The sequence below is a fragment of the Castor canadensis genome, chromosome 13 (genome assembly GCF_047511655.1).
Source record: "Castor canadensis chromosome 13, mCasCan1.hap1v2, whole genome shotgun sequence".
NCBI classification, from domain to species: Eukaryota; Metazoa; Chordata; class Mammalia; order Rodentia; family Castoridae; genus Castor; species Castor canadensis.
The window spans coordinates 113,193,826-113,265,914 of record NC_133398.1 but is presented as its reverse complement, the minus strand read 5'-3'; the positions used below and the strand labels follow the sequence as shown (position 1 = coordinate 113,265,914).

Sequence of the window (72,089 nt, the reverse complement as noted above, 5' to 3'; positions counted from 1 at the left end):
CCATAATTTTTTTCTTAAATAGGAAAACATTTGAGCCAGATTCCAGTGGCTGACACCTAACTACTCAGGAGGCAGAGATCAGGAGGATCAAGATTTGAAGTCAGCCTAGGCAAATAGTTCACAAGACCCTATCTCGAAAAAACCCATCTCAAAAAAGGGCTGGTGGAGTGGCTCAAGGTGCAGACCCTGAGTTCAAATCCCAGTACTTCAAAAAAAATTAATATGACAAAGTATTAGCAGTTGTTATAAAGAAAAACTATAATCTAATAAGAAAAAGGCAAATAACTTGTGACAGAGATGTCCACCTCAGATCTCCTTTCAAGAGAGGACTACTAACTGCAAGGAGTGTGTTTAGCTAATGGCCTCCAACTACAAATTCCTTCAGGTTCACCTAAACTTTGGAGCTGGGATCGCATTGCTCTTGGGTGGCCCATATCAACAAAGGAGCATCATTGTTGCAGAGGTCCTCACCCATTTCTGCATAGTGTGAGACTTTTCTCTTTAGCAGTCATTGCTTTGGAATCCCCCATTTGGCCAGCAGAGATGCCATCAGATTTGTGTCCCATTCGCACAGCTGTCCTTACCCAATCCTGCTTTCTCCCATTTGCTTTGATGAGTGTTATTCCTTAATAACCCATTTCACTCCTAACTCTATCTCAGCATCTGCTTCCTTGAGGACTCAACTGACATGCAACTTCAAAAGGCAAAGTTATAGATAGAAGAAACATAAAAAGATACCCACTACCACTAATGGTGAAATAATTAGGAAAGTGAAAATTGAGGGACCAATAGGTAGAAATTTTTATCACAGGTGAAAGTTTAAAGAAGTTGAATAGTATGTTGGCTAGCATGAGTTAGAATGTAAATTATGAAGGGTGTGGTAATTTGAATTGGCACAGCCACTTTGAGAAACTGCTTTGCAAAATAGTTTATATGTAAACATCTTGTGACTCAGAACTTTCACTTCCTGATAGGCAAGTGCTGTATCACTTAATTACACCCCTATTTTCTAGAAGTTTCACTTCTTAAACATTACTGTTTTTCTGGGGGAGAGTACTGGGGTTTGAACTTGGGGCCTTCACCTTGAGTCACTCTGCCAGCCCTTTTTGTGTTAGGTATTTTCTCCCTTAGAACTTTTCTATGCCCATCCTTTTTTTCCTGGATAGAGCAGTGACTTTGTAAGTGTTCCTGTATGCATAGTGACATTTGAATGTCCTAAGCTTTAGGTATCTGGCTCCCAACATTGATAAAAAGGGACAAAAGAGAAAAGAAAGATGTCCCCCTCAAAATCAATATGCTATTTTTTAAATCCTCCTGGAGGGTGCTTCTAATGGTGGGTGTTGAAACAGTGGCTTCTGTCCTCTGTGTCTGCATTTCCTTCATCAGAATCATCAGTCAGCAGTTTGACCACAGAACCCTGGTACTGAGAAAATGAAGTTTTTATTGGCTTCTGCACATTTCATCAGGAATGCAGGTATAGCTGATTGCTGTGGGATTGAGGTTGGAAGATAAGTAGTTATTATCACACTAGTGACTGTGATTGACTGAAATATTCAATGGCCAAGCCTTTTTTGGAAGCTACAGATTCAAATGGATTCGAGTTCCAAAATAATTACCTCAGTAACTATTCAGTTAGCTGATCATTTTCCCAGTATAACTGTTACCTGTGTACAGAGATGGGCTCCTACTGTTTCCTAACTTTGCTCATCTTTGAAGTCACGCTATACAGATTTTTTTTCCTTTTTTTTTGCAGTGCTGGGGATTGAACCCATGCTTTGTGCAAGGACTTTATGCCTAAGTCACACCCCCCGCTCTTTGTTATAAAATTGTTTAAAAGAGAGCATTCGAGCACAAGATATTGAGTAGGGTCAGTGACTTCATATCACATCAGTTTTAGCCATGTAACATTTACATGCTGTCAGTACTGGTCTTATGCCTCTGTCGTATGCTGGAGTAATTCACACTGAGGACCAAAACCTGGTAGAAATTACAACAAACTGGGAGAGATGACAAAAGACTTGCTAATAACCTGTATCCAAACATTGAGTACTGAGCTAGGAACTACTCAAAGGTTACAGGCAGAAATGTGGACCCCTGAAATTAGCCAGTTACTGTATTCTTTCACTTTCATTTGAAGTTTTTCTGCTTCACTTTCATTATATAGAAACACAATAAGTATGTGTAAGTTTTATTTCTGGTAACTTGGTAATTTAATGCAACTTTGTGACTAATAACAACTAAGGCAATGAGACAAAAAAAACTTAAATTTTATCAAGATGAGGGAAAGATAGAAATCCAGAGAGGTGAGCAAAGCTTTGGTAGTTTTTTCTTTGGAGATACCAAGAGAGTGAGCAGTGCTTCTCAGAACCGGTTGGGGATAGAGAGTAATAGTGTACACTTTGGGTTAGATGAAAAACTCTGGACCCTAAAAGTAAAGGTGAACCAGAAGTAAACCACTTTTCACATGGGTTATATGCCAGCTTTGTGTTGTATGGGTAGTTTAGGAAATCTTCATTTAAGAAACTGTGTTAGAGTGATTAGAGATAATTTGTGACCTAAGGATCTGACATAAGCAAGTGACAGTCCTCTTTGAAGAATGATAACACCTTCTTCCTAGGCTCCACCTTTTCTACCAACACTTTTTCAATGCAGTGATCTACAAAACACTAAAAGATGCAGGCCTGGAACAGCAAGAGGAAAACTCACAACAAAATGAACAAAAGAAACAAATTCACATGAGCAGGGGGCATGGCTTAAGTCGTGGAGCACTTGACTAGCAAGGAAGAGCCTGAAGTTCAATCCTAAGTATGAAAAAAGAAAAGAAAAGAAAAGGACTTTTTTTTGTCAGGGAGACACAAAAAGAAGGAAAATTTTGAGGGTTAATTATGAAGTACAAAAATGTTACAGCAGATTTGACAAAAATGATGTAGGCATTGTATAATAATTAGAAATAAGCAAATGGGTTTAATAACAGATTTGAAATAGCTAATAAAGATATTGAACTGAAATCTAGGTCATAATAAAATAGTTGGAATAAACAACATTGAGACAAAAGGTAAAAATGACAAGAGATGGAAAATGACAAAGGATACAATGCGAGGTTTGACTAAGAGTTTTAGAGTTTCAAAAACAGATGAGGAAGAGAAATAGAAGACCCACAATTGAGTTCACAAAGCTAGTCAGATGGCTAGAGCCATCTGACTTTCAACAGAGCTGCTAAAAACTATTGGAAAAAAGACAGCCTCTTCCACAAGTTGTTCTGGAAAAACTGGATATCTGCATGTAGAAACTGAAATTAGATCCCTGTCTCTCTGTACAAAAATCAATTCAGAATGGGTCAAAGATCTTTACAGAAGATCTGAGACTTTGAAACTATTACAGGAAAACAGATAAAGCCATGGACAATCACTTTCTGAATAGGAGTGCACTTGTTCAGGAAATGATAGAAAGATGTGACAAATGGGATTGCACTGAATTAAAAGCTTTCTGCACAGCAAAGGAATAATCACCAAAATTAAGAGACAACCTACAGAATGGGAGAAAATCTTTGCCAGCTTATTCATCAGACAGGGGATTAACATCCAGCATATATAAATTATAGAATTCAAAAGAATAAATCCAATCAGTAAGTGGACAAATGAACTGAACAGACTGTTCTTGAAGGAAGAAACACAATTAGCTAATGAACGCATGAAAAATGCTCAACGTTCTCATCCGTCAAGGAATTGCAAATCAAAAGTACACTGAGATTCTGTCCCATGCCAGTCAGTGGCCAGCATCAAGAAACCAAAAGCACAGGTGCTGGTGAGGAGGGGGAGGGGAAGGAACCCTTTTACACTGTTGGTAGAAATATCTGTGAGTGTAGCAACTTTGGATATCAGTATGGAGGCTCCTCATAAAACTAAAAATAGAGCTAGCACTTAATCTTGGCTGTGTCACTCCCGGGCATCTACCCAAAGGAGTCACAGCCAGCATACCATAGAGACACCTGCACACCCATGTTTACTGCACCTCTTGTCACAATAGCCACACTGTGGAATCAACCTAGGTGCCCATCAACAGATGAACAGGTAAAGAAAATGGTAAATGTACACAGTGGAGTATTTGTCAGCCATTAGGAAGAATGAGACTCTGGTTTGCTGGGAAATGGATAGAACTGGAAATATTATGTTAAGTGAAATAAGCAAGACTCAGACAGGGATCCATTTTCTTATATGTGGAACCCAGACCTAAAAATAAAAAATGACGAGTATAAAAGGAGGATGGGGGAGGGAACTAGAAGAAGGGAGGAGGGTGAAGAGAGAGAGAGGGTAATGGGGAGGCAAATTGATCAAAGCACATTATACATATGTATGATAAAATAGAATAATATAAACCATTAAAATAGTAAAAAAAAAATCCTGAAGGGAAGGGGGGGGTAAGAAAAAGTAATAGAAGGGACAAACATGATTAAAATACATTATATGCATTTGATGGAAATATCACAATGAAACCTCTTCACAATTACATATACTAATACAAAAATGTTAACTTAAAAAGATCATTGTAAGAAAAATGGTAAGATTTTTCCTAAAATGAATACATTAAATTTCATAGTGAAAAGTATGCAAATGATCCCTGTCAAGATACATAAAAAGCAATCCACACCTAGATAAGCCAAAACAAAACAGAAGAAAATAAACCAGCTGTTGTCTCAACAGAATCAACTCGAGCAGTAAGACAGTTTAAACACCTTCAGATGGGTGCAGGGCTGTAATCCCAGGACTTGGAAATGAAAAACTGCTGAGCCAGGCTGGGTGCAGTGGCTCCCACCTGTAATCCCAGCCTGGGAAAAACTGCAAGACCCTATCTGAAAAGTAACCTAAAGCAAAAGGGTTGGGGGGTGTGGCTCAAGTGGAACAGTGCTCGCCTAAGAAGCATTAAAGCCCCAAGTTCAAGTCCCAGTATCAAAAAAAAAAAAAAAAAAAACTAATGAAGTAGTTTTATGCCTACCAGAGATATCTTTCAAAAAATGTGCCAAGGAGTTCTTTTGGGGACAAATCACAATTTTTGCACTTTTCCATCTCTCTAAAACCCTCTTAATAAAATTGATGACACAACAGAGTAGTAAAGGAATGAACCATGGACAATATCTTAATTGAAATGAAAACAAAGTGGTCCACAAATTGACAAAACAATGGGCCAAACTATTCCCCATTCCCCAATGTCACACTTGCAGGATGTGTGAAAATAACAAAAGGAAGAGAAATTCTGATAGACCCTAAGAGAAGTAGTAAGAACATAGTAAGGTTCTGAGTAGTGGGAAATTCTCTGAGTAGAATAGTAACCCACAGTATAGCCAGGGGGCATGGGAGAAGTTTCCTTCATCTGTAATTGTAGACAAGGTCAAAAGGTCTGAAGGAGCAAGGTGGAGAAGACAGGAATCCAAGTGACATGTCTGCGAATGTACCTTTTTGTAGGATTTAGAATAAATAGGATAGAAGGAACAGTGGCAGAAGAGTTAGACAAGAAGGTATGACTGAACCTTTGAGAATTTAGGCTGTAGTGTAAATATTTTTTTATGTGGATAGTCATTAACTAATATGAAGACTAGACTCTTCATACCGTTGTTAAAAAATTACACTGAATAGCTGCCATTTCTTCATGGTGCCATGTGTTCTCAGCTGGTGGCGATGTCGTGCATGCAGTAACAAACAACGGGTCACTCCCACCCAACTTCCCTGGCTGAAACCTGAAAAAAAAAGTTCACTTTTAAATATTTTCAAAGTTGAACCAACTTTTGGTGCTTTATTCTCTGTGTTTTTCTACTTCACTGATTTCTACTGATTTCCCTTCTGTTTATATTTTGTCTAACTTTCTTATTGCAGAAATTCAGATCATCAATTTCATATCTATTTACTTTTTAAGTACAAGCATTAACAGCTGTAATTTTCCCTCTTCTTGCTGCTTTAGCTTGTCTTCATTATCTTTCAGTCAAACTGCTTCTACTTTTCTTGTGCTTTCTCTTCAAACCATGTGTTACTCAGAAGTATGCTGCTTGGTGTCTAAATTAGGTGAACTTCTAGATCTTTTTTTGTTACTGAATTCTAATTTAGCATATTGTCTTTTTTTGGCCGTTCTGGGGTTTGAACTCAGGGCCGCAGGCACTCTACCACTTCAGCCACTATGCCAGCACTCTGAGTTCTAATTTAATTTCATGCAAAGTAAAAAGCCATTGGCAGCAGACCTGTGTTAAAACAGATGAATTCAGACTGAGCAAATGAAGTAAATGAAAAGATAGTGCGGTTTTTGTTTGTTTGTTTGTTTGTTATTTAAATTACCCCCACTCTTCTCTTATGATTAAAAAACTCAGGACATAATACAAAAAAAATTAGGAGGACTTTGAAAAGTATGGGAAGAAAGAAGACAGCTTAGAGATCTCATGATGTGGGAAGCCACAGGCTAGAGTGAGTTTCCTGGGTTTTCCTTTTGCTTCCATATCTCTCTCACAGGGTGCTACAGAAGTGTGCAGGAGACAAGCAAAGTGCAAAAAGCCAGCAGACAAGACTGTGTCCCTAGCAAAAGTACTGGAAAAATGGTGGCTTGGGGGGTAGAAAACAGTTTTTGACAATATATACCCTGCTCCTGGAAAATATCAGGGTCACAGTGCCCTTTTGGGGTTGCAGAAGGTCTGACAAATGTTCTCTGGTCAAATCTCAGGAGACCTGTGTCATATGTAGTACATGAGATTAGGAGGATGTTTCTCTGTGCTGTGTGAACTTCAATTTTGAATTAATGAACTTTCAGTGAAATTTTGTCATTTGCAAATAAGTGAATGGAACTGGAGAACATCATCTTAAGTGAAGTTAGCCAGGCTTAGAAAACCAAAAATAGCATGTTCTCCCTCATGTGTCGTTTATAGACCTAAAACATGCAGTATTATTATTGTACATGGGTTACACAGTAAGGAGAGAAGTTAGGAGGAATAGGAAAAGGGAAGAAAACCCAAAACTTGAATGTGGTTGATGTGCTCCTCTGTAGAGGAGTGAATAAAGTAATCCTAAAGTGGCAGAGGCCACAATGGGAAGGGGACCAGGAAGTAGAGAAGAGGTCTGGCAGAGATGAACCAGTGTGTTTTGTAATACACAAGTACATGGAAGCAACAGTAGGAATCTCTTGGTATAGCTATCTTTATCTTAAACTAGCAAAAGCACTATGTCTTTTTTATTATCTCCTATGTTTTCTCTTCAACAAAAATCAGAGAACAAGAGGGCAGAACAGGTTCTGCCTGGAAGTGGGGTGGGTAGGGGGGAGGTGGCCTAAATGTATACACGTGAATAAATGTAAAAATGATTTAAAAAAAAAAAACCAAAAACGTAAGAAAGTATTTTGCAAAATAAAAAGAATTGTGGAGAGAAAAAAAAGATAATGAACTTTCATCTATTTCATGGGCTAACATATGCAGAAATATGTAGTTCTAGAAAAATAATTGATAAATCAGATGGAAGAGGACAGGGAGAGCAAAAGGATCTTCAGTTCATAACAGCAAGTCTGCAATTGGAGAGTTTGTTCCTGTGATTCACAGTGACCATCCCCAGCTCCTCTCACACAGCGTGGACAGAGGAACCAGTACTGGCCAGTTGACCTCAGTGCAGGCCGTACAGGTGTCAGCACCCAGTACCTCTTGACAATGTTGTGGTCCAACTTACTGTTCCAGTCCAAGAAAAATAGGAAGATAATTTTGTTCTGGGCTAAAGGACAGAAAGACAGCTAGGGAATATAATGTTCTAATAAGACTGTTTTGCTGGTTTCATTAATGATCCCTTTGGTAACAAAAAAAGTAAAGTAATTGTCTCATTTCTCTTGTAAAAGGAGACCAATTAGTCATTGTTGACAGACTCAATGAAAGCTTAAAATTTAATACCCAACTTGCGGGGCACAATAGCAAACTTCTGTAATCCTAGCTGAGGCTGAGATCAGGAAGATAGGTGTTTGAGGCCTACCTCAGCACAGGAATGAAAGACCTGTCTCAAGCAACAGTGGGAGGCACCCTACCCTATGAGCCACACCTCCAGTCAGTTTTGTTCTGGTTATTTTTCAGATGGGGTCTTTTCTGCCCAGGCTGGCCTAGAACCATGATCTGAATCTCATCCTCCCAGGTAGCTAGAATTACAGGCCAGTGGCGCCCAGCTAATTCTTCTGTTTCTTACTTTAATTCTGGCATTTCCTCTGCTTCTGTGTGGTTGTTCCTCTTGTTTTCAATTTTGGACAGTATCTTTTGACTCCTAAATAGAAAGGTGATTTGGCTCACATGCTCCACCCCTTCCTCTTTGCCCTCTCCTTTTTTCTTTTCTTTTTTTGGTAATACTGGGATTTGAACTCAAGGCCTGGCACTTGTTAAACAAGTGGTCTACTACTTGAGCCATGCCTCCAAGCCCCTTGCAACTGCTTTATCAAGATCTAATTCCCATACCATCTATTTTCTGTGTTAAACTGCACAGCTGAGCAGTTTTAAGGATATTCACAAAGATGACGGCCACCTCTAAATGCAGCGTGCACCATTCCTAAGTGCAGAACAGGTTCGTCCTCCCTCCAGAGGAAAACCCCTCCATTGTCAGCACTCCTCATTCCTCTCTCCTCCAACCCCTGACAGCAACCTATTTTCCTCATCATCACTAGTGGTTTTTATTTGTTTGTCTTTTTCCTTTTCTTCTTCTGTGATGGTACTTGTGTTTGAACTCTGGCCCTTGAGCTTGACCCTTGAGCCACTCCTCCAGCCCTTTTTGCTTTAGGTGTTTCCTTGTAGTTTTTTTTTTTTTTTCTTTTAATGGGTCTCAATTTTTGCTCTGACTGTCTTGGAGCTTCAATTCTCCTACCTGTGCCTCCCATGTAGCCGGGATGACAGGCATGTGCCACCATGTCTGTCTTATTTGTCTCAATAACTGCCTGGGCTTGCTTTGAAACTCTATCTTCCTACCTATGCCTCCTGAGTAGCTGGGATTATAGGTGTGAACCATAACTCCGGGCTTGTTTTCTCTTGTAGTCATCTACGGATGTAACATAAGATCTTACTGTGGGTTTGAGTTGCGTTTTCCTAATTACTAATATTTTGAGCGTCTTTTCATGAGTTTATGTGTCATTTAGGTATCTTCTTCAGAAAAATATCTATACAAATCTTTTGTCTATTGTGTATTCAACTTAAGTTTAAGAACTTTATATCTTTTAGAGACTCTGCCCTTATCAGATATATCAGATAGCTGATTCACATACATTTCCTCCTGGCCGAGGATTATCTTCTCACTTTCTTGATGACATTTTAGAATCACCAAAGTTTTCAATTTTGGTGAGGTTGTTTACTCATGTTTTCTTCTAAGGTTTCTACATTCTTAGCTCTTACATTTAGGTCTCTGACAAGGATTGTGCTCAGTCTGTGGGCCACTTTGGGAACCTGTCATTTTAGCAATATTGTCTCCCAATCCAGCCTGGCACCAGTGGCTCATGCCTGTAATCCCAGTTACTCAGGAGGCAGAGATCAGGAGGATCATGGTTCGAAACCAGCCCCAGGCAAATAGTTCTCAAGACCCTATGTTGAAAAACCCATCACAAAAAAGGGCTGGTGGAGTGGCTCAAGTAGTGGAATGCCTGTCTAGCAAGCATGAGGCCCTGACTTCAAATCCCAGTGTTGCCAAAGGGAAAAAACCTCCCTCAAATATTACTTCCATTTTCAATATTTTGTTACTTTTCAATTTTCAATGCGGTTGTGAATGGAATTATTTTCCTAATTTCATTTTATTGTTATAGACATACAATTGATATTGTATTTTTTTGGTGGATGTGGGGTTTGAACTCAGGTCTTTGCACTTGCAAACAGGTGCTCTATGGCTTGAGCTACACTTTCTTTTGTGACAGGGTCTCACTCTGAAGGCCAGGTTGGCCTCAAACTCACTAGTCTCTTACCTCAGCCTGCAGAGTGCTGGGATTATAGGCCTGTACTACTGTGCCAGCCTCACATCTAATTTTTGTATATTGATTATGTATCCATGCTGGTGGAGTGACTCAAGTAGTAAAGTGTCTGCCTAGCAAGCACAAGATGCTGAGTTCAAGCCCCAGGGCTGAAAAAAAAATAGAAAAGGAAAACGAGTTCTATGCATGTGTGTGCCTGCACCACCCATGCACTAGAATTTTCTATGTACAAGACCATGTCATCTATGAATAGAGATAATTTTACTTCTTTTACACACTAGGATTTTTTTTTTTTGGCAGTACTGTGGTTTGAACTCAGGGCCTCATGCTTACTAGGCAGGTGCTCTATCACTTGAGCTACTTGGCCAGCCCTTTTTCGTGATGGGTTTTTAAAAATAGGGTCTTGAGAACTATTTGCTGGGGCTGGTTTCGAACCACAATCCTCCTGATCTCTACCTCCTGAGTAGCTGGGATTACAGGCGTGAGTAACTTAGGTTTCTCTTGTTGTTTTGTTTTGGCAGTACTAAGTATTGAACTCAGGGCCTCACGCTTGCCAGACAGGTGCTCTGCCACTTGAGCTATGCTGTATGCCTGGGTGCCCTGGACCACCACCCTCCTATTTGTGCCTCCCAGTACAGCTGGGATTACAGGTGTGCACCACTGCCCCCAGCCATATGTTGAGATGGAGTTTTGAGAACTTGTTCCCAGGCTGGCCTCCAACTGTGATCGAAACTCTGCCTCCCATGTAGGACTGAGACACCTTACCTGAGTTAGTGTTTTCCCTTGCCTTATTGCTATGGCTTGAACCTCCAGTGAGGATGAAGGTTGTTGAGTTTCTCCTGATTATTGGGTGAAGTTATTTGATCTTTCATCATTGAGTATGATGTTAATTGTGGGTTTTCCAGAGATGGCCTTTGAGGAGTTTTCCCCTATCTCTAGTTTGTTGAGTGCTGCCGAATGGCAAAGGGTGTTGGCATTTGTCCAAAGCCTTTCCTGTATCTATTGAGATGCTTATGTACTTTCATCCTTTATTTAATTAATATAGTATGTTACATTGATTGATTTTCATATATTGAATCAACATTGCATTTCTGGAATAAATCTCACTTGGTCCTGTAATCCTTTTTATATGGATTCCATTCACTAGTATTTTGTTGAGGAATTTGGTGTGTGATTTTCTTGTGATACCTTTGATTTGGTATCAAGGAATACTGGTCTCCCACAGTGAGTTAGGAAGTATTTCTTCCTGCTCTAGAAGACTTTGTGAAGATTTCGTGTTAATTTTTCTTTAAACATTGGGTAGAATCCAGATAATTCAGTAGAGTTTTGTGTGCGTTGGCAGTGGGTAGGGGGCTGATGACTAATCCAGTCTTTCTTTCAGCAGAGAATTAAAAGTCTTGCACTTGCTAGGCAAGTGCTCTGCTGCTTGAGCCATGCACCCACCCCTTTTGCTTTAGCTATTTTTCAGATAGGGTTTTGTTGTTCCTCCTTCCACCCCTCCCCCTCCCCACAATGCCGGCCTGGACACAATCCTTCTACCTACTACCTACGCCTCCTGTGCAGCTGGGATTACAAGTGTGTACCACTCAGCCCAGCTTCTATTCAGGTTTCTATTTCATCTTAGTACCCTCTCTTAGTGTTTGATGTTTACACTATTACTTTTAATTTCTCCATCAGCCATTTTTCTAACTTTAAATAATAGGATTACATTTTTGTTTCTTGCACATCAACTGTCCACTCTTTCCTTTGATCCTCTATTTTGTTAGACAAAGATATTTACATCCTTTCCTTCTGTGTACCTTATCATAACATCTATCAGCAACACTTTTACCATGTTAAGTTGGGAACATTTGCATTCTGTCTGTCCCCACAACTGATTCCTGAGTGCAATGTCTACAGTTTGGATTTAAAAGTTAAGACCACCCTAATCCTAACTACTCAGGAGGCAGTGAGCAGGAGGATCATGGCTTGAGAACAGCCTGGGCCAAAGAGTTAGTGAGACTCCATCTCAACTAACAAGCCAGACATGGTAGTGCACACTTGTCATCGTCTCAGCTGCTTGGGAAATGTAAGTAGGAGGATCTCAGCCCAGGCTGGTCCTGGGCAAAAATAATAATAACCATATCCTAATAATAACCATAGCAGTAAAGAGCTGGGGGCATGGCTCAAGTGGTGCAGTACCTTCCTAGCAAGAGGAGGCCCTGAGTTCAAACCCAGTACCACCAAAAAGATTTTAAAAAGTTAGAAATGGCTTCTCTCATACCCACAGCCTCAGGAGCATTCTATCTGACCCAATAGTGAACTCTTGTTATCTTTCACTGATTGCTTTGCATGGTGACACATTTGGTTTGTTTCATTTTTGGACCATTATTTCCCATATGGGGTTTGTTGTTTTTCTTGGAGTGTTTAACTGCCTTGTTTGGCTCTGGCATGACTTCATTCTGTTCTCAATACTTTTTCAGGCTCTTCATCATTCCGTCTATTTTTATCGAATCTTCCTTTTCACTACACATCTTCCTCTGAGAGCTCTCTTCCTTTCTGCTCCAAACTAGATGATTTCTTGGTACACCGTCCCCAGACTTCTGTCTTTCCTCCGTGAAGTCACATCAGCTCCTCTGAGCTTGGCCATGCCCTAGTCTCTTCTCTCTGAATTATTTCTTCTGTTATTAAGGGACTTAGCCTTACCTCAGTTTTCCTCTATCTCTCTTTTTGGTGGGACTGGAGCTTGAACTCAGGACTTCACGTTTGCAAAACAGGCGTTCTACCACTTAATCCACACCTCCAGTCCATTTTGCTCTGGTTATTTTGGAGATGGGGGTCTCACAAATTTTTGCCTGGGTTGACCTCAAACCTCAAGCCTCCTGATCTCAGCCTCCTGAGTAGCTGAAATTACAGGCATGAGCCATGGCACTGGGTAGTTTTCCCATCTCTTAAAGGAATAGTACAGATCTTTCTAGAATATAACTTCAGCAGAATTTAGGAGGCAATGTGCTTATATTGAAAATGTGCCTCAAAATGCCCAGGAGAAGGAATTCTGACATAAAATCAAGAATTGATTTCCTTGTTAATTTCTCGTGACTTTTCCCTGGTTTTGACTAATTATCCATCCTGCAGGCTAGATTAAGTTTTGAATTTAATACCTTATATAGCATTCAATCAGAAAAAGAGACAGTCAAGGTTAAAATTGTTACACAATTAAGTCATAGTTTTTCTCCCCTCTCTAAAATAGAAACAATAAGAAGTTACTTCCTTAACATTAAAATGAGTCCAGATATTGATAAGTCTATCAGCAACTATTTAAGGCAGATTTTTTTTTGGTACTTGGGTTCGAACTCAGGGCCTTACACTTGTCTGCCCTTTTCTATGTTGGGTTTTTTCAAGATAGGGTCTCTGAGCTATTTGCCTGGGCTGGCTTCAAACTGCAATCCTCCTCATCTCTACCTCCTAAGTAGCTAGGATTACAGGTGTGAGCCAGCGGGGCCCAATTTAAGGCAGGTAATCTGATGCATAACCCCTTCTGAGCACTATTGAAATCAGAAGGCTGCCTACTCTAGTGGGCAGAATTTGTATTTGAGTCAAGTGCTTTATTGGATGTATTTTGGCTTAATTCAACATATTTTCTTTAAAAAAAAGGAAATCAGATTGGATTTCCATATCTTTGTAAGAAAGAACCCATTTTATATGAGCAGTAATCAAGAAATAAATCAAAGTCTTACACCTCTGAGGTTGTGTGTGTGTATTGGGATTTGAACCCAGGGTCCCAAGTTTGCTAGTTAGATGCACTACCACTTAAACCACAGGTTCAGTCTGCACTGATGAGCCTTTTTTTTTTTTTTGGTGGTACTGGGGTTTGAACTCAGGGCTTCATGCTTCCTAGGCAGGTGCTGTATCACTTGAGCCACTCTACAGCCTTGTATTGGTTGAGTTTTTTTCAAGATAGGGTCTCATGAACTACTTTCCCAGGCTAGCTTCGAACCTGAGTAGCTAGGATTACAGGTGTGAACCACTGGGGCCTGGTTCCACACTGAGAAGTCTTTAGGGTGGGCTGAGTGGTGGTTTGAGTTTTTAACTTTATATTAAAAAATTCAGATCAGAAAGAAATTAGGGTAAATTGGGGGATGTCAAAATCACTTAAAAAATTAAGATGTTTAGCATCTGTGTGACTTGGGCCCAAGGGATCCTTCCACTCAGCTTCTCAAGTAACAGACTACAGACAGGTGCTACCATACGTGGTAACTTTTCAGATTTTTAAGAAGCATTTTTGCCTTCCCCAGCATGAGCTTTCGGACAAGCATGCAAATCACTAGAAGAAAAACTGTCAGCTCATAAAGTGCTTTAGCAGCCTGCCATGCTCTCAGATGGTAAATAAAGAAGAAGTCCTTGTCTTTTTCCATTTTCCTGCTGAAACAGTTAACAGTTCTAGGTGAAGGGGACTACAAGCTATTTGGGAGGCAGAGCCATTTTGTATGGACAGATGCCATCCTAAAGATAATGCCGATCAGTTAGAGCTTAAAATTGACACATCATAGGTTCCAACCCTTAATGTACAGTGAAATAAAAATAGTAAAAATGTAGGTGCACCGAACCTTTGCAGAGTTACCATTTTTATGATTTTGACAAGTTCACATTCTGGTTTTACCCTCACACTATTCCAGGCTTAAGTATTTAATATTTAACAATCTGTATTTTATAAATAGTAGATGTGCCTGTCTTCACAATGGAGGGTCAGTAGCAGGTTCGATTGTTGACAAGAGTGCTCATGTGTCAGGTGCCAGTGGCTCACACCTGTAATCCTAGCTACTCAGGAGGCACAGATCAGGAGGATCACAGATCAAAGCCATCTTGGGCAAGTAGTTCACAAGACCCTATCTCAAAAAACCCATCACAAAAACAGGGCGGGTGGAGTGGCTCAAGATCAAGGTCCTGAGTTCAAGATCCAGCACTGGAAAAATAAAGAGTGATCACAGTTGTCTCACCTGCTTAACTTATGTTACTGTTAATTTCCCCTTGTGGCTGAGAGTCCAGGGAGGGGTTTGGGTCATTCTGGAGAAGAAAGAGCTGGAAGGAGTCAATTGGAACTGAGCACCAGGGTGCTTGGGTAACTCTACAAGCATCTCAGAAGTTTTATTCTCACACACATGCACATGCTAAGCTGAGAGGAATCACCTGCCCATCCCCGCCAGGGAGCTGCAAGTCTCCCTCCCACAAATATAGTGCCAAAGCCTACTATGTGCAAAGAAGACCCTGTGGGATGGGATGGTTCTCTGTGAAGGGATTTGGCCGAGGTCATAGGGCTAATTGTTGGCAGAGTGGATGAAATTCAATTCAATCCAATTCAATTCAACTCAACTCAATTCAGTTCACCTCAACTCAGCTCAACTCAACTCAATTCAATTCAACTCAATTCAATAAATGGTTGGACAGCAGTAAGAAACAGAACCCTGGCTGTCTAGAAGTTTAGAGCATATGAGTCCCTGCTGGAAATTCTTACAAATGAACATCTACTCCATTTACAATAAAATCTGAGCTCCTCTCAAGGGCCAGCATTTCCCCATGAGTTCCTTCTTCTCTCTTTGTGGTCACATCAGCTCCTCAACCTAAGGTCATTGCCTCATCAGGGACATAAATGGAAACCTCTGAAATTGGAAGCCAAAATAAACCCTTCCCCTTTGGAGTTGATTTTCTTGGGTATTTTGTCACAGAGACAGAGAGCTGATATCAACCACTGTAACCATTTGTAGGTGCGCAGTTCTGTGGCCCTTGGTGCATTCTCACTGCTGTGCCACTGTCACCACTGTCCATCTCCAGAAGAGGAAGCTAGTTCTGGGACACTCCAACACTGAGGTCCACAGTGGAGCCGGGGACAAGTTGGCCTAGAGTTAGTGTTACCAGATCTCCCTCTTTTCGAGGGACAGTTCAGATTGTGCCTATTGTTCTGGAATAATTAATAATGGCTCTTTTCACTCTGAAAAGCATTCTAGTTTGGAACTATATGGTTTGGATAATATGGTCAGGCTGGTTCCTATGCCTGATATGCTCTTCCCCCATATAGTCCTGTAATGCTAGGTAAAACAGCATCAAGGCCTCCTCCATCTTGTTCTCCTGCTTTGTTGACTTGGAGTGTATCTCACCAGGGAACCCAACCTATGCCTTTGTTCTGTCTTCTTCACTAGAATGTGAGCACCCCTCATGACAGGACCTGCCTCTGTCCTTCATCTCTACAGGCCCAGAGCCAAAGTCAGTGCTTGGGCTGGTGTAGAAATGTACACGTCTGTGGGTTGATGAGTGAATACAGAGGGAGGCAGCTGAACTGAAGGCTGGCACAGTGCTGAGGGATGCTGGGCCCAACCCAGCCTTCAAGGCCCACCTTGGCCATCTCTCTCTGTTTTCCTTGGAATTTGGTATAGGTATTTCTTGGATTACTCAGGGTGTCAATGTGTGGTTACCCTTGGTTTCTCTGCTTTGGAGGGCAGCTGGGGATTCCTTCTCTGAGCCTCATCACCAGCACATCCTTAGAGGATGTTGTGAAGGAAGGAGGACAGCTGAGGGAGCAGAGATGGGCATTAAGAACTTGGATAGCATTTCTCCTTCTCAATCATGAGCTCCCTTGGGTGGCTGCAGTCTTGGGCCACCCAGTGTTATTTATTAGTCTGATATCTACTCTTTACCAAGAGTTAATGTGTATAAGGGCTGCATTTTTCCCTTGCTTTCAGAACCCAGAACAAAAGCAGACTAGTTCTATGAGTTTGGCATAGCTGCTTAAATAAGCTTTGTGAACAGAAACAAGTAACATAGAAAAAAATATAAGCAAATAAGATGTATGTATGTGTTTAAGTCTCCATGTTAAGTCACCAGAACTTGCTTTCATATTTCCTACGACCTCAGTCAAGTATACTGCAACTTAAAATGAAAATGAGTTGCCAGGCATGGTGGTTCATGTCTGTAATCCCAGCTATTTGGGAAGCAGAGGTAAGAGGATCAAGATCCAAGGCTAACTTGAGCAAAAGAAATCAAGATCTTATCTGAAAAGTAATCTAAGAGCGAAAAGGGCTGGTGGAGTGGCTCAAGTGGTAGGGTGCCTGCCTAGCAAGCACAGGGCCCTGAGTTCAAACCCCAGTACCCCAAAGAGAAAAAAAGAAAAGAAAATGAATGGAGAGACACAAAGAGAGGTGCAACCGTTGTAGAGGATAAAGAGAAAATGGCAATGGGGATTATATACTTATTTTTTTTGTCTGTTTTTTTTTTTGAGACAGGGTCTTGCTGTGTTGCCCAGGCTGGCCTCAAACTCATGATCCTCCTTCCTTAGCCTCTCAAGTAGCAGGGATTACAGGCACGTGCCACTTCACCTTGCTCACAAACAATTTTAGATGGGGAAAACAAAGCTCCCAGAAGCTGTGTGAGTTGCCCATTTGCCCCCATCTGACATCGGCAGAGGAATCCAGGCCCAGGTAGTTGTCTAGTGTCTTTCCTTGAATGCTCCCTAATGACAAAGTCAAGTTGGAAACCGCAGCGAAGGAAGTTGAGGAGTTTCTGCTGATTCCATGGTACCAACTGCCAAAAAGGAGTTTAGAGACAAGCTCCCTTGCCTCCTCTCTCCGATTTCCTTTCCCCTGTTGTGCAATTTACTGCTGACTGGGATGGTCTGGAGAATTAGGCTCAGCTGTGGAGTAATCCTGCTGTCATGAACATGGCATGAGGATCCCAGCTCTTGTTCGCTAGCCCTCTGTAGCATTTAATTGTGTTTCTGTGGAGGCCTGGTTGCGGGGAGCCAAGTGCAGGGTCCTGGGGGCAAGTGGAAGGAGGCGCTGCTTCTTGAGGCTGTGCACGTGCAGGGTGAGTGCCTCTGCTGTACCTTGGCTTCCTGGCTTTTGCCCCTGAAGTCCTGGCTCTAGTCTTGGTGCCCACAAAGCTAGCCACTGGAGAGGGAGAATGTGGTAGATAGAGGCTCTGGGGTGTCACTGGTGGGGCAGAGTCTCATTGCTCTTATTTTATTATTTTTGGCATTACCGGGGTTTGAACTCAGCACCTCATGCTTGCTAGGCAGACACTGTACCACTTGAGCCACTCCATCAGCCCTTTTTTGTGTTGGATATTTTCAAGAAAGGATCTCAAGAACTATTTGCCCAGGCTGGCTTTGAACCACAATCCCCTGATCTCTGCCTCATGAGTAGCTAGGATTATAGGTGTGAGCCAACAGCACCCGGCTGAGTCATTGCTCTTTAGACCTGAGGCCCTCTTCTCTGCCCTGTGCCATCTGGGGTTTATCCCCAGATGAGAGATCTCTGAGGCAGGCATTGTCATCCCCTGTCCAGGGCCTGTCACTGCAGCTCCAGAGAAAGTGGGTAGAACTTGAGGGAACTCTCTCTCCCTGCCCTTGACATGGACTCCACACTCACCCGGGCAAGCACTTTCCCCTTCCCATGCAGGTCTCCAGCTCTGGACCGTGGAAAGCCAAAAGGGACCCGTCTCCTTGGGCCTGTGAGACAACCTGAAATGCTTGGTCAGGACTGACTCAGCGCTCACTGCTCATAGGAAATTCCTGGCCGTTGCTGCTTCCCTTCAATTTGTAGGAACATTCCAAGGAGTGGCAAGATGGCCACATTAGATGGATAGACCTCCAGCCCATGGGACTGGAGGAAGGCACTTTGCATTTGGTGATCGTGGTAGCATCTTATTAAGCATACAGCTGGATCATGGTAATGACTCAAAAACTTTTATTACAATAAGAAAGAGGGTTGGGTTTTTATGCATCTCAAGCTGTCAGGTGGGCTGGCTTTGAGAAGGGTTTCCTCCACATCCTATTTAGAAAGAAGCATCATGGGTACTTTAAAAGATGTCACGCCAAAAGAACAGTTGGTTTTTATCTCAGACACACAAACATTGAAAGAGCCAGCTTCGTATTTGACTAGGGTTTAAAAAACCAAAAACACTTGGCGTCTTTGCCAAGGTTTTCCTCTACAGAGCAACTTTGTATGAGAGGAAATGAGCTTCAGTATTGCCATGGAGCCATCAGAGGCTGTGTAAGTCAGCTGGTTTGGGATGCTGGCCAGAGCAAGTGCACGTTTGATGCCGGCCATGGCACACTCCCTGCTTGTGCATGTGCATGTGAAATAAACAAGACCAATTTTGTCACCTCTACCTCTATTATCAAGAGTGAAAATTAGAACTACACAGTGCGGAGATCTAGTTTATGAAGGAGTCACTGAGGTGAGGCGAGGTGCCTCACGCCTGTATTCCTGGCTACACCAAATCTATGAGAGGGTGTGGTGGTGTGCACAACTGTGTCATCCCCACTATGGAGGAGGCTGAGATCGGGAGGGTTGTGGCTCCAGTTCTTGAGATCCGATCTCAACAGAAAGAAGCTGGTTGTGATGGCGTGCACCTGTCATCCTGGCTATGTGGGAAGTATAAATAGAAGGAATGAGGTCCTGGCCAGCCCCAGGTGTAAAGCCAAAGACTATCTCTAAAATAACCAATGCAAAAAAGGGCCAGCGAGTGGCCCAAGTGGTAGAGCTCCTCTCTAGCAAGTGTGGGGTCCTGAGTTCAAACCCTAGAACCAAAAAAAAAAAGCCCATGATAAAGACAGCATATTTATAACTTCTAAGTATATTTCCTTTAAGTAGTGCATTTTCTGGAGCATTCTACACAAGTTATTTTCCACTGGGCTGTTTATGTTAATCACCTTCAGGATTCCCCTGCATGAAGAATTTTCAAAGGACTTTGAAAGTCTTTGTTGGAACTGACAGGTTTCTTGTCTTTTTCACCTTCACAGGTTTTGATCCAGTGTGCAACATGGCCAATTTTTTAAATTAAGGAAGCTCTAGACAAGGTGTCGAGAAGCTCCCTTCCCATCCCACCATGCAGCTGTCTAGTGTTCATCTCTCAGTGGTAAAGATTGGAAGGGAACCTGAGAACCAGGTCCGGTGACTCTCAGCTCTAATGAAGCATATGGCAGTGCCATCTGCAGAGCGGGGACCACTGATGGCCCCCTGTCCAGGTGTTTTTCCTTCTTTAGGGCTCAAGCAAGACCCCAGAATCTGCATGTCTAACAAGTTCCAGGAGACAAGCCTGTGGCATCTCCTGCTAAAGAGTGTGCAGTACTCACTTAGGGAAGCCTATGATTTCTCAACCTTCTGAAGGTAGGCAGGTATTTATAGAACTGCTCATATTTGACAACAACCAAAAAAACCCAAGAAAAAGAAGAAACCAACCCTAAAACGAGCCCCCGATTCTCCCCTCGGGCACCTAAGCCACCTTGATGTGAACGCTGCTAACTGAGGATGGAGAGGGCCATGTTTTGGGTGCATTTTAGTCTCTAATAGAAGTCACTGGCCGCCCAATCATTACCATTCACAGATGTGTCAGTCAGTGTTCAGTCTCTGTGACAAAATGCCTGAGGAAACCAATGTACAGGAGGAAAGGTTTATTTTTTCTCAGAAGTTTCACTCCAGTCTGCTGGCTCCATTGCTTTTAGGACATGGTAACACCAAACATCATGGCAGTGAACGTGTGGAAGAGCAAAGCTGTTCCCCTCTTGGTGGCCAGGAAGCAGGGGAGGGGGGAGAGAGAGTGGCAGAGGGGCCAGGGACAAGACTCAGCTTCCAGAACAGCCCCAGTGACCCACTTCCTCAGGAGGCCCACCTCTGTTGTGTCCACCCCTCCTAATAATGCCATCAGGTGGCAACCTAGCCTTTAGCATGTGGCCTTCAGGGGCTTTTCAGAGCCAAACCCTGACACCAGGTGTATCCTTGATCTACCAACAGCTGGATAAATAAGAAGTAAACTCTTGATTGTGAGCCTGTGACATAGGAGAGAAATTCCAAGTTCGTGTTTTTCTGAGCACAGGCAGAAGAAGTGTTTTTTGAGTCAGCTTTCCTAAGAGGGAGCTGCACCAGGGGACCAGGCAGCCACTGGGTTTAGTCTTCCCCTGCAAACATGCCTTCCTGGCTTTTTTTTTTTTTTTGGTGGGATTGGAGTTTGAACTCAGGGCTTTGCACTTGCAAAACAGGCTCTCTACTACTTGAGTCACACTTTCAGTCCATTTTGTTCTGGTTATTTTGGAGATGGGGTATCGTGAGCTATTTGCCTGGGTTGCAGTCTTCTGATCTCATCTTCTCAAGTAGCTAGGATTACAGGCATGAGCCACTGGTGCCTGGTTGCTTCCCTATCTTGGAGTTGGTCTTGGTTCCTCTCTCTCTCTCTCTCTCTTGCACTCCACATCCATGTACTGACAATTTCTGGCTGTTCTGCATTCACAATTGATCCACTACCCCACTGATCCCACTCTGGGGCACCCCAGTGGCACTGCCTGCCTGGATTCTACACTTGTTCCATAACTGGCCTTTTCCCCTTTTCCTTCAGTCACCTCACCTCTCCCTGAAACTGTCCATGCTCTACACTGTGGCCCAATTGGAGATTTCAGATCTATGTCAGATCACATCAGTATGACCCCTCTGATGAACAACCCCTCCCCATCCATTGCCTGGGCTGACTTTGAACCATGATCCTCCTGATCTCTGCCTCCCTGGTAGCTAGGATTACAGGCGTGAGCCACCATTGCCTGGCTTTGGCATGTATGTTTTTAAACTTTACTATCTACCCCCCATCGTGAGAAGGTGAGAAAACCCAAGAGGGCAGGAGTTTCCATCTGGTTGTACCCCAGGGCCTGTCCTCTGGTAGGTGCCTGGAGGTTCAGATATAAGACTTGGCCCAGAGTGCTGGAATCTCTATTTTTATCAAGGGCTGTAGGTCACTTTAATGATTGAGCAAATTTAGGAGATCCTGCACAAACTATATTGTTTCTTTACTATAAGATCCCCCCCAAAAGAGTTCTCCCAATCACTAAATTCCTAGAGTCTCCCCAAGAAAGACAGAAATCAAGCCAGCATATGTGATCTCATTTGTAAGAAGGGGCAAAAGCTTTGATTCTGAAACATAAAACAAACACCTAATTAAAACCTCTTTCCATTCAGCCTATAAACAGAACCATGTGCCTGCCTGCCGTCCTTGAAAACAAAGCCAGGCATGGTGGCTTGTGACTGCAATCCCAGCACTTGGGATGCTGAGACAGGATGGAAATGTCCAGGCCAGTTTGAGCTACACAGTGAGACTCTGTCTCATCAGCAACACAAAAGGAAAACCCTTGCTTTGCCTCTGTCCTCCACACCTTTCTCATCCCATCACTTTTGTGGTTTCTACACCAGGGCTTCACTTCCTTCCTTCCCAGTGGTTCCTCGGCCCCCTGAGGTTCAGCTCCTGCCCTTTTATTTCCACAGAACCATTTACCAAAATCCCCAGTACCTCCCAGATTGCATTCACATCTGTTCTCTAACTTGATGTCTTAAAAATTGTGCTAAAATATACATAACGGAAAATTTACCTTTTTGATCACTTTTATGTGTACTGGTTTGGTGCCATTGATTACACTGAAGTTCAAATGTCACTGCCTTCTACCCCCAAAGCCTCTTCCTCTTCCCAAATTGAAACTCTTCTCCCTGCCCCCTAAGCCCTTAGTACCCACCACTCTTTCTTTCTTGTGACTCCTTCAAGTACCTCATGTCAGTGGGATCATACACTCACTAGTTGTCCTTTGTGACTGGCTCCTGTCACAACTTTCACCCCTGCTGGGACACGTCAGAATTTCGTTCCTTCCCACGTGGAATGTAATACATGTGTGTGTAGACCACATTTTCTCTATCCCTTTGTCCATTCATGGGCACTGTTTGATTCCACCTTTTGGTGACTGTGAACGAGACCCTGTTTTCAATGCCTTGGGGTGATACCCAGAAGTGGAATTGAGGGTTCATGTGGCTTCTCTGTTAAATTGTCAAAAGAATGGTCCAGACTGTCATCTGCTGTCCACAGCAGCACTGTTGTCCTTTCTCACCAGCAATGCTCAGATCCTCTGTATCCTTTCCAGCACTCATTGTTTAGTTGTACTTCTTTTCTTTTTTTTTTTTTGGTGGTTACTGGGGTTTGAACTCAGAGCCTTACACTTGCAAGACAGGCGCTCTACCGCTTGAGCTACTCCACCAGCCCTGCAGTTACTTTCTTTTTGATAATAGTCATCCTTGTGGGTATGAAGTGGCTGTAAGTTAAATTTTCTGAGGTGATAATTCTATGAACACTCCTTCTCTAAACTCTTCTTTCCAGCCGGGCGCTGTAATCCTAGCTACTCAAGGAGTGTCGTGCTTTGAAGCCAGCCTGGACAAATAGTTTGAGAGACCCTATCTTGAAAATATCTAACACAAAAAGGGATGGTGGAGTGGCTCAAGGTGATGACCCTTAGTTCAAACCCCAGTAGTGAAAAGAAAAGAAAAGAAAAACCACGCTCTTCTTTCAGCCACACACAGTGATGCATACCTGTAATGCCTGCTACTTGAGAGACAGAGGTAGGAAGACCACAGTCCACTGGCCTGGGCAAAAATGTCTATGTTTTTCAGACTCTATTTGCAAAACAAACTAAAAAGGACTGAAAAAAGGGGTGTACGTATCTCAAGTGGTGGAGGGCTTGCTTGAGTTTAACCCCCAGTACTCTGACCCCTCCTACCTCCCAGAATTGCTTTCCTCGACCTTCCCCAGCTTTTCTTTTCTACTTTGATTTTGTTTGTCTTTTCTTTTCAGTCTCTAGCCACCTCATCAGCATTTGCGGTACCCAGAGCTGTATCTGAGCTGTGGCTCCGGGGCCACTCTGCTGCAGACTGCAGACACCATCTACTGAAGCTTCATCGAGAGGTGACTTCACCTTCCACCCGAATCGGTGGGGATTCTCAAGTCTGGATCCCCTACCCAGACCCTTTTCCTGAGCTCTGTTCCAACCAGCCACTATACACAGAAGTTAAGAATACCTGACAAAGCCTGACACAGAGAAGCACTCCTGTCTCTTGCCATGTGATGTCCTGCGCCCCCGTGGGTCTGCCAGCAAGAGGGCCAGCATGACCTACAAACCCTCAACCTTGTACCTCCAAAACCATGAGCCAAAATAGCCCTCTTTTCCTTATCATGCATTCTGCCTAAGGTGTTTCATTATAGTAACGAAAAGCTGACCAATATGGTGTCTTAAAATGTACAAATAGGACCTGGGGATGTAGCTCAAGGGAAGATCACTCGGGTAGCATGTGGAAGGCCTCGCGTCCCATCCCCACACCACACAAACATACAAAAAAATCCCTATGAAGCCGGGTGCTGGTGGCCAATGCCTGTAATCCTAGCTACTCAGGAGGCAGAGATCAGGAGGATCGAGGTTCAAGGCCAGCCCAGGCAAGTAGTTTGCGAGACCCTATCTTGAAAATATGCATCACAAAAAAGGACGGGTGGAGTGGCTCAAGGTGCAGACTGCAAAAAAACCAACCCTATGAATAACTTCAACATAAATTACATATCGCCTAATATATAACATAGATTATTAAAAAAAGAGCTAATATTGTGTCAGGTATCGGGGGATGAGTGATTTATAAGTGTTTTGTCATTGATCCTTTTTTCTCTTTCTTTGAGACAGGGTCTAGATATGTAGCTCAAGCTGGTCTTGAACTTGTGATCCTCCTACCTCATCCTCCAGATGTTGGAATTACAGGAATGCACCACCATGCCCAGCTGTGACCTACCCATCATTCAACACTCTCACCAATCCTATCAGGTAGCTTCTATGTTTAGTCCCATATTGCTGTTGAGGAAACTGAGCGTTTTGGGAAGTACCTTGCTCAAGGTCACACAGTTCTGAACCAGCCTCACCAAATCTACTGTGCAGCTAAGTCTGTGCCAGGCCCCTTGGTACCCTTGGCTCCTCACCCCGAGCTTCTTACTGAGTTGTAATCTCGTTTACTTCTCTATCACTGGAATATACTGCATGAGGCTGGGGAAACTTTATTTTTAATTTTTATTTCCTTCTGTATCAGGTCTTAGCATAGTGCTTACTGTTAGCACCTGCATCCAATTTGTGTAGGTGAATGAGCCAGTAGACAGCACACCGTTATTCATCCATGATCACGCAGTACCCAAGTTTACGATATGTGTGTGCATCACAGAAATTATACAAATTAATATGAGTCTTTTGTCTTCGAGCTCAGTTCTCATGATTAAGTGTCATTTGTCAGGAGACTCTCAGAGGATGTGTGACCTGATGCTCCCCTCTCCCCTCTAGGTAGGTAGAAATGGTAGGGAAGCAATTCTTGTTTTTCTTTTTCTTCTTCTTCTTTTTTCTTTCTTCTTCTTTTCTTCTTCTCCTCCTCCCCCTTCCCCTCCCCTTCTCCTTCTTCTTTCTCCTCCTTCTTTCTACTACTTTTTTTTCCTCAATACTGGGGTACTCAGAGCTTCACACTTGCTAGGCAGGTACTCTAACACTTGAGCCACTCTGCCAACCCTTTTTTGTGTTGGGTTTTTTGATAGGGTCTCCAGAACGATTTGCCCAGGCTGGCTTCAAACCACGATCCTCCTGATCTCTGCTTCCTGAGTAGCTAGGACCACAACCTGCCAACACCTTGATCTTGGACTTCCAGCCTTCAGGACTGTGAGAAAATGAATGTCTGTTTAAATCTCTAGCCTGTGGTATTTTGTATGGCAGCCAGAGTGAACTGATATAGTCTCCATCCATGCATCCATGAATCCCCTGCCCCCTCAGCATCCTGCTTCCTTTGGATGGAGCTGGACTAGGCATCCATCCACCCACCATCCATCCATCCGTCCACCCATCCATCCATCCATCCACCCACCATCCATCCATCCATCCATCTGTCCACCCATCCATCCATCGTCCACCCATCCTTCCATCCACCCGTCCATCCATCCACCTGTCCACCGGGGCCTGGCGGGAGGCACGCACCCTTCCCCCGCGGCAGGCAGCGACACCCAGACTCTGGGCCGGATGATGCACTCCAGAGCGCGGCTCCCCAGAGCATCTCAGAGCCCAAGGCCTCCCGGGACCGCTCCCTGCCACTTGGCAGGTTATGGGACTGCGGAGATTCCAGCGTGTCCGCCCCTGCCACCGTGACCCTACGCGCTGGCAGCGGCTTCCCCGGGAACTTCCTTCAGCCCTAGGATCACTCCATGAGGTGGGGGGGCGGAGGGCGGCCACGTCCTGAGGTGACTCGCGGGGTGTCAGAGCGCAGGGCCCCAACCCCCCCTCCCCGACCCCTGGGGTCGGACTGAGCTGGAGGAGTGGGGGGTGCGCAGGGCTGGTGCACAGCTGCATAGGCAGCATCAGCGGCAGCAGCGGGACTCGGCCCGCCAGACATCCTGGGCATCTGCGGCGCCAGGAGGGGCGCGGCGACTGGAGCCCTGGCCTGGGAGAGGGCCGGTGAGGTGGGAGGGAGGTGCGCGGTGACTCGCGGGGTAGCGGAGCAAGGCGCCCCACACCCCCGGGGGCGGGCTGGGCTGGGGGAGCAGGGGGCGCGCGGGTCGGGGCGGGTGCGCGGCGGCAGCAGTAGGAGGCGTGCGCTCGGGGTCCTGGTCGCCAGAAGGAGGAGGAGGATGTGGCGCGCAAAAGGGAAGTGGGTGCCGGATACAAGCTGGGAGGTAAGAGCCAGAGCGCAAGGGCCGGGAGGGGCGGCGCGGCAGACAGCGGGACTAGGCCCCGCTGTTCATCCCGGGCATCAGGGGCGCGGCTGGCGGGCGCCCCGGCCGGGGGAGGGCCGGTGAGGTGTGGGGGCGGAGTGCGGCCGCGTCCTTAGGGTGACTCGAGGGGTGGCGGAGCGCGACGCCCCCCACCCCCGGGGGCGGGCTGGGCTGGGGAAGCGGAGGGCGCGCGGGGCGGGGCGGGTGCGCGGCGGTGGTGGCAGCAGTAGGAGGCGTGCACTCGGGGTCCAGGTCGCGAGGAGGAGGATGTGGTGCGCAAAGGGGAAGTGGCTGCCGAAAATAGCCCGGAGGTATGAGCAGGAGGGCGAGGGCCGGGAGGGGCGGCGCGGCAGATGGCGGGACTTGGCCCAGCTGGACATCCTGGGCATTGGCTTGTATCTGATTAGATACAAGCACGTGAGATGATTTGATCCTTTAAACTGGGCTTAAAAAGACTCATCTGCTCCTATTTATGAAAAAGAGAGAAAGAAATCATTCTCCCAAAAGTATTTGATAAACTTGAGTTTATTGGACTCATGACAGCTGATTTGTTATTATGCAAAATTCAAAATGAGTTGATTCTGGTTGCTATTGTGCTCTACCAAATAGTTTGTTTATAGTTCATTTAAATGTCATGTTATATTACATTTCAAACAATTTCCTGTCAGCTATACTTTACAAGGTGTCATTTAAGTCTCTGACTTGTGTCTTAAAATGTCGAAGCAACAATTAAACTATCCCATTATGCTTTCATGAGTGGAAAATAGTGTTTTATAAATTTTGAGAATTGCATTACTCACTTGTAAACATCAACATCAACCAAGATGCAAATTGTATATTTTACTTTGTTGAATTACAAAAAGGATATTAAGTTACATTGATAGGCATAACCTAGCTTGTCTCTGCTTGTTTTTCCAAGAACACAGATGAACTCATTTAAATGTAGCAGTACCAAGGAATCATCAGCCAGAGAGAAAACCATGGCAGAGAAAGTTTTCCCTCACAGATAAATGAATCACTGTGTCTTTTAAATAGATTTTTCTCTGATGTTGAATGAGACATTATTTTCTTTGCATCAATAGAGTAGAAGTAGTTATATTTTTGTTTTTGTTTTATACTTGCGTTTCTATTAAGTCAAACTTCTTTTCTTACTGTCATGGTCTGATACTGTGCCGAGTAAAAAGCAAATTTAGTTTGTTATAATGTATTTAATTTTACAAGAGTCAGAAGAGAGTATGCTTTTTTTATTTATTACTACTGGAAGCATTACAAATATTGTGCTAAGTGTTTTGCACGTACTATTTTATTTATCAGCGAATAACCTGAAATAGGTACTATTAATTTATTTATAGTCTACAGTATTCATTTAATAGTCACAACTAAAACTTATTAGTCTGATGTTCCACAATGAGAACGTAAAGAAGCTGGCTCTAGCATGTGTTCTAACTTTCATATGCTAATCGATTAGGATACATTCTTTCACTCAAGGGGAAAAATGGGCACACGCATACACACACAAATAGAAAGATAAGCTCTGCTTTATTTTATCCATGGATTTTTAAAGTATTTATTTTCATTATTTCTATACTGGGAGTGCATTGTGATATTTGCCAAATTTCTTACAATAAATTGTAGTTGAATTCACCCCCTCCATCACTCTCCTTTATCCTCCTCCCTCCATTCATAAAAGAAAATACATAGTAGAGAAGAAATTCATTCAGCTGATGATAGAAGTAACAAGATAGAAGTTGAAACCATAAATGTAAAATCTGTATGAATTTTAATTTTAGCTGTTGTTTATTTTCTGGAACCTCAAGTACCTATGATAAAATATGAGCACACATTACTTTGCTAAACTGCATCATATACAATTTATTTGTATGCCACTTAAAACTTTATTTCTCCTATTTTTCCCTCCCCCTCTTAATAAAAATAATTTACAAAACTGAAAGTACAGCCTCTAAAGTATGGGGGCTTAGAGACCCTCATACTGATAAGTGACATTTCCATAAAATGAGAGCTACCTATGTAGTGAACATATGAAATTCAAAATGAATTGATTCTGGTTGCTATTGTGCTCCACCAAAATCATAGCTACTGTTTAAAGGTAGTTTAAATGTCATTTTACATGACGTTGCAAATAACAAATCAGCTGTCAGGAGTCCAATAAATTCCTTAATTTTGTCAAATACTTTCTGGAGAATGTCTTCTTTCTTGTTCATAAATAAGAGCAGATGAGTCTTTTTAAGCCCTGTTTCAAAGGATCAAATCATCTAGTGTCCTTGTTTTTAATCAGATGTCTTAAGCAATAAGAAGAGACAGAGATCTTTATCTTAATATGAAGGCTCATATCAAGGCATGAGCTCATCAGGCTTATATCATTATCAAAATTAAACCCCTTTGTACTATTAAATGTATGCTAACAAAAAAGGATCTTCCTAGAAAAAAACATTCTAATGTATATTTTCCACTTATGTTTATGAAAGGGGTTATTTTCAGATGTAATTATATGCCTGAATGCAATTGGATGTAATAATCAACAGAGAATAACTTTGCCTGGACCTACAGCCAGTGTCCCCCCACTACAGAGTTCATTCATTAGCTGTAAGAAGAGACATTTGCCAGTATTTTAAAATAATATTCTACTTTCTGTCTCGGCTATGAAAATTAGTTGGAGTGATTTCAATGTTTATTCAGTTAGTACTTATTGATCCACATTATTTTTCTTTTTGTAAATTGTTTGAGTGTAATGTTCAATTGAGAAAACCCTATAGAAATCGGTGAAACCAGACTTGGGAGGCATCTTTATGGAGAGTGCATTTTCATCTGTGGCTTTCAATTTTGCATGGGCTGTAGAGGACCTTGATCCAGTTCTCCCAGTTTATCCTGCTTTGTCTGGGTTTTATCAGCAATTTTGTAACATTAGGGAAACAAGGTTAATTATTCGTGAGTTGCAAATTAACAGTCAAGATTTTTAACTACATTATTTATCCACATTACATTCATCGTCTTCTCAGACTTGATTGCTGATTGATCTGTCATCTATCCATCTCTATCTACCTATCTATCTCTATCTATCATCTATCTTGGCAACTATAATTTCAAAGGTGTCATTTAAACATCTGCCTGTGTCTTAAAATGTCTTTTGTATATTTGCCCTTGGTTTTCTGGAAGGGGATATTTTAATATGTAATTATATACCTGAATGCAATTTGATATAATAATCAACAGAGAATTCCTTTGCCAGGACCTATAACCAGTGTACCCCCACTACAGACTTCATTCATTAAATGTAAGAGGAGACATTTAACAGTATTTTAAAATAAATAGTATTCCATTTTCCATCTTGGCTACGGAAAATGAAAATTTAGCTGGAGTAATTCCAATGTTTATTCAGTGATTACATATTTATCTGCATTATTTTCCTGTTTTTAAATTGTTTAATTAAGTTTAACAATGTACTCTTCATCTTTGCTGAATTCATTAATTGTGGATTCCTTGAGTTTTTATAGAAAGAATCATGCCATATGCTGACAGAAGGGTTTATTTTCTTCATTTCTAAGTTGACTGACTTTTTAAAGAGTTTTCTTACCAATTACTCTGGTTAGAACTTTAAGTACAACATTGTGTAGTCTTGGTGATAGTGAGCATCCTTGTTTTGTTCTGATCACGGGAAAAGTTTCAGTATTTTACTGTAGAGTATTCTTAGCTGTGAGTAATCATGTTGGGGAAGTTTTCTTCCATTCCTCATTTTAAACTCTTTTTATAAAGCAAAGGTGTTGAATTTTTTCAAATGCATTTATCAATGTTTTCAAATGTGGTATATCAGCTTGGGTGATAATCCATTTTTTCCCTTCCTTTTCTATTAGTGTGTTACAATATATTGATTTTCTTTAGTTAAACCACCTCACATTCCTGGGATAAATCCCACTTGTTCATGCTGTAAGTACTTTTAATATATTGAACAATTTGATTTGCTAAAATTCAGTTAGTATTTTTATATCTGTATTAATAAGGAATATTGGTTAATTTTTTGTGCTGCTTTTTGCTTTGGTATCAGAATAAACTCTCACCTCATAAAATGAACTAATAAGCAATTTCATATTGTAGAGTTTTTGGAAGAATTTGTGAAAGATTGGTGTTAATACTTTTTAAAATGTTTAACTCAGAAGCAAAGTGACCTAGTCCTAAAGTTTTCTTTTTTGGGAGGTTTCTGATTACTGATGAATTTTTGTTGCTATGTACTTGTTATAGGTCTGTACAGACTATCTTTTTTTTATTTTGGTGAGATTGGGGCTTGAACTCAGGGCTTCAACTCAGGGCTTCATGCTTCTAAAGCAGGTAGTCTACCACTTGAGACATACCTCCAGTCCATTTTGCTCTGGTTATTTGCCCAAGTTTGCATTGAATCATAGTTCTCCTGATCTCAGTCTTCCTAGTAATTACAAGTACAAGCATGAGCCACCTGTGCCTGTCTATATTTTCTTATCCTAAAATTGTTTAAGTTTGTGAGATTCTAGAAATTTGTCCATTTCATATTGGCTATCCAGCCATTGGCATGCAGTTTTCATAGTTTCCCTCATAATCTTTGGTTCTGTAAAGTTGTATTCATTTCCCCAATTTTGTTTCTAATCTTATGTCCAACCACTTTTTCTTCTTAGGTAGTTGAGATAAAGATTTGTTAATTTTGTTGATCATTCTAAGCAACCAATATACTCTATTGAATGTGTATCCCGCCATTGATTTATTACTACTTTAATCTTTATTATTTCCTTCTTTCTTTTAGCTGTCATCTCGTTTGTTTTCAATTTTTTTGTTTTCTTAAGATATAAATTTAAGGTTTTGAATTGACATCTTTTCCCATTAAATTGGAGGTTTTTCCATCCATAAATTTCCTTTTGATTAATACTTGTAGTAAATTCTATAAACTTTGGTATTTTTTATTTTATTTGTTCCAAAACTATTTCTTCTTTTTCCCTTTGTTACTTTTCTCACCCATTAATTTATTGAAAGCATGTAATTTAAATTCCACATTTAGCCAAGTTTTCTTCTTTTATTGTATTATTTATTTGTATCTGTATTTCATACCATTAAAAAAATACTATGTACTATTTCAATATTTTAAAATTAACTGAGAGTAGCACTCAGGAGGCAGAGACAGAGGAAAATCAAAAGTTTCAGCCAGTCTTGGGCTACATAGTGAGTCCTAGGTCCAGGTCATATACTGAGAAAAAAGGATTACTGAGACTATTTGGGGGAACTAATGATTGGTGTATTCTGGAGAATTTTAGCCTATACATGAAAAACTTGTGCATTCTTCTATTATATGGTGAACAGTTTTGAATTTATCAGTGTTTTAACTACTTGTTTACATGATCATACAGTATTATTGACCTTCTATTCATTCTTGGAAGTAGAATATTACAGTTTCTAATATACACTTGGCCATTTCTCCCTTCAATTTTGTCCATATTAGACACATATACTTCTTTTGTTCATTTGTGTTGCTCTCACAAATTACCATGGACTGGGTAATTTATAAATAATAGCAACTTATTTATCAGAGGGTCTGGAGTCCAAAATTACAGTATCAGCAGAGTGAGAGACTGGGGCTGCTTTCTGCTTCTAAGATGGTACCTTGTTACTACAACTTCTGAGGGTGAGGAATAGTGCGTCCTTCAATGGTAGAAGTTTTAGAAGAACAAGAAAATCCTGCTTTAGCCTCAAAAGCCTTGCTAAGAAAGCAACTCCCGATCATGAGGGGCAGAGCACTCATGACTTTACTCTTATCAGAGGCCACACTTCTTAACACTGTTTGCACTGAGGATTTATTTTCAATAAGAATTTAGAGGGGACACCATTATTCAAACTTTAGCATATAATTGTGGCTTTAGTGTTTGTTGCTTCCATGATGACTGTTGTCATATCTCATTTATTGTACTTTTTTGCCTTTTGTAACTTTTTTTACTTAAAGTTTATTTTGTTTTACATTAGTATAGCCAACTCTGCTCTCCTTTAGTTATTATTTGCATGGAATATATTTTTACCTTCATTCATCCTCTATATATTTGTGCCTTTGGATGTTAAATAATGTATTATTTCCACTCAAATGTATTACCATTTTTAGCCATTTTATTAATTAGAGCCTAATCCATTCACATTTAAAGTTGCTTACGACTAAGATTTTTTTTCATTTTTACATTTTTATATTTCTTTTACCTTCTTTAATTCCTTGAGTTCACCTAGTGTTGCCTTCTTTGATGTTTCTTTTTTGCATGTATACTTTTGTTGATTCTTTTTTATTTCCTTTTTGTATTTTGTGTATAAATCAGACATTGTAATTAATATATTAAAATGACAGCTACCCTCTTATGATGTTTTTGGCACACAGAACCTCTGGGTTCGTTGTATGACTTTTCACATAAATTTATAATTACTTATTTATATGTTTGTCTTTTAAATCAAATAGAAAATAGAGTTATAAAATAAATATAAAATAATACCACACTTTATATTTGCTTACATAGTTATCTTTAATGCAGTTCTTTGTTTTATCACATGGTTTCAATTGATTGTCTAGTGTCCTCTGACTTCATTCTGGAGAACTCCATTTAACATTGTTTTGAAGGGCAGGTCCAAGGGTAATTTTGCTGGATATAATGGTTTTGGCTAACAGCATTATTTCAATATTTTTAAAATGCTGTTTCATTTCCTTCTCACTTCCATAATTATTGATGTGAAATCTGTTAAAGTTATGATGGATTCCTTTTTTATGTTAAGTAGCTTCTGTCTTTCTACTTCTAAGATCATTTATTTGTCCTTAGTTTATGATAATATGATTAAAATGTGTCTCAGAATATATCTCTGTTTCTCCATATTGAAGTTTACTGAGCTTCATGAATATATGAACCTATGTTTGTTTATCAACTTGAGAAACATTTAGCTTATCATTTCTCCAAATACTCATTCTTCCTTTTGCACCCTTTCCTGTGTTTTTTATTCTTGTATGAATACCATTACAGTTAGACTGACTTATTTGAAGATTTATTCCAAGTGGTTTTTAATAAGAGTATTAAAAAAAACCCTCCCATGTGTGCCTTATGCAGCTCACATGATGTGAAGAAGCTGTGTCAGTCCCGCCTTAATGTCAGTGGTGTGAGTGTTCATGGTGCTTTCTCATGGTGTCATTGGAACTTTTCACCCACAGACAGCGAGGGCCAACTCTGTCCTTATGTTTGTATGCTTCATGCTCCACATGTACCTTCGGTTCATTGCATGTTCTTTTGTTCTTTTTACTCTCTTCTCCTTCCGTTCCCGGTAATTTCTGGAGGAGGAGGATGTGGCGCGCGAAGGGGAAGTGGCTGCCAAAAACAGCCCGGAGGTAAGAGCCAGAGCACGAGGGCTGGGAGGGGCGGCGCGGCAGATGGCGGGACTTGGCCCCGCTGTTAATCCCGGGCATCGGAGGCGCCATTAGGGGCGCGGCTGGCGGGCGCCCTGGCCGGGGAGAGGGCCGGTGAGGTGGGGGTGCAGAGCACGGCCGCCTCCTGAGGTGACTCGCGGGGTGGCGGAGCGCGGAGCCCCCCATCCCCGGGGGCGGGCTGGGCTGGGGGGGGGGGCGGGTGCGCGGGGGCTGGCTGGGGAAGCGGGGGGGCGCGCGGGCAGCAGAGCCCCGGGTGTGGGGCAGGGGGGAGGAGAGGGAGGCTAGATGGATAGAATGCTGGAGGAGGGAGTAGAGGAGCACAGCTTCCACCTGCTGGAGCAGTGGGTGGGTGACCCTGGAGTGCTGAGCACAGATGGACACGCGGTGGCCCAGATCCGGTGATGCTGCAGCTGATCCTGCTCCCCGTGGGCCTACCAGGGATGTTACACACGACACACACACACACACAAAACACACCAATACAGACACATACAACACAAACATACACATCACACACAGTACACATACGCACACAACTAGGCATACACAGAGACACATACATGACACACATGCACAGAACAAAGATACACAACACATATACACACACATAGCACACACACACATACATACACAAGATACACAACACACACATTCATGCATCGAAACACAGCATACAACACACATACATGACACACACAGACGCACATGCACACACACCTCCTACACCCACAACACATACCACACTAACACGTATACAAAACACACACACAAAACACATACATAAACAACAATACACATAAACAAAGACACATACATACAACACACACAGACACACACCTAATATCCCCACAAACCTACACACAAAACACATATACACACTGGCTGAACACACTAGACACACCAAACACACACAACACACACACCTGACACCCACACCAAACACATACAACACACACATACAATTGTGCTACTGGTACAGCCTGCATCTGTGCTGTTCTGAGCCCAGGTGCCTCCAGGAGCCTTGCAGTGCATTCAGCAGACCATTTCTGCAAGGCAGAGCTCGCCACAGATTGAGCACCCTGCCTGACCCCACAGGCAAGGATGGCTCTAGGACGCCATAGCCCAGAGACATTGGACCCAAACAGGGCAACTCTGGTGCCTGTGACCCACACGGACTTCTGGAGCAGCCAGTCCTCTCTGGAAACCTCAAGAGGCCTTTGGGAGGATACAGGGAGCCAGTGCCCAGGTTGCAGACACGAACACTGCGACCTCCTCTGGAGGGGGTAAGGGCATCTACAGTGGACCAGACCAGTCACCCTATAGACCTCAAGCATCTTGCTCTGACCCAGGCCTCTGGAGGAGGAAGAGGACCTCACTGCTCAGACCCCAACAGGGTTTGGCTTCCATCAACCCTCAGCAGAAGCCTCAGCAGACAGCCCACATGCAGGGAGGCATCTGGGGAGAGACTTCAAGCCCAGATGTCAGCCCTGGCAGAGTTGTCAGAGAAAATGTGCAGCATGGAGCTTGCATGCCCCATGAGGATTTTCCTGGCCACCCCGGGCTGAGTACCTGAGATAAACTGGGAGAACTATGGCAGCTACTTTCATGGACGTGTACCTGACCTAGCCCTTGGGGACTTTGTGTGCTTGAATTGTCTAAAGATGGGGTGCTGAGGGGCAGGAATGGTGAGGCTTTCTAACAATACTTGAAACCTAATGATAAGCAACATTTCCTCATTATTTTCCAGTGACCGACCTTACTGAAATGGTGCTACAGTTGCTGTGCAAAGAAATTCTGGCATGAAGAAGAATGTAAAAATCTACCTTCTGTGGTTCAAGATCAGGTTGGGTGTGAGTAGGAGGTTGTGGGGATCCTGGGAGAGCTAACTTAGCAAAGGTGTCTTTAACTTTTCCTTGCTCCAAGAAGCACCCTGACTGCTTTGCCACTCAGGCAGAGGGGACATGTGGGGAGAGTTATTCGATTTTTTTTGTGCTTTATTCTTTCCAGAAATCCACAGCCAAAGTATAGGCTCTTGAGCTCCAGGTACTGCTCTTGGATCACCTTGCTCAGAGCTCACTCCATCTCCCTCTCATGGAGTGTACTTTCTGCTTTCACTTTCAGTAAAACTTGGCTGCTGCTTTGCAATCTGTTTGTTCCCATCCAGTTCTTTGTTCAGGATGCCAAACACCTGAGATCTTCTCAACCAGGGTCTTTTGCGACCACCCTCTGAGAACACTATGAATACATCTGGGACACATTCATCTAGAGTGCCTTTCCCCACAATTTCTTCCTTTTTTTTTTTAACTTTCATTTTTCTCTGTTCTATTTTATCACCTTCACATTTATTTACATATGTGTACATTGTTTGGGCCACCTGCCCCTCCTCCCATGCCCCCCAATACCTCCAGTCTGGGCAGAACCTGTTCCACCATCTTGTTCTCCGATTTTGTTGAAGAGAAAACATAGGAGATAGTAAGAAAGACATAAAGTTTTTGCAAGTTTGAGGTAAAGATGGCTGTACAGAGAGAGTCCTAGTGTTGCTTCCATGCACTTGTGTATTACAACCCACATTGGCTCATCTCTGCCAGACCTCTTCACTTCTTCCTGGTCCCCTTCCCATACTGGCCTCTGCCAGGTTAAGATTACTTTATTTGCTCCTCTACAGAGAGCACATCAACCACATTCAAATTTTAGGTTACCTTCCTTTTTCCTATTCCTCCCACACACATTCTCTCCTTACTGTGTGACCCATGTCCAATAATAGTATTGAATTTATTTTGGGTCTACAATCTGCATTTTAGGGAGAACCTGTGATTTTTGGTCTTCTGAGCCTGGCTAACTTTGCTTAAGATGGTGTTCTCAACATCCATCTGTTACTTGTGAATGACAAAATTTCATTCTTCTTTGTGGCTAAGTAAAATTCCATTGTGTATAAATACCACATTTTGTTAGTCCATTCATCCACTGAGGGGCATCTTGGCTGTTTCCATAGCTTGGCTGTTGTAAATAATGCTGCAATAAAGATGGGTGTGCAAGTGTCTTTGAAATAACTTGAGCCGCATTCCTTTGTGTATATCCCTAGGAGTGGGATTGCTGGATCATATGGCAAATCTATGTTTAGTATTTAAAAAGCCTCTATATTGTTTTCCAAAGTGGTTGTACTAGCTTGCGTTCCCACCAGCAGTGTATGAGGGTTCCTTTTTCCCCTCATCCTTGCCAACATTTGTTGGTGGTGGTGTTCTTCATGCTAGTTATTCTAACAGGAGTGAGGTAGAAGCTTAGTGAGGTTTTGATTTGCATTTCCTTTATGGCTAGGGATGGTGGGTATTTTTTCATGTGTTTTTTGGCCGTTTGGACTTCTTCCTTTGAAAAAGTTCTGTTTAGTTCAGTTGCCCACTTCTTTATTGGTTTATTAATTTGGGGGGAGTTTAGTTTTTTGAGCTCCTTATATATTCTGGTTATCAGTCCTTTGTCGGATGTATAGCTAGCAAATATTTTCTCCTACTCTGTGGGTGTTCTCTTCAGTTTAGAGACCATTTCTTTTGTTGAGCAGAAGCTTTTTGATTCCATGTAGCCCCATTTGTCCAACTTTTCTCTTAGTTGCTGGGCTGCTGCAGTTCGTCTGAGGAATTCCTTGCCTATAGCTATTGTGTCCAGGGTATTCCCTATTCTTTCACGTACTAACTGCAAGGATTTGTATCTAATATTAAGTTCCTTCAATCCACTTTTGAGTTGATTCTAGTAAGTGTGATAGGCATGGATCTAGTTTCAGTTTTCTGTAGGCAGATAACCACTTTTCCCAGCAACATTTGTTGAAGAGGCTGTCTTTTCTCCATCATTTGTTTTTGGCACCTTTGTCAAAAATAAGGTCAGATAGCTGTATGGATTCATATCCAGGTCCTCTGTTCTGTTACACTCTTCTTCATATCTGTTTTTGTGCCACTACCATGCTGTTCTTATTGCTGTGGGTCTGTAGTATAGTTTGAAATTGGGTATTGTGATACCTGCAGCATTGGTCTTTTTGCTCAGTATTGCCTTGGCTATTAATGGTCTTTTGTGTTTCCAAATAAACTTTAGGGTAGATGTTTCGATTTCCATGATGCATGTCATTAGGATGTTGAGGGGAATTGTGTTGAATGTGTAGATTGACTTTGGTAGTATAGCTATTTTTACTAGGTTGATCGTGCCAATCCATGAGCATGGGAGATCTTTCCATCTTCTATAGTCTTCCTTGATTTCTTTCTTCAGTAGTTTGTAGTTCCCTTAGACAGTTTATTTACATCCTTTGTTAAGCTTATTCCTAGGTAGTTGATGTTTTTTAGGCTTTTGTAAATGGAATTGTTTTCCTATATTCTTTCTCAGTTAGTTCACTGTTGGTGTATAGAAAGGCTACTGATTTTTGTAAGCTTATTTTGTATCCTGCTACATTGCTGAAGGTGTTTGTGGTGTCTAGGAGTTTTGGGGTGGAGTTTTCTGGGAATTTGTAAGGTAGTACTTGTATATACTCTCAAAGGTTCTCCAAGTTATTAAGTTCGTTAGTTCTTGTGAAAGAGAGCACACAGTAATTAGTACCTATTAGTCTTTGCAATTGAAAGGTAGTACTCAATGTAGCATTCACATATGAAGTATTTACATTCACTGTTTTATGACTCATGTTCCTAAAAGAAGCACAAATTGCAAGTTTACCAAATCTACCTTTGTTAATTTTGAATTTTTCTTATTTTAGATTTTCATTAATTTCAAGGATATATATGTATATGTACACATACGTATAGTGTTCATGTATAAATAATATAGCCTCTGAAACTAAACAAATCTTTGCACTTGTGATTTACAAAATATCTGATAACACCACCTTTGATATTCTGTATTCTGTATTCTTTCACCTCACAAAATATTTTGATGTTAATTATTTCCAGAAATACTTTCTGTGACCAAAGATCAAGTTAAATTAATGTATTCCACTGGTTGAATTATTTGAAAATGTGAAAACATTTCACCACAGTGCTTGTGATGTTAGGTCATCCCCATAACCACGGAATTAGGGATGTGGACATGAACTTGACAGGTGAGATTAACTTCATGATGTAGTTCACCGCCTTGCAGGTCAGAGACATTCAAAGCTGCCTGTGCTCAGCTCCCACTGCGCTGCTGTCCCTGCATCTTGCTCTACAGCCATGGCTACTCAGGGCTCCTCTCGATGCTGTTTGGAGAAAATGTTTGTCACTGTGTCACCCAGGTGTCCAATACAGTAGTGTAACTGGGTGTTTTCAGTTGAAACTTGAAATTGTGGTGTTAGTAGTCACATTGGTTTTGAGGAAATCCTCAGGTTAAGGTGAAGTGATCATGAGCAACAAAATGAGAATGTTTTGAGGAAAATTGGGTATTAGGTGAAATAATTATTAGCAGTTAGAATAACTTTTCTGATATTTGCTTTTTAAGAAAATCATTTCAGGAAATACACAAATCAGATTCTGCGTGATGGACCCTTCAGAAGATCTGAGAAGCCAGCTTGGACATTTAAAATCAGAACTGTCATTTATACATATGCTAACTGGCTTCAATATGAGAAATTCTTCTGGAAGACAAGGACTGCTGACCTCTGAGATTATCAAAAAGGGTGAGCATTATTTTAATCTAGAAATAGTTTTGAAGCTCACCTTGTTATGACCAGGAACTTGGTTATAATAATGTTGAATTAAGATTCTGCACATTCACTGTCATGGTGTACTTGTGCAGTGAGGCATCTTTTGAACATCATATTTGCTCAGTACTTTTTTTGTGTCATTAGGGTGTGAATTCAGGCCTTGTGCCACCTAGGGAGATGCTCCAACTCTTGAGCTGAAGTTCAGCCCCCAAACTCTTAAAAGTCACCTGAAGTAAATATTAAAGTACAGAACAGTGTCCTTGATTACCTTCCTGGTCAAGTAAGAGTGATATGGTATTTGCGATTTTAACACACCCCAGGGCCTCATGCATGCTAGGAAAGTGCTGTACCAATTGAGCCATGTTGTCAGCCTATTTTAATTTTTTTGAGACAAGGTGTACATCGTGGCCCAAGCTGGCCTCCTGCCTCAGCTGCCCAATTGCTGGCATTACAGGTGTGACCATTACACCAGCATTAATTTATAAATCTTACAATTCATCGCTCCCATGAAAGCTGCCTCACTGTACTGTAGTACTCCTAACTGTCATTACCTAGGGTCAATAATCGACCATCAGCTGAAGCTTTTCCCAGAAAGAAGCAATCTGGTCTTAATGACTAAGTTTTATTGCCAAGGATCTAAGGTGCCCTGAGAGGTGAAAGGAAGGTAATTTACTGTTGCAAGTGAATGTTAGGAATTTTCTTTGATCAAGAACAACGTTCTTTAGCAGAAATCATTTTTGGAAGTGCTTGCTGATTTTTCTACTGAAATAACTCTTAGGAGAGGGAGAGTGCTCAGTGGGTCTTCAGCAGCTCACTGCAGCGGTGTTTTTAATTACTTATATAATTGAAGTGATGGAATTTAGAGACTTGAAAAGATTTGAATGGAAGAGATGGGATTCAGAAAGTACAGCCAGGTAGGGTTTGCATAACAACTTGAGCAGTAGAGTGCCTGCCTAGCAGGTGGAAGGTCCTGAGCTCAAATACAGTCCCACAAAAAAAAAAAAGGCTAGCCCTGTATGAAACTCTTTATCTATCTATTCATTGCTGGTACTGGGGTTTGAACTCAGAGCCTCACATTTGCTAGGCAGGTGCTCTACCACTTGAGCCACTTCAACAACTCTTTTTTGTGTCTGTGTTGAGTACTTTTGATATAAGGTGTCATGAACTATTTGGCCAGGCTAGCTTTGAACCACAGTCCTCCTGATCTCTGTTTTGTGTGTAGCTAGGATTGCAGACATGAGCCACCAGTACTCAGTTGACAGTCTTGAGTAGTAGTCACCCACCTCGGGTGGGTCTCAGACCTCAATCCTCCTCACTGTGAGACCTCATGCAGAAGGATTACAGGTGCATACCACCATGCCTAGCTTGTTGGTAGAGATGGGGGTCTTGCAACATTTTGGAGTTTGTTGGGTGGTACTGGACTTTGAACTCAGGGCCTTGTGTTTGCACAGGTAGTCTACTACTTGACCCACACCTCTAGACCAGGTCTTCTAACTTTTTGCGTGGTCTGTACTAGAATTGTGATCTTCTAATCTCTGCTTCCCAAGTAGCTGGGATTTGAACAGGCATGAACCACTGCGCCTGGCCTCTGTTCTTTACTTTTTATTTTTTCATGATTTCCCAGCACTGTACTAATGAGGACTGCTCTTACCTTTTTGTCAGCTCTAAAAGCATGTTATGAAGAGTAAGTACTTTGGCTTGATAGTTGATCATTTTGAAGGACAAATCTTCCGGTGTTCATTAATTTTGATAAAAAATATACTCTCACTGTTTAAAATTTTTTTCTAAATTTTATTAAGAGTATAGATCTTTAAATTAAGGAAATTCAGTGAACCCCCAAAAGAACAAACACAGCAAAAACATACAAAACTAATTGCTATCTTGTTTAGGAACAGCTAAAACATGATAAAAACAAAGAGCAATGTCCAGATTTCCCAAAATTCACAAGAGTGGTTATGTCTGGGGAGAAGAATGGCAAGGCTTCAAGTATATTAGTAAATTATTTTCTTCAAGTAATCTAAAGAGTACATAATTATTTATTACTCATTAAATTGTGTGTACACATTTGTGCATATAGTATAGAGATCACAATATTAATACAATATTAATGAAGTCCATCTTTTTTTGTGTGTGTGGTTCTGGGGAAGGAAACCAGAGCCTTGTACATATTAGGCAAGTGTTCTCCCAGTGAGCTGTATCCCCAGCCCTCCATTCTTCGTCTGTTACTTATAAGAAGAGAAGCTATTCCTAATCACACTTCTTATTCATTTAAAAAAATTCTGGGGCTGGCAGAGTGGCTCAAGCAGTAAGAGTGCTTGTTTACAAAGCATGAGGCCTTGAGTTCAAACCCCAGTGTCGCCAAAAAAAAAAAAAATCTGTGTTCAAGTTAACAAGTACTGACATTACAGTTTGGCACACTGTTTTTCTTTAGAAGCAATTATACATGCATTTTATACTTCCATAAAGAAAAGAAATGAAGCCTGGACCTTAGATAATTCAGAATATCTCTATGGGCCTGAGTTTGTTGTCTACAAAATAAAGTGTTTGCACCAGGTTATTTTAGATTCATCCACAATTCAATGTTTACTGCATTTTGACACATTTTTATGGAGAAAGCCCAAGGTCACCTAGGTTTTCTTCTATGTTATTTTCATAACATAAGTTTTACATGTGTGTCTGTGGTCCATTTTGCATTAATTTTTGTAAAAATTGTAACTCAGTGTTTAGATTTACTTATTTGCTACATGTGAATATACAGCATCTTCTATGGAATAGACTGTCCTTTCTCCATTGAACTTCCTTTGCTCCTCTGTCAGGAATCACTTTATAGCCAGGGGTGGTGGCTCATGTCTATAATCTCAGATGCTCTGGAGGTGGAGATCAGGAGGTAGTGGTTCATGGTCAGTGGGAGCAAAAATTTAATGTGAGTTCACCTTGACAAATAAGCTGGTTGTGAAGGTGCATGTCTCTAATCCCAGCTACATAGGAGACTGTCTATAGCAGGATCACTGTCTGAGGCCAACCTGGGCAAAAAGCACTGGATCTTATGTGAAAAACAGCTAAAACAAAAAGGACTGAGGGTGTGGCCCAAGCTGTAGAGTGCCTGCCTAACAAATGTGAGTCCTGAATTCAAACTCAGTACTCCCACACTCCACTGCCAAAGAAAATCACTTTTCTGTATTTGTGAATCTATTTCTGGACTCGATCTTGAACTTGTGATCCACCTTCTATGCTTTCACCAACACCACACTTTTTATTAGTGTAAAAGTTAAGTGTCAAAATTAGGTAGTGTTAGTTCTCTGACCTCATTCTTCAGTATCATGCTGGCTGATCTGAATCTTTTGCCTTTTTTTTTCCTACTGTGTTGTGATTGAACTCAGAGCCTTGTGGCTGCTAGGCACGCAGTCAAACTCTGAACTATATCCACAGCTTCTGCCTTTCTAGTCCATGTAAACTAGAGATTCTCTTTTCTTCTCATTTATTTACTTTTTTTTAATTATAAAAAAATTTTATTGCGATGTATTTGTTATATGGGGGGAACCATAGTGATAGTTCTGATTAGGATTATATTGTACATTATTTAGATTGCCCTGATCATGTCTCCTCCTAAAAATCACTTCACTTAAAGCATTTGCAAGAGATTTCTTCTATTTCATATAAGTATAGGAAGTCCATCTAAGGTATATGCTCATCTTAATCTCCTTCATTCACCCTTCCTCCTCCCACTAGTGCCCCCAGACACACACTGTACCTGTTTTATAGTCCTTGTTTCATTACTAATATTTAAGTTGACGTTCAAAGGGTTTCTCTATGTTTCCCCTCTGTGAGTATATTTTGTTCTGTTCCATCCCTTCTGTTGCTCTCCCTTACCTTTTTACCTCCCACCCTCCCCCCTTTTTCAACTGCTTTCAGTACACACCTTCATATCCTCTACCTTCACAGATGTTATGTTTTATGATGTTACTGATGCTCTATCATTCTCTTTTCCTTTCCCTCTTTCTCTGAGTTCCATGGAGCAGTTCTACTATGACAAACACATTCTGCATCTGAGTTTGTATATGTTTTTCTTTTGGATCTATCTTCCACGTATGAGAGAAAACATGTGGCCTTTGTGTTTCTGATCCTGGCTAACTTCACTTAACATCATGCCTTCCAATTGTATTCACTTTCAAACCACATGTCATTATCCCTTCTGGCTGAGTAAAACTTCTGTGTATACACCACATTTTCTTATGCACTCATAGTTGTAGGACACCTGGGTTGTTCCCACAGCTTGGCTATTGTGAGTCATGCTCAGATGAACATGGGAGTACAGGTGTTTTTATTGTATCCTGTCTTATGTTCCTTTGGGCAGATGCCCAGGGGCAGTATCAGTGGATCATATGGCAGTTCTAGCTTTAGCTTTCTGAGGAATCTCCCTACTGCTTTCTGAAGTGGTTGTACTAATTTGCATTCCCACCAGCATGTTTAAGGGTTCCATTTCACCACATCCTCGCCAGCATTTGTGGTTATTATTGCCCTTGATTACAGCCATTCTAACCGGGGTGAGATGAAATAAGTGTTGTTGTGATTTGCATATCTGTTGTAGCCAGGGAAGTTGAACACTTCTTCTTGTATATACTGTTCATTTGTACCTCTCCCTTTGAGAATTTCCTGTTTCATTCATGTGCCTGTTTTAAACTCTTGAGTATGCTTGTCATTATCTACAAAGCAGCTTGCTGGGGTTTCAGTTGGGTTGCATGGAATCTATAGGTCACATTAGGAAGAACTGACATCTCAACCACATTGAATCTTTCTTTTCATAAAATCATGATCAGGCATTCCATTTAGCTGTCATGTGTCTTTAGTTTCCTTTAATCTGGTTGATCCTTCTTTGTCTTTTGTAACACTGACTTTTTTGAAGTTCACTTACGTTATAGATTGTTATTTTTTTTCCTTTCTCCTTTCCTTCCCCTTCCTCTTTCCCTTCCTTCTCCCTATGTAGTCCAGGATAGCCTTGATGTGTGATTGTTTGACTTCAGCCTCCTGAGTGCTGAGCTTACAGGTATGTGCCACTACACTTGGAATCAAAGTTCACAATCATCTTGTTAGAATAACTTGGTTCTACTAATTCTGAATACCTACCTAGCACTCTATTTAAATTGACTTCCCTCTGGGCTTTCCCCATTGCTGTCTTAGGTTTCAATTTTCCTGGATATACCAGGTCAGTTCTACTTGTCCATGTACTATTGAATTTATCCCAGTGAGTTCCAGCTTCCAAAATTAGGTTGCTCTTATCTTTCCTTTTCTCTTTACCCTTGTAGAATTGTGCCCTTCTAAAAATAATCTCATTCACAAAACTGCATGCCAACCTAACATCAAAATTGTGCTTATGAGGTATAATAAATTTCTGTTTCTTGATCTGGGTGGTGGTTGCATGGATAAACATATATGTAGAAAATGAGTCAGGTTTGAACTTCAGAATAGGGCATGTTGGCTGGCTGTGGTGGCAAATGCCTGTAATCCCACCTACCCTGGAAATGGAGAAAAAGATTGAGCCTCAGGCTCAACTTGAGTAGGAACTAGCAAGACCCTATTATAAAATCAAGCTTTGTTACATGATTCAGGCTGGCAATCCCAGCTATTCAGAAGACAGAAATAAGGAGGATTGAGGGACCAAGTTGGCCCAGGAAAAAGTGCAAGAGTCTACTTGAAAAAAACAAAACAAACAAAACTAAAAGCCAAAGAACTGGTGAGTCTACCCAACTGGGCATACATTGAGAAACCCCTTTGAACACCAACTTAAATATTAATAATGAAAAACAGGACTGTAAAATGGATACAGTGTGTATTGGTGTACTAGTGGGAGGAGGAGAGTGAGTGAAAGAGATTAACATGATGGTATATGGTTGATGGACTTCATGTACCTCTATGAAGTAGAACTGAGAAAACTTGCAATTGCTTTAAGTGGGGTGGGGAGAGGGTTAAGGGGAAGAGATAATGGGGACAGTGTAACCAATGTACAGTACAAGTCTATTCGGAATTGTTGTTAATCCCCCCATATAACGAATATCCTAATAAAAAGTTTATAAAAAATAACCTTGTTAACACCTCCCTCAAAAAAAAGGAAAAGGACTGGCTCAAGGGGTAGTTTGCTTGAGGTGTTGAAGTAAATGCTCAGTGCTGCCAAACTAAATAGATGCATAAACAAACAAACAAAGGGCTTGCTGGGCACCAGTAGCTCATTCCCGTGATCCTAGGTACTGGGAGGCTGAGAACAGAGGGTCATAGTTTGAGGCCAGCACAGGTGAAGAGACCCCATCTCCAAAATACCCAGAGAAAAATGGTCTGGAGGTTTGGTTCAAACAGTAGAGCATGTTGAATTCAAACCCCAGTTCCACAAAAATGTATGCATGTCATATCTTGAAAATAGCATTCATATTAGTGAAATTTTGAGAGGTAACAGAGATAAGCATGTGGGTTCCATTTATTGTCTTCAACAGTATTTAGGACAAATGGTCCTAATGTATGTGGCCCACCCTAGGTGTTGTGAGACTAAAGAAAGAGGCTAGACATATCTACAGTTGCACAGAGTAGAATTTATTGGGGGGAGTTACTGCCAGAATCATGGCTCTGGGTGGCAGCAAAGACCACTTGGATTCCCTAAATATGGTTTAGAAAGAATGGCATATTTGTGAGTTAGGACAAAAGTGACTTCATTCCGGCTGGAATGCTCTCAGTTTATCTTAATATTGAGAGTCAGGTGCATCTGGGAGCCAGGATCCCTATTTAAAGCTCCATGAATGTCTCTAGTGGTTTTGTCTAATAGTGATTGTTGGAAAAACTGACTAGGGTTACTCTGGGACCACCATAGTGGTTATGAACCAGGATGGCTACAGTCATGTCAAGCCAAATCCATACAAGAACAAGATAATGATGAGAAACAGAAAAGAAAGAAGAACATCAAACAGTGAACATGATTCAAACTTACCTAGGGTTTTCTATGTCTATTTCTGTTTACCTTGAATGTTGGTATAATTGAGCACTAGAAAGTATAAATTGATATTGATCCAATTTTGTAAGGCTAATCAATTTGATATACTTTCTTCCAGATTTTTAAATACAATTGCTAATGTACACTTTCATATTTCTACATATGTTGTAGATATTCATACAAAATAATGGATATCTGAAGACAACTGTTGTTTGCATATAAAATGCTTGTTTATCTAATTTACAGACGTGAAGAATGTTCTACAGAGACACTGATTATCAGAAAGTTGCCACATGGTTACATTTCAACTTGAATTTCAGATTCTGGAAATGCAGGTAAATTAAGGAGCATGTTGAGATAACAAAGATCTTTCTTCTATGAGAGAAACAATTCCCACACCCCAGCTTCTAGCAGTGACTGAGCTGAGGAGGAGGAGTCCATGAGGCAGAGCTCCCTTAGCACATTTCATCACTTCAGTTTTGTTAAGTATCAACCCCATCATCTGCACGTGGTAGGGTTGTTGCTGAGGCCATAAGCACTTTCTTGTAGAGCAGGTGTCACGATGCTCCTGGGCTCCCAGTGTAAGACCCTGAGGTTGCAGAACAGTGCCAGATGCCACCAGTAGTTAGCATATGGGCCTGCCATCTGTTATCTGTAAGTTTCCTAAGCTGTGTAAGAGATTTCTCTAACATTTAGCATAGTAAAACAAGAAAAAATACTACTTTGCTCTTTTTCTGTGGGTCAGGAATTTGGAAGCAGCCCAGTTGGGTGTCCATGCTCAGGCCTTCTCTTGAGCTTGTAGTCATCTAGGACCATAGCCTTCCGGAGGCTGCTTTGGCTGGATGACTCTGCAAGTTAGTTATATTGGAGTGCTGAAACCCAAGATAGGCAGGGGAGGGAGACAACTTTGGTTAAGATTTTAATACAAGATGATGAGGCAGACAGAATGATAACACATAGCCCTACTGACTGGGGATGGGCAGTGCAGGCTGAAGCATCTTCAAAGGCTGTCTTCAGGAAGGGCAGAATTCAGGCATAATTTTGAGAACTGACAATGTTTGATGGCAGAAAGCAAGTTTCAACCAGTAGATTTTATCATTTGGAAATGTGTACAAAAAAGAGGAATAAAACAAGTCCAGGAAGGCTGACTTGGCTTCAGCTTTTCAAATGAATGTAAGTATAGAGCAGATGTTAGTCAACCCTGTGGACTGGCTGCATTTTTGCAGTCAGGGAGCCAGAATTCCTCATCTGTGTCAGTGTGTCTGCTTGTGAGCCTGTGTTCACACACATGGCCATGCATATCTGTGAGAGCATATGTGATTATCTGTGAATGTAGATGTGCATAATAAGCCTTTGTGTGTCTGTACATACACATCCCTATGCTTGCAGTTGTGATTTTCTCTAGCTGGCACTGTGGTATTCATGTCTGTGTTGAGTTGTGTTTCAGTTTTATTTTTATAAGAGATGAGGACTGGTTATGGAGACCAGGGTAGCCTTTAACTCTAAATGCTCTTCCCTTAGCCTCTTAAGTGTGGGGACCACCACACTTGGTCCTCATTATATTGTTCTTCTCCTTCTTGTCATTGTCCCATCTCTGTTAGTGCATGTGCATCAGGTGCCAGCTGTCTCTGAGGGTTCCAGGCTAAGGCAGGTAAGATAGGCATGGCTAACTGAGGCCTTTCTATGAGACAAATACTAGGATGATCCCAAAAGTACAAGTAATGAAACGAGGAAAGTCATGAGAGTCAGAATAACCTGTCTGAGATCACATGCCTTATTGGAAAGAGGCACTGGGTGTGAACCTAACTTGATTTCCTCCCAGTTGGGCATTGGCACATTCAGACCCATCTGGAGACAGTGGTGGGGTGGTTGTAGGTGTGACATGGAGCAGTCCAGGAAGCATTCAGCAGCATAGTGAACCTAGGAGATGTCTTGTCTAAGACAAAGTGTCAGTTGAGGAGACCTTCAGAGATATCCTCACTTCCTGGATACGGGCCAGAGAATTTAGAACCCTGTTGGCCAGGCAACCACTGTCCTGATCCACTGTAACAAACTCATATCTCTCTAAACCTTATAGAGTAAAGGATGTTTTCTCGATGTCTCCCATTGCGCAGAGGCTCACGTTCCAGGAGAAGCAACCCTGGAGGCCAGCCTCTGTCTGGAGAAACTACATCAGTACTTGACCACAATGCCAGTGGAGATGTTTCCAGAGGACCCCAAAGGTGACAGAGGGCAGGACAGGGCAGTTGAAGGGGGGGGGCACACAAGCCACTCTAATCTCCCAGAGACCACAACAGATCCCTCCTCTTGTGGGTGTGTGTTTGTGTGTCTGTGTGTCTGTGAGTATAGGAAAATTTGATCCTCCTATTTCACTTGACTCTATGACAAAGTCCTTTTTCCAGTGAGCTACTGTCTCCATGCTTGAACTGTCCCTCTTTGGCCCCAAACCAGGAAGAACTTGTGCCAGCCAACTTCCTCTGTGAGGCCTACAGGGAGAAACTCTCCAGGGCAAAAATTTTGGAGAAAATGGTGCCTTCTGTGCTGTTCTGGGACCCCATCTTCCTCCCCACAACCAGGGGCAGCAACCGAAGGTTCACTGCAACAGAGCATGAGCTCAACAGACTGTTCAAATGGTGAGCCCAGAGGATTTCCACTGCTGTGACTTAGCAATGTAGTGTCCTGCTCTTGGCCCAGTTTGTTGTTCAGAGTAGGTGGCTCAGGTTATTACTCCTGGAGGATGATTCTGGGACTCAGTAGGATGATCCCTGTATGTGGTAGCCCAATGCCTCATCCTACAGAGTCAGCCAACTAACTAAACCTAGCATAATCTCTGCCTTTGGAAGTCAAGGCAGAATTACAGGATCTTATCTCTTCCTGCAGTTCTATCACCACATCAAGGTGTGGAACCAACTTCAGAACCTATTTTGGAGGATGTGGAACTCAAATTATCTCATTTAGAGGCTGTGGAGTTTGAGACAGCTCCCGAAGAGACTCCAGTGCTCCAGCAGGCCATGCTGCCGGTTCCATCATGCAAGTCTACCTGGCCTTCATCTGTGACCGTAGAAAAGGTGCTGATTAAGTATAGCCCAAATTGGTGGCAGGGCAATTAATGCTAACTGATGCAAGTGGTTGTGCAGTCATAGTGGAGGCAGGCATTCTTGGGACCCTGTGACCCTTCTGCCCCAATCTGGCATTCCCTGGTGCAGGAACATTTTTCCCATTGAAATCCAGGGAGCAACATGAGCAGGGCCATTTTCTAGACCTGATAGATAATTCAACTCCACTTTGTCCACTGCACAAAGGCCAACGCAGTTACTATGTAGATTCAGGAATGGAACAGGATGGCTAGTCCCTGATTGATCACCTGTGTCAGAACTCTGAGTGAATTCTCAATGATTGGCCTCACTCCGTTAGTGAAAGTGAGAGGGAGTTTAAGCCTGTAGGTTTGCATGAAAGGATAGATTGGGTAGTGGGTGCCCAAGAGGCTGTGAGCACAAGTAGAAGCTGGACAGCTTCCTGAGGGAGGAAAGAATGACTTAGAGTCACCGTGGTAAGGTCTTGGAGCATGAATGTGAAGAGCATATCACAGGGTCCCCAGGTTCAGGGACAGCGACCTTAACCTTGATACCTAGTCATGACAGGTCATTTTAGCTTCAAGGAGAATGGGAATGATAAGGGGAACCTGAATCAAGGAAGCCATATCCCACACAACCGCCAACATGGCCTCACAGCACCTTCCATGCAAGGGTGGGTGTGGGCAGGGCAGGTGCCCTCCTGGGTGACACACCTCCTCAGAATAGCTTGGATCAAGGGCCCTTCACAGTGTGCTCAGAAAGAGTTGAGTGTTGAATGGCAGGTACATGACACCATCTAATCTAGTACTCACTGGGTGACTACAGTCTGTGTGTTATAACACATCAACCTCCATCTCTGTGTTCTGTGACTTTGCCCTTGTCATCATTTCTCATCCTCTTATACATCACCCAGGCCTTCCTGGGTGATGTCTGATCAGTCGATGGACATAAAGCTCATGCCAATTTTTAGTCAAGAGTTGTAGAAAATATTTGGTTTGTAGGAGAGGGCCATGCATTAAGAATTTATTGATAATAAATATTATATGTAGAATTCTATGTGATGAAGAGAAAGAATCTTCTCTCGAGACCAAATTTGGGCAAGGGGAGGAAGCAGATGTGGACTGGCATGACCTGGGCCACTTACACTCTGGTGAAGCCTCCTGATAGCAACATTTGTTGCTCTCTCAGGAGAGGGAAGCAAATAGCAACATTTGTTGCTCTCTCAGGAGAGGGAAAGCAAATAGGTGGACCTATTTGCAACAGCTCCTCCTTTGGCAGGCAGACCCAGCACCATAACCCAGGGCATCCTACCTAGGACTACCTGTAGTCCTATCCATCAGCCTGAGATTCTCCTTCAGGACAGGGCCCTGATATTGGAATCCTGGGTCCTAGCATCACTCCTTTCTAGGGTTGTCACCTCCTCTGTGAGGGCAGGAGGAAGTGGAGGCAGTTCATGTTGCACAAAGAGGGCAAGCTCAGCCCTACAATCTATAAGAGCAGCTGCCTGGTTCACTTTGCTGTTTCTGTGCATTCTTACTGTTGCCTGCAGTTCATTCTGCTTTGTGGCACTGGGAGCAGTATTCTCACTTACCTTCATGAAAGCCCATCCTCATTTGTCTGTCTGTATATAGTTTTGTTTGGATGGCATTACTGTGTGAAGTTAGCCATTCTCAGTGTCCTTGATGCTTTCTCAAGTGGCCTTGAGCAGAGGAGAGGTTCATCAGAGTGGGAAGTGCACTGCCTGGGAATCTGGTACCACAAGGATAACAGGAAGGGTTTCTTGTGATACCTGCCTCTCCCAAAGCCAGGATCAGCCCTAGTCCTGACAGACACCCTGGAACTCCTTGTCCACCCAGGATCTAGTTCCCATCATAAGGGTGGTCTCCACACCTCCACATTCCTCCCAGATATTCAAATATCATGCAATGTCCTGAATACCCCCAAACACTTCCAGGGATACACAGGGCTGTGAATGTGCATGTAAATATGTGAGCTTGCATAAGCCATTTTGTCCATATGTATCCATTTCTATATACACACCTGTGATCTTCCCTTCATTCCAGTATTGAACTTAGGCTTGTGTAGAGTTGTGTTTCGTTTTTTATTCATTTGAGGGACAGCATCTTCCTATGAGGCTCAGTATAGCCTCGAACTTGAGATGCTCTTCCCTGAACCTCCAAAGTATGGCAATTGAAGATGTGTACTGCAATGCCTGCATTTCATTTTTTTTGTTGATTCCCTTATCTACCCTTCTAATTGTCCCTTCTCCATATTAGTGCATTAGCTACATCTTCCAACTGTCCCTGAGTGCCACAAGTAACACAGGTAGCTATGGGCATGTAAAAGCAAGGGTTTCCTAGCTAGCAGATGCTAGGGTGGCTGCTCAATGAGAAAAAGGGGAGAGTGGGGAGGATGTGAGAACCACAGTGACCTGTCCAGGGTAACATCCAAGGTTGGAAGGAGGGGCCACTTATGAATCCTGCTCTATCACTTCAAATTTGGGTTACTGTCTAGCCAGGCATGTCTCTGGACAGTGTGGGTGAGGATTGGAATGTGGCTGTGTGTAGCTTTCCACATGGTCTGGGCAGGCAGGTGGGTCAGAATACCAGTGGACCTGGGGCAAGTTTTCTCTGAGACAGAGGTTCAGTGGAGTACACCTTCAGAGATGACCTTACTTATAACATTGAAAGCCAAAGACAATGCAGACTTTGAAGACCAGCAAGTAGAATGCAGAGCAACTACAGCTAGCTCATTTCTCTGGAGACACTAAAGAGTGAAGGATGTCCTCTTTGTGTCTCTTGACTGGCATATAGTCAGGCTCCAGGAGAGGCCAGAACAGAGGCCTCATCCACATTTTGAGACACTGGATCAGCTCACGTACACACATCCTTTGGTTTTTCCCAGAGGATGCTAAAGGTGACACAATCATTGACAGTATAGGTGATGCCAGCCATCAGACCAATCTGTCCCCTCGCATAAAGCAACAGATCACTATTGGTATGCCTGTGGGTGTGGGTGTGTATATACCTGAGTGTGTGAAAAATTCTTTTTGGCAATTTTCACTTCACTATAGTGCAATGCTTTTTGCCAGTTGCTACTGTTTGTGTTTAAATTGTTCCTCCTTTTTCTCCACCTAGAATAATAATACATCAGCCTCCATGTTGGATGAGCCCTGCAGTGAACTGAAACTCAAGGCAAGAAATCTGCAGAATTTGGTGACCGAAATATTGAACTCTGCCTTATGTGAGGACACCACCTGTATCCACAACTTTCTGGGCAGCTATAGATATTTCACTACCACCAAGCAGATGCTGGATGTGCTTTTCACTTGGTGAGCACTACTTCAATACCCAAAGGACAAGCCAATTCCTAGCTGAGACTTGGCAATGCCCTGCCTTACTTTTGTTCTGGTTTAATTGTGGAGACTGGAGTGCTCAGTAGAACCCTTTCATAAGGACCAAGAGGAATGAGCCCTAGAAATGCCTCTCCCAGGCCTGCTCCTGTGGAGTTCGCCACCAGGTCTGTTGATTACATTGGGTGTCCCGACCCCTCCTTGGATAATCTCTCTGACTTGGTCCTCACTTACCATGTCCTCACCCCAACAGTCTTATTTTTAAAAGGAGGTTTCCCATGTCCTGTAGCACATCAGGGACTGCTCCAGGTTCTGAGGAACCTAGACCCAGTGCGGTATCTGTACAGGAGCTAGGTGACCTCATTCATTGCACAAATATACACAAAGCACCTACTGTATGGGATTGTGTTTCCAGCCACATAGCACAATACTGTAAAAGAACAGTCAAATTGTTGATGTCCTAGGCTCCATTCCCTTGGGAAGTCACCCAGGAACACTCGGTGTCATAACAGGTACAGTAGATGTGACACTTTCATGGACTTCTCTAGGTTCTCTGTCTAAAGAGTGGGGACATGTGTAGGCTGAGTTTGGTTAGGATTAGACACACCCTGTGATCCAAAACACTTGTGATTCCAACTGCAGGGCTCAGGTCTAGAGCTTCACCTGAATACAAGGAAGCCAAAAGAGCTGTGGGTGTCATTCTGAGCACTTGATTGCTAGATGAGCTGTTAGGACCTCAGAGCAGGACCCTGTGTTAATCCATCATCCAAAACACATCCCATCCCTGTGGTAGTTGCCCACCGTGTTGCCCCTCAGGGCCACAGAAATGGATTGATGTCCTCACTTCATAGTGGGAACTTAGCTGATACCCAGGGACCCAATGCATGCTCAGAAGCAGGCTTTGCCAATCAGGAGAAAAGTGCTATGGGCAGATAGACCACGCCCATGGTCTTCAGGGTATTGAGGCAGCTGGAACTGCAATGTGAGGGCTCCCAGAGCCGTGTGTATGCCAGGCAGGAGAACAAGCCCTAGTGTAGTTGACATGAGGAAAGAGGCCCCAGAGACACATAGAGCTGTGTGTGGAGAGTCCTTGGACAAGGAAGAAGTGCTCAAACCACTTAGCTTGGGCTCCCTCTCATAGAGGATCCCTGCAACTCCTGTTTTTTTTTTTACCCTGACTGCCATGGCCTGGACAGACAAATATCATGGTCTAGAGTGTGCAGTACTTTGGATAAGCAGGGGTAGGCACAGGAACCATGCACCCATTAATCCACTGTGGCAGGGAAGGGAAAGGGAAGGCCAGGCCTGTGATTGAATTGCCCTTCCATCTGCTTCCAGGGTCTTGTCATCAATCTTTGGCACCTGGCTGGATTATTTCTCTCAGGATTTCCATGAACCACCACACTTCCCGTGCCTGAAGTTATTACTTAATTACCTGGGGATTTATATGCCAGGCTCAGAAGTGGAGGTCCAAACATTCCTTCTGCTGGACCACTGGGAGGACATGCAGCCCAGTGAGATGGAAGGTAAAAGTGAGGAGCCTGGGGACAGAGGACAGAGAGCACATGAAGAGGGATGTGTGCACACAGCCCTACCTTGTGTATATTCCTAGTCTAGCACTGGAGCAGGAGTAAGGATGAGCTTTGGACACTACAGGGATTGAACCACAGTCTGGGAGGATGTCCTGCTGTGGGTTCCAGGCTCTGACTTCTCAGGGAAGCTGAGAGAGATCATCTCTGAATTTCCAAAGAATAAGGGCAAGGTGTTCATGTGGGTTTCTTATCACCTCTTGCAGATCTAGCTACAGCTCCAATTTTGGCATTACAACCAAATCCAGAGCCTGAACCAAATTCCTCAGGAGCACCAGAGGTGGAGCTGCCTCCTGTGGAGATGCCAGAATATAAGACTGGTCCATTTGGAGAGCCTTTAAGGCCTCAATTCTTGGACATGGAGCTTGACCTGATCAGGGAGAACCCTTCTATATTGGATTCCCCTCATGACCTTGTTGATCACTTCATCCTGATGGAATCTGTGAGTGGCTCTGCAGGGCAGGGTGGTGACAGGTGTCCTTCTGAATTCCTCTGTCCAGACCTGGTATTCCATGGCTCAGAGCCATTTTTCCCCATTCAGATTCTTAGATCTACATGAACATGGCCATTTTCTTAACCAGACCTCATTTTCCCCCTTCAGTGCCTGAAATTTGGCCTTCTGCAATAATAGAATCAGGGTGGAGAAAGGTACAGCAGAAAGGACTTCATTTGTCCATGTGCTAGAACCTCAGCATTTAGGTGAGTGCTGAGGGGCTGACCCCACACTCTTTGAGCAGAACATGGAAGTTATACTCTGCAGGTTTGTGTTAAAAGTTAGGGTTGCTCAATTCACCAGACTAGGAGTCTATGAGCCAGACCAAGAGCTGGACACCACCCTGAGACAGGAAAAGGTGATTTAGAGTCATAGTGGGAAAACCTTGAGGTCAGAGTTTATAGGTCCAGGTGCACTGCAGGGACCCACAGTTCCTCAACAGCATCCTTGACCTTGAGCTCTCTTTGACACAAGGTCAGTTTAGCCTCCTGGAGGAAGAGAGTAAGGACAGTGGAATCCATATACAGGAAGTCATATCCCACACAGATGGTGTCAACTCAGCATCTCTGAATCTTTGATGAAAGGAAGGGGCTGGGTAGAACAGGTCCCTCTTTGGTGACAAACCTCCTTGGATTAATAAATACCAATTACCCCTCACAGCCTGCTCAGAGAGCTGAATGCCAGAAACATACACCATAGAATCCAGGACTGCCTGGATCACAATGAGAATGGTGTGACAGGTCAATCCCCATCTCTTCTTCTGTGGATTCTGCTTTGTCCACCTGTCTTACTGTCTTCATCTCAGTGATGAGGATTCACCCAGTGAAGGTTGATCTCTCTAGGGGCATCAAAGCTCTCTGAGATTTTAGTTGAAAATTTTGGGAAATCTTTCATTTCTAGGAAAGGGCCAAATGTGGGCATTTCATTGACTACAAAAATTCTCAATACAATCCTGTCTGCTGCAGAGCTGACAGTTGGTCAGAGTGAGAAGCAGGTATGAGCGTGTCATGACTGGCAAGACCTGGACTAGGGACATTCTGTGGATACCTGCTTACACAGACCGATTTTTCTCTCCCAGTGGAAGGATAATCATTCTGTATCCTTAGGGACTAACTCAGTAGATTCTCCTCTGTCAGGCTCACCTGGTATCATAACATAAGTCATCCTACCCAAATTTACCTGTGGGTAAAGTCCAGCAGACTGATGCTATCACAGAGGACAGGGTCCTGACTTTGGAATCCAGAGTCAGATGCTCATTCCTTCACTGGCCTGTCACCTCCTCTGAGAGGATATGAGGAAGTAGAGGCAGCATGGTTCTCCCACAGAGGGAAAACAGACATGCAATCAGACAGAGCACTGCCTGGTCCCAATTCTCACTCCAGGCCTTTCTGCAATTGCCTGCAGTTCTTTCTGCTGTGAGCAGGACACTCCTTCACCTGTACAAAAGTGCACCCTCCATTGTTGGCCCTGGGTATTGATTATTTGGAATGGATATGAAAAGAGGGCCCTGTTTTGTGGAGTTAGCCATTTTGAGTGACTTGATACTCTCTGAAGTGTCCCTGAACAAGGGAGAGATTTGTCAGAGTGTCAGTGCCATAGCAGTGAATCTAGCACAAGGAGGATGATAGAAAGGGCACTTTGTGCTATCTAACTCCGACAATGCAGGTTCAGTGCTGGTCCTGAACAACACTCCTGGAGGACCTTGTCCAATCTCAGGACCTGCACTGACCATCAGTGAAGTTCTCAGGCCTCCCCAGTCCTTGAAGGTCTTCAAGTAACAGGCATGGAGTCCATCTCCTGTCCAAACACCTGCATCCATAGCCAGCGATATGAATGTTTGTGTGAATGTTCATGTTCAATTGAGGTGTTTTGACATTATATACATATATATTATAATATGTATAAATACACAGAGATAGATAGATAGACTGATACATGTACTTATCATTTTATCTCAATTCCATTGTGGAACTTAGGCTTGGTTTGAGTCCTGTGTCATTTTTGTAGTTGAATGAATGACACATTCTGGGTGTGTGGTCCTGGCTGTCCTTGAAAACAACATTCACTTCTATTAGCCTCCAAAGCATGGAAATTACAGGTGGGCATCAGCACAACCCAGTCTGCATTATATTCTTTGTTTTTCAACTTACTTCTATTGTTCCTTCTCTGTGATTGTGCATTAGCTTCCTGTTCCACTTGTCCCTAAGAATCACAGGGAATACAGTCACCCTGGAATGTATAAAAGCAAGGACTTTCTTGGTAGCTGACACCAGGATTATCCACAGCAAGCACATGGGGACAGTGCCAAGGACAGTAAATATGCAATACCTGGCCATAGAGAGGCACCTGCTTAAATGAGGGTCCAGGTATAAACCGAGCTCTTTCCCCTCAAAATTACAAAATGGGCTGACTAGATCTGCTAATGGCGGACATGGTGTAGTGTGTGGGTGTTATCGTGTGGACAGGGTAGGCAGGTGAAGCAGTATACTTGTAGATCTTGGGGCTATTTGGTCTAAGGACAGACACTCAGTAGAGTAAAACTTCAGAGAATAAACCTCTTACACCACTCAGGACTAGTCACATTGTAGAACACAGGGGACAAGGCATCTACATTCCAGAGTAACTCAGCAAACTCATTGCTCTAGAGAACCTCCAGGGAGAAGGGGATACAATTGGTGTCTCCTAATTTGTACATACTCTGTACCCAGGAGCACCCAAAAGGAGGCCTAATCCCAGTGTTGACACTCTCGTTCTCCCCCAGCCCATGATGCCTCTTGATTTTTGCAGGTGCCACCAAAGGTGACCCAGGGATGGCCAGAAGAGCTGGCAAGGGACATCTAGTAGAATCTGATCCCCCACCTAAAGCAACAGATCCCTATCAGTGTGTGTGTGTTTGTGGAAAATCTTTGGGTATTTTCTCAGTGCACTCTCCTTTTGCTGTTTGATACTGCTTTTGTGTTTGAATTTATTGTCATTTGTCCCCACCTAGATTGAAACTCCACCAGTGTCTCTCCAAGAAGAGTCCTGCCATAATGAAATTCCTGAGGCACACAACCTGGGGAATTTCACAGACCAGATTTGGACTGCCCTGCTCTGTGGAAACACTGTTTTTGTTTACCACATCCAGGGGATTTATGGATGTTTTACTACCACTGAGCATGTGCTGGATATTCTTTATACATGGTGAGCAATACTTCAACACCCAGAGGAATCCCAAACTCCTGGGTGTGACTTGCCCAGCTACCATGCTTCTCTTTTCCCCATTTGATTGTGGAGACTGGTGGGTTCAGAAGAACCCTCTTAGGAGGTGTTTCCAGGATCCAGAGATATGTGCCACAGAAGCTCTTGTGTTGGGTCTGATGTTGTGTTTTCAGCTAACAAGGACTTTGGCTCTTCTGTGTGCCCAGAGTTTCTCCAGGAGAATCATTCTACCTTGGTCTTCACTTACCCTTGGCCCTGGCAAAGCACCTCCCCATTTTTAAAGGAAGTTCTCTATTCTGTGGAGCAAACACTGTCATATCACAGTCCAGGGAGCTCTTGGGGATGCAGGAAAACAGGCCCAGCAAACTAGCTGGGAAAGACCCAGGTGGCTTCATTCATTTCTGAAATACAACATGAGGCTTTACTGTGTTTGGGCAGGATTCCAGGCACATAGCGTATTTTAGTAAAAGAGCAGGCAAGTCAAGGATTTCCTGGGCTCCATTCTTGTGGGAAGTTACCAGGTAACACTAGGTGTCACGGTAGATGTGACAGCTGCATTGACTCCACAAGGTATGACTCCAATGAGGAAAAAAGACCAGAGGACAAACTGAAAAAGTGACCAGCTATTGGGTAAAGAGGATGTGTACCAGTCTCCATAGGGACATTTAGGGGCTGCATTTGGGTAGCAGCCAGTCTGGGTGCCCAAACTCTCCTGATTCCAAATAGAAGTCTGAGGTTGGGGGGCACCTGAGTTGAAAAGACTCCACGAGAGCTGTGGTTGTGTCCTGAGCACCTGAGTGTGGAGTGGCTGCTTGGGCCTCAGCAAAAGGCACCTTTGAGAGTCCATCATACACAATACAGCCTATCCTCCTGGGGCTTGCCTACCCTGTTGCCCATCAGGCCCCAGAGAATCTGTGAGGGTGGCCTCATCACTAGTGGAGAGTCAGCTGTTCCCCAGCTGCACTGTAAGTGCTCTGAGGGAAACTTGCACAGCAATGGAATAGTGTTCTCTCAGACAGCTGACACGCATTGCTTATGGAGATGAACCAGCTGGAACCACAAAGTGAGAGAAACTAGCCCCATAGAGAAGCCAAGGAAGAGGACATGCCCTAGTGGAGTTGACATCCCAGAGGCAAGGGAGGCCAAGGCGCACACACAGCAGTATGTGGAGAATCCCTGATCAGGGAAGATGATTCAAGCCATTTAGCTTCTACCTCCCCACCCCATGCAGGCTTTCTGCCCCTGTGCCTGTCCTGCCACTGCTTGGACAGACAAAACATTTGGTCTGCTTTTTCTTGTCCTTTGGATAAAATGGTAGCAGGCACAGGATCCTAGCACTTCCAAGTCTGGTGGAAAAGGACAAAGAAAGTCAAGGTGAGTTCTGTCATTCTTCTGCCCTACTCTCTGCATCCAGGGATATCAGCTCCATCCTTGGCATATGGCTCTACCAGTACTGGGAGAATTTTGACAATTCTGCCGAGTTTCCCTGCCTCACACTGACCACAACATACATGCAGTTACAAATGTCTGGAATACATGAGGAGTGCGAGGCCCAACTTTTCCTGGTTCACTGGGAGTACCGGGTGCCCAGTGGGGCCATATATGAAGGTGAGGAGCGTGGCATGCATCATTAGCACATGAGGAGTGGTCTATGTAGGCCCCACCTTGTGGACCTTCTATTTCTGGAGTTGGGCAAAGTGGAATGAGGGACCCACAACCCCGCAGCACTGGGACCACAGTCTAGGAAGGTTTCCTGTTGTGGGGCCAGGGCTCTGGCTCCTCCGGCAGCCTGGGGTCATCTCTGATGTTCAAAAACATCAGGCCAAGGTGGTCATCTGGAGATTTGTCTCCTTCTGCAGCTACATTAACAGGTCTGGTGATGGTTCCCCAACCAAATGCAGAGCCTGAGCCACCTCCTTCAGAGGCCCAAGGATTTGAGCCAAATCCTATGCCAGGACCAACAACAAATTCTCCTGGGCCTATGGCTGAAGACATGGATGTGGAGTGGATCGATGAGGACACTAAGTTCATTGCCATGCCTCAAGACCTGGTGCAAGAGCACTTCCTGGTAGTGGATGATGTGAGTGGTGGTGCCGGGAGGAGTGTTCACAGGTGTCTTTCAGACCTCCTCTGTCCAGACCTGGCATTCCCTGGTCATTTTAATAACCAGGATCACTGTGGAAAGAGCTGATCTTTAACCAAAGACCTGAGTTCTCCATTTGAACAGTGGAGATAGGCCACCACAACTGGCTGTATGCACTCGGAGATTGCACAGAGGGGCAGCCAAGCATACATTTGTCTTCTGTGCCAGGACCTCAGGACTTTGGGTTAGGTCTGAATTGACTGACCCCCACTCAGTGTGTTAAGTAGATAGGAGGTTAAAGTCTAGGGGTTTATGTGAAAGGGTAAAGCACGGTGCTGGGTTCTCCAGGCCCAGGCAGCTTTGAGCATGGACACAAGGTGGACAAGCACACTGAGACAGGAAAGAAGAAGTAGGACTCATAATGGTGTGTCACTAGAGATACCCACAGCTTCTAAAGAGCTTCTTTGACCTTAAGCCCTGTTTGGCACCAAGTCACTTTAGTGAATAGAGGGAGGACAGCCATGGTAATGGAACCTGAATCCATGTAGCCATATCCCACACACATACTGTCAACTCAGTTTCTCTGCATCATGCATGGATGGGAGGGGCTGGGCAAAGGCAGGGGCACACCTTGGTGGTGAACTCCACGGAGTAGTAAAAATCAGTGGCTCCTCACAGCCTTCTCAGAAGAAGCTGAGATCTGAATGTCAGACAAGGCACATACACCATTGAATCCAGTACTGAGTGGATCACAATCATCATGGTGTGAAAAGTCAATCTCTCTCTGTCTTCTGTGGCTTCTGCTTTGTCCTCCTGTCTCACCCTCTTACACCTCAGTGATGAGGACCCCATGCATTTCATCCTGCTGTGTCGTTCAGGGAGCAGGACACTCATTCCCCTGTACAAAAGTCCACCCTCCATTGTGTGGTTGTGGGTATAGCTTAGTTGGCATGGATATGAAAAGCGGGCCCTGATTTGTGGAGTTATCCATCCTGAGTGACTTGATACTCTGAGGAGTCCTTTAATAAGGGAGAGATTTGTCAGAATACAAGTGCCCACCCATGAATCTGGTACCAGGAGGATGATAGAAATGGCACTGTGCTACCAAATTCCCCACAATGCAGACTCAGCCCTGGTCCTAACCAACACCCCTGCTACACCCATACACACACACACTCACACAGGCACACATATATACACATGCACTTGTCATTTTTTCTCAATTCCATTGTGGAACTCAGGCTTGGTTTGAATCCTGTGTCATTTTTATAGTTGAATGAATGACACATTCTGGGTGTGTGGCCCTGGCTGTCCTGGAAGACAACATTCAGTTCCATTAGCCTCCAACGTATGGAAATTACAGCAGGGCATCACCACAACTTGGCCTGCGTTATATTCTTTGTCTTTCAACTTACTCCAATTGTTCCTTCTCTGTGATGGTGCATTAGCTACCTGTTCCACATATCTCTAAGAGTCACAGTAAATACAGCCACGCTGGGATATGTAGAAGCAAGGACTTTCTAGGCATCCAACACCACCATCATCTACAGTTAGCACATGGGGACAGTGCCAAGGACAGGAAATATACAATACCTGGCCATAGTCACACACCTGCTTAAATGAGGGTCCAGGTGTAAACGCAGCTCTGTCTCCTCAGAGTAGGAAAATGGGCCGTCCAGATCTGCCTGGGGCTGATGTGGTGTAGCATGTGGTTGTGACTGTGTCTGGTTTTCCACATGAACTGGGCACCCCAGGGGGTCAGCATATCAGTACACCTTGGGGAGGTTTTGTGTGAGGGCAGTGAGTGGGTAGAGTATAACTTCAGAGAATAAGCTTCTTATAGCACTGCGGACCAATAACTTTGTAGATCCAGGGGACCAGGCATCTACATTCCAGAGCAACCTCAGCAAACCCACTGATCTGGAGAATCTTCAGGGAGCAGAGTGTTCTCTTGGTGTCTCCCAACTTCCACAGTCTCATTCCCCATGACCTCCCCAAGTGATGCCTAGTACAAATTGGCAGATGTTGGATCACTACAGTCCCATGAAGCCAGGTGATCACCAAGGTGACACAGTGATTACCAGAATAGGTGTCAAGGCACCTTCAGACCATACTGAACCTTGTTTAAAGCAAGAGATCCCTACCAATTTGTGTGTGTGAGTGTGTGTCTATATAATATGTTTGGGACATTTTTCTCTACACTCTGAAGGCAAATAGCGTTTCTTGTTTGATATTTGAATATCACCTCATTATACCCATCCAGATTGAAAATGCACCCGTGTCCATACAAGAGGATTCCTGGAGCAATGGAATACACACAGTTGGCTCCCTGGAGAATTTATTGGAGCAACTTTGGATTGCCATGTTCCTTGGGGACATCATATTTTTCAACCACTTCCTTGGCATCTATGGCCAGTTTACTACTGCAGAGCATGTTCTCCATGTTCTCTTCACATGGTGAGCACTGTTTCCTTACCCACTGGAGTCCCTCACTCCTGGCTGTGATTTGGCCATGCAGTGTCCTGCTCTTGTCCCAGGTTGATTGTAGACACTAGTGTGCCCAATAGAACACCATCATGAGGTGTTTCCATTGCCTACAGGGATGAGCCATAGAAGCACTTGTCTTGAGCCTGATGTTGTGTAGGCAGCTAGCCAGGGCTGTGGCTGCTCTGTGCATCCCCAGTCCTCCTGGGAGAATCATGCTACCTTGGACCTCACTTACTCTTGGCCTCAGCAATCAGTCTTCCCAGTTTTCAAAGAAAATCCCCAGTCTATGGAGTACTATCTGACCTGTCTTAAGCAGATTGGCAGCTCTCGGGTTCTGAGGAACACAGGCCAAGGAAGTTATCTGGGAATGAGCCAGGTGGTTTCATTCCTTGCACAATGTAACATGAGGCACCTGGTACGTGTTGGCAAGTTTCCAGGAATGTAGTATATGTCAGTCAAAAAGCAGGCAGATCCCTGACGTCCTGAGCTCCATTCCTTTGGAAAATTACTCAGTAATGCTATGTTTCATCGCAGGCTCAGTAGTGTTGACAGCTTCTGTGAGTCTGCATGGTGTGATTCCCATGAGGCTGATAGACCAGAGAACAAGCTGAAAAAGTAAGCTGCTGTTGGGTAAAGAGGGTGGGCACCTGTGCCAAGACTGTGTACTTTTAGGGGATGCTTCGGGTAGGACAAGGCACACACTGGGCCCCAAAACTCTTGTGATTCTGACTAGAGGGCTGCAGTCTAGATCTTCACCTGAATTAAAAGAAATCCTAGAGGACTGTAGGTGGGACCCCTCCCTGTGCACCTGAGAGGGAGAGGTGTTTCTAAGGCCTCAGTGAAGTCCCCTTTAAGAATTCATCATCTACTTCATAGCCTATCCCTGAGGGGCTTGCCCACCATGTTGTGCCCATCAGGCTTTCCAGAGAATCTGCGAGGATTGTCTGGAGAGATTCTCTAGTGGAGAGTCTAGTGGATTCTCTATTGGAGAGGCACCAGTACTGAGATTCCTGGAGTGCTCACAGTCAGCATGTCAATTGAATAGTGTAATTGGCAGACAGCCAACACATATTGCTTAGGGAAATGACACAGCTAGAACCACAATATATGAGGGACACCAGAGCCCTGTGGAAGCCAAGCAGGTGAACATGCCTTAGTGGATTTGACATCACAGAGACACACAGAGCAGCATATAGAGATTCCCTGAACAGGGGAGATGTGCTCAGACCATTTAGCCTTGGCACTGTCCCATGGTGGCTCCCAGCATCTCCCTATTCTTTTCCTTCCCTGCCACTTCCTGCACAGACAAAGGTTTGGTCTGGTTGTTCTGTCCTCTGTATAGACAGGGATGGGCACAGGATGCCAGGTCCAACAAATTCACTCTGGCAGTGCAGGGAAAGGAAGACAAGTTTCTGATTCTGTTGCCCTTCTATGTGCTTCCAGGGCACTCACCTACATCCTTCACACGTGGCTTAACATGTACTGGGAGGATTTCTATGAACCTAGTGAGTTTCCCTGCCTCAAATTGATGGTAGTGTACTTGAACCTCCATATGCCTGGTTCAGAGGAGATGCACCTGGCCCAACATCTCTTGTTTCAGTGGGAGTTTCTGGAGCCCAGTGAAACAGCCTATGAAGGTGAGGAGCCTGGGTTTGCATGCTGGGCACATGAGGAGTGGTCTGTGCAGGGCCCCACCGTGTGGACCTTCCATTTTATGAGGTGGGCAAGGAGGAATGAGGAGCCTGTGACTCCACAGCACTTGGACCACAGTCTAGGCTGTGTTCTTCTCTGCAGTCAGGGCTCTGGCTTCTCTGGCAACCTTGGCCTTTTCTGATTTTTGAAAGCATGAGGACAAGGCGTTCATATGAGGATCTTGTCTCCTCCTGCAGGGCTTTTAACTGCTCAATTGCTGATGCTTCAACCCAATGCAGAGCCTGATCCATCTCCCTCAGAGGCCCAAAGATTTGAACCAAATCCTATGCCAGGACCAACAATAAGTTCTCCCAGCCCTATACCTGAGGACACGGAGCTGGAGATTATCAGTGATGACACTCAGCTCCTTACCATATCTGAGGACCATGAAGAGCACTTCATGGTAATGAGTGGTGGGAGTGGCTGTGCAGGCCAGGATGGTGTCGGTTCTCACCTGTTCTGTTCAAATGTGGCTTTCTTTGGTTCACAGGCATTTTTCCCATCAGAGGATCCTTCCTGCCCTGGCCTTATTTCCAAAGAGGATGAGCCAATGGAAGAGGAGCTTTACTTCCTTTTTTCTTAGTTTGTTTTATTTGTTCTTTTTGTGATATAAAAATGAGTCTATGAAAATTACTGTTCATATGATATTTACATTATTTACATATTGATTATTTACATTATTGTAACTAATTGACAACATTATTTGACATAAATAAACAATTTTCTTTACTCTTTGACATTAGATGCCAAACTTCGTGGCATTTCCTTCAGACCTAGTAGCATAGCACTTCATGCTGACAGATGCTGTGAATGGGTCTGCAGGGGAGGGTGGTAGCAAGTGTCCTTTAGGCTGGTTCTGCACACACCTGGCATCTCCTGGCTAAAAGCCATTTTCCCCTTCAATTCAACCTGAAGAGGGCCATTTTCTTAATGCAAAACTTCAGGTCAACCTTTGGACTGTAGATGTGTGCTCCCTCCAGTTACTGTGCAGAGTCAGGGATAGGGTAGAGGTGCATCTATGCATATATTTACCTCTTATGCTATGACCTCAGGCATTTGATTGAGGCTGGAGATGGCTGACCCATCCCTTTTGTGAGTATAACATGGTATTTAGAGTGCAGGGCTTTGTGTGAAAGAGATGGATGCTGTGTTCACCAGGTCCAGGAGTGTGTGAGCATGAGTGACAAATGGACTGCTCCCTGAGAGAGGAAAGGACTTTTGAGTCATACTGGGATGACCTTGATGTCAGAGTTTATAAACCAATGGGTTGCATTTGTCATTTGTGGGAGTCACAGTTCCTGGACAGCAACCTGTTTGGCTATTAATATCCCTAAGACTAATTCCTAAGTCTATTCCAATGAAACTTTACAATCTAATTTGGTAATACCATTTGGATATAGGAAAATAGTATGGAAACTATAATGCTCAGAACTTCTTTGAATTATACACCGACAAACAAAAAGACACAGAGATATTTTAATTTTAGTACCAAATTTATCCCTTTTATCCCTCAGTTAAGAGTAAATCCAAATTTAAAAACCCTTTTCTCCTCTTAGGAGGGTGGCATTTTTAGTGATTTTGATCTCAAAACACACAAATAAAGGAGACTCACAAACCCAATTTTCTTATAGCTCTTACAGTGAGGAGAAGATCTCTAGAAAGAATGTATCTCTATATAAAAGTCACAAAGGTTGTTAAATCATTGAATGAAATTTCCAGTGGTGGAATATATATACAAATCACAACACAAGGAACTAGCAGCAAAAATCAGGACACTAGCTAAAACTATACAAAATCAAATCTATGCTTCATTACAAATGATCAGGATTTCGATACATAAGGCCAGAAATTATTCTTCCCTTTAAGTCCTGAGATATCTGTCAGGGAACGAACAAAAGAGACTGTGTTTTTATTTGGCTTGAGTAAAGGGGAGTTTTAAAATGAAGTGCAATCTTAAGTCATGGTATAAAATATAAATTGGAGAATGCAGAAGTTAATTTTATTTCGACTATTGCAATAGTGAGAACTTTCATTTCTGCAGGAAAACACAAAAGTTTTACAGAGGCATCAAACAAGGGAGTCAAGTGGAAGGGTTGATGGACTTTAAGTTGTGAAGAAGAAGGACTTCTTGCAGTTAGCTGTTTCAAAAGATAAAGTATGCAGTGAGAAATTTCTTAGTCATAACTGCTTTCCAGGGCCACAGGATAAAAGGAATCCAATATTATCAAGAATATGCATGGGTTTTTCAAATCTGGTCTTTGACAAGGAAATTCAAGGCATTGACGAAGATGGACTTAAAACTCTTTTTAGCTTGAGTAAACATTGGATAAATTTCTTTCTAACCATAGCTCTGACCTCCCTTTCCTATGAGCCCTTTATGAAACCTGTGACTGCAAGTTCTCTTCTGTGCTCTTTTGAAATGTCTATCCATCTGCTTCAAGTCATGTTTTTTTTATTTAGAAACATAAACATTTAAGTCAAAATCAATTTTAAAAGGAGTACTTGCCTGAAATTATAAAATACACTAAAATTTCATAACAGTTTATATTTGCTTGCATTGAAATACATTTGTTGACATATTGGTAGGAGCAATTTAGCAACATAAAATAGCTGTAGTATGTTCAAAATATTAAGAAACAAATTCAGAGATGAAACCACCTTTGAAAGATAATTACGGATCCATTGGCAGCATATACTAATGGACTAGATTTTTACTTCTAGGACTAAAACCTCAAGGAATGTGCTGATACTGATTAGCTCTGAGCAGAAGTCAGAATGTGCACACTTCCAGAGTCAAAACTCAAGTAGACCAACTGAACACCAACCCTTTCTTTTAACTGTTGAAATGTTTACTCGTGACCATGGGCTTTCTTAAGTTACTGGAATGCTAGACCTTAGCTCTTGTGCTGGAGTAATGATTTAGGCTAGGAGAGTCATTTTGTCTAGAGTGTGGTATAAGCAGATGTTTTTTTTTTTTTTTCGTGGTGGTGGTGGTGATACTGGGGTTTGAACTCAGGGCCTCATGCTTTCTAGGCAAGTGCTCTGCCACTTGAGTGTACCCTCAGCCCACATTGTTTTTTATTTTTAGAAATCACTAAACTCCGCTGGTGCCATGGCAGATCCTTCCTCAGTTCCAGAGGCTTCTTCTGGAGTCTGCAGTTCTTGACAGTGGTACTTCACTTTCAGTGGTTTGCCAGGGTACCACACCAAGTGAATACAACAGGGAACAATTTCCTGTGTTGAGAATTCATGAAGCAGAACAGTATAATCAAAATCAATTGCACCAACACTAGTTTTCCACTGCTTCACACTACTGAGCTGGGCCAAGTAGTAGTGTAACAACTGGGTGGTCTTTCCCCACATCACCTAAGAGATGCCAAGAAAAGCCAAGTCCCAGATGGGTCTCAGTGAGGGATCGATATGTCCATGACTCTCAGGTATGCTGCCAATGCCCAAGGGGTTCTTAAGTTGCTTCATCTGTTTGTAAAGCAGGTAAACCTCCTGTTGCCATTTCTGTTTCTCAATGAGCCTTGTGCAGGTTACACTGATGGCTGGTTTGGCTTCTTCTTGAAAAACACCCGAGCAGAGCATTTCCCCAAACGATCCTCACCTTCCTCTGGGTTGTAGCGCTCTGTGCTAAACACCAGGTCAACTTTACAGCCCTTTTTTGGATCCACCCATGCGCGGCCCTCCTGCACGGCGGCCAGCACTCGCAGGGTGCTGGGCGAGCCGGCACGGACGTGGAAGAAGTGCAGTGCCGCGTGCTGCGGGATCCCAGCCCCTTCCGCGCGCGCTGCCTGCACGGCCAGCAGCAGCGCGAGCCGCTGGACGCCGGGCCGGGGCTGCATGGACGCGGGCGGCCGGCGGGTCAGAGCCGGGGTCGCCGCTGGGCCGCCTGCTTAAAGTCATCTTGACAGTTTTAGGATGCAGGGAGTTTTCTTGTGGAACTGTGTACCAGCTCTTTGAAAAGTTAACAAGTCTCTTACTCTCTGTGGGAGAATAGGATCCTAAAACCCAGAAGCACCAATTAGTAAACCCAGAGACAAGAATAGCAGAGATAAAAATTTAAAAAAATAACAAAGATAAAAAACTCAGCTCCCATTAACATCCAATAACTGCAATAGATTACAAATAATTTATCATTGCTCAACTGCTCCCCTAGTTCTTCCTTCTGTTCCACTAGATCCCAGCACTAAAAAGTTATTTTTTTTAGAAAGCAAAGTTGAATTTGGTCTCTCCTTCCTATTAAAATCATCTTTGAAAAGGTCTCCTTTATTTGCTCAACACTAGTGTAGTTTTTGCCCTGACAGAAGTAAACTTGGCAGTCGTGAAGCTCTTGTTACTTGTTTCTCATCTCAAGACAATTCTGGAAATTCTGGAGTTTGAACTCAGGACCTCATGCTTGCTAGACAGCTGCTCTGCCATCTAAGCCATGTCCTTGCCCTTTTTTTGCTTTAGAGTCTTATTTTCTTTTCTCAGAGCTGGCCTTGGACTGTGTTCCTCCTACTTCATGCATCCAGCATAGCTGCGATTACAGGCTGCTTCACCACATCTGGTCTTCCTCTCTGGAGAATTCTTAAAGTTTGCGGCATGAGTAGCTATATTCTGAAGACCATTATTTCGCATATGTTTTTCTTTTGTGTTCGTTTTGTGAAGGAAGTTACTTGACCTTGAGTGGAAGCAGAAAAAAGCCACACAAATTATTTTTAATTATTAAGTGAAAACTCATCAACTGAGAGCAATAATATGTTAAGTTGGAAGTGCATTTTCTAAGTGGACAATGTGCTGTTCCTGTGTAATTTCATAAACATAAATTAATAATTAAAAGTCATCAAAGTGGCTAGTTCATTATTTGTCAAGTAGTTATACATGTTAAAACCAGGAATGTGAAGGAGGGCATCTCCTTGTAGTTCTCTGATTGTGCAAGTTGTCACACACCATTTTGTCCCTCCATGGAAATTTCTCAGTGTACAAACTTTTGAAATCCTTGAGTAACCATCTCTTTCTAAATCACTTTTAGGAATTGCTTGCTGAGGAAGCGTACGGTCATGTACAACTTTGTCTCCAATTAGTCCAGATAAAACGAGTAGGAAAAGAACTTTAAGTTATGAACATCAAAGTATATGAAGCTGAGATGACACATAAAATGCAGAGGTAGAGATAAAAGGTTGTTGAAATGTTACTATCAACATTTACAATTATTTATAGCACTCCCAGAAGAAAATAAGACTAACATTTATGAAAGATGTACTAAAATACTGAAGTTAAAGTGGTATACAGTATTCCAATAGGTAAGTCCTTGCATAAAATTGTCATGAGTAAGATTAAATTGTGTGTTAATATATTTGAATGAGGAATGTGGACTAAGACATTCTTTAACAGCCAAAGAACATTTGTTTAAATATGAGTTTGAATAACAGGAGAGAGAATATAAATCTAGAAAATACCAGCACAGAGAATAAAAAATTATATAAACATCTTTTGAACTTTGAAAATGGCAAGAAAAATTTTAAAGAAGTTAATGAGTTAACAGTAATTTGTGAGTTATATAACTTTATACACTAAATTTCAGTGATATATCATTTAAAATTTCATAAGTTTACTAATTTTGCCTTCCTCACTGTAACATTTTTATACATTATGGGGTGAGAAAGAGGCAAAAGTTTTGAGTATATGTTTTAATGGTCTTTGTCTAGAACAATGAACTTTTTTGGAATAGAATGAATATTAACAATCCATTTATTTCCAGCTGATAAACCAGGGCTATTCATGTATGAAAATGAGAAGTGTTTGATAATTTTTGTTACCCCAAATTTATAGACAAAACATGCACATACATATTTCCCACAGCATTTATAATGAAAGCTCAAAATAGTACACTAAAGATCAGAAACGAGTTTATTTGTTATACATACATGTACCTGACATAAGCTCTGCTCAGGAAATTATACAGCAACTTGTCTTGGCATTTATCTTATAATAATAAGCACACAAATGTGATAAAGTAGTGAAGATTAATTATTCTTTTAAAAGATTTTTAAGCAGGGCCAAGAGTGGTAGGGTTTGCCTGTAATTCCAGTTACATGTGAGGTGGAGTTAGGAAGATCATAGTCCAAGGCTGGCCCTGGTAAATGTGAAAGAACCTATCTGAAAAACAAACAAAAGCAAAAATGGCTAGGATTTGGCTTAAATGGCAGAGTACTTGTCTAGGTTGCATGAGGTTCTGAGTTCAAACTCCAGTACCAACAACAAAAAAACCAAAAAATTAAAAATAATATCTAAAATCAATTAGAGGAAATCACATAACTTCACGAGTAGTAGTTTTTGGAAGCACACAAGATATATTTTTCTACTATTTCATTTAATTACATTTATACTAAAGAAAAATTATTTCTGATAATTGCTTGATCCATGTTTGATGACATGTTGTTAGTGGTTGGACACAGTTATCATCCTTGTAATGGTTGAATGTGGTGCAGGCCAGTCTGGGCACAAAGTAACACCCTATCTTAAAAATCACCAGAGGAGAAAGGGCAGGAAATGTGGCTGAAGTTGCAGAGCACCTGCCTACTAAACATAAATTCCTGGGTATGAATTTCAGTACTGTAAAAAAATACAACCCCCCCCCAAAAAAACAGAACACAAAATTCCAAAATGTAAAACAGTCAGAAAAAAATATAAAAGACAGGAAAGAAGGACAAGAAAGTATGGCTTGATTTTACCAGATAGGGAGCACATGGAAACCAACAACAAAGACCAGGTGCTACACCAAAGAATGACTAGAAGAGGAACTCAAGATAAGGAGAGTCATGCTGATTTACATGTCATCACAGACTAATTCCTGAGAGTAGCAAGGCAAGTGGGACCTTTTGTGGGTTCTGCACCTGGTCAAATGCTGAGGTACAAGCAACTGGTCTGGCAGATAGAGACTCACTGGGGGCTCTATAAGAGAAAAACATAACTAAGGAATTGTCCATCATTGATCAAGTCCCACCCACCTGAGGATGAATGTTTGAGAGGTTATTATTTGAATTACTTGAATACTTACTCAGGAAAAACCTACATATGTCCTCCAGCTTTATGTGCACTTAGTTGACTTTAAAGAATAACTAAGTTTGGAGGTCATATAGGTGGATTATACATTATTCAACTTCCACTAGCTTTCCTGTTGACGCCACATCTGACTGAAGCCACCCAATGGGTCAAAAGTGTTCTCTAGAGAATTCTATCTCCACCTGTTCTATGGGGAAAACTTGCTTTTCTGTACTTCACCTGTTCCCACAGGGAAAAATTGCCTTTTACTATCTTCACCTGTTCTCTGGGGAAAAGCACCCTGTATCTTAATAACTCCAGAATTGTCTACTCCTCAGAAAAGGATTATAGGAATTTCTGATCAGTAACTTTTCTGTAAGTTGACAGATCCCAGGGCACCTGAAAACCTGCAGATAGGAGAAACCCATGGGTCAGAAAAACCCAAAATTTCTAACTACCCTGGAATTTGTAATTACCTTGGTGTGTGCTTGTCAGACCACCTTCTGTATAAGCTTTGAACCTGCAACTTCTAAGCAACATTTTGTTAAATTTCTTT

General features: G+C 42.8%; 1 protein-coding gene and 1 pseudogene across 11 annotated transcripts; one reads left to right on the top strand and one right to left on the bottom strand.

The window, feature by feature from the left end:
• The first annotated feature begins 26,722 nt into the window (after positions 1–26,722).
• LOC141415567 (uncharacterized) lies at positions 26,723–65,162 on the top strand. Of its 11 annotated transcripts, none has more exons than XM_074052451.1 (18): positions 26,723–26,801; positions 33,821–33,871; positions 35,658–35,721; positions 39,353–39,530; positions 46,777–46,865; positions 48,645–48,752; positions 48,982–49,163; positions 49,411–49,598; positions 52,742–52,935; positions 54,295–54,482; positions 54,752–54,987; positions 58,028–58,221; positions 59,654–59,847; positions 60,099–60,319; positions 62,586–62,779; positions 63,344–63,424; positions 64,253–64,446; positions 64,699–65,159. In XM_074052451.1, exons 5-18 carry the CDS (start codon positions 46,786–46,788, stop codon positions 65,082–65,084), a joined length of 2,640 nt encoding a protein of 879 aa, XP_073908552.1. In that variant the 5' UTR covers positions 26,723–26,801; positions 33,821–33,871; positions 35,658–35,721; positions 39,353–39,530; positions 46,777–46,785; the 3' UTR covers positions 65,085–65,159. The 11 variants fall into 11 exon arrangements, with proteins under 11 accessions (XP_073908552.1, XP_073908551.1, XP_073908550.1 ...); XM_074052450.1 differs by having other exon boundaries at positions 35,658–35,753; XM_074052449.1 differs by having other exon boundaries at positions 35,658–35,758.
• Positions 65,163–67,488: 2,326 nt separating this feature from the next.
• LOC141415680 (retinoic acid receptor responder protein 1 pseudogene) lies at positions 67,489–68,349 on the bottom strand (annotated as a pseudogene).
• Positions 68,350–72,089: the final 3,740 nt, after the last annotated feature.

Coding starts and splice junctions, on each gene's coding strand:
- LOC141415567 (XM_074052451.1), top strand. CDS start 46,786: ATGTTCTACAGAGACACTGATTATCAGAAAGTTGCCACATGGTTACAT. Junction 54,988..58,027: donor ACTTCATCCTGATGGAATCT/GTGAGTGGCTCT, acceptor GTCCCCACCTAG/ATTGAAACTCCACCAGTGTC. Junction 59,848..60,098: donor CAGTGGGGCCATATATGAAG/GTGAGGAGCGTG, acceptor CTCCTTCTGCAG/CTACATTAACAGGTCTGGTG.